The sequence below is a fragment of the Pinus tabuliformis genome, chromosome Q, assembly GCF_031772625.1.
Source record: "Pinus tabuliformis cultivar Carrire ecotype Pingquan chromosome Q, CPIR1, whole genome shotgun sequence".
In the NCBI taxonomy this organism is placed as follows: domain Eukaryota; kingdom Viridiplantae; phylum Streptophyta; class Pinopsida; order Pinales; family Pinaceae; genus Pinus; species Pinus tabuliformis.
In genome coordinates, this window is record NC_142296.1 from 1,091,632,995 (window position 1) to 1,091,705,083 (window position 72,089).

The window sequence follows — 72,089 nt, forward strand, 5'->3', positions numbered from 1 at the left end:
TTGTTGTTATTGTGTTGCATATGTTGTTAATGATGTCACCATTCGTGTCGACTGCTCTACCGGAAATCAGACAGACCTTTCACTTGAACCTTGCTATAACAACCATCACACTCGTCTCAGACTGATTCATGAGTGTTGTACGTGTTATCTTACCTTGTATGATGTGACTACCACAATCGAGTGGACTGATCCGCTGGAAGCTGTGCATGTCCTTTGTGTTATGTGTTCCTAGCCGAGTTGGGACTGAACCCTTTCAACTTGGAACTCACCTTTACCTCCTTCCCCCTTTGAAGTGTTGGAACCTATCATACACCTTCCTTGACTCACTGCATCAGTCACACCCTTGCTGCTGACAGAGTTATTCTACTTGCCTCTGTGTGACACCGCGGTCAAGGCATTACCTTATGACCCACTATTGGGAATCCTACACCAAACGGTCTGGGGTCTAATTGGGACTTCTTACCGGGGAGATACCCTTGACATGTTGGCGGGTCCAGCATTGTCAACATGACAATATTTTTATAGCTCAAGAAATGCAAGCAAAAGTGAATGAAATGATATTTGTAGAGCATATCATATTTGTAAAGACAAAGGAAACACAAACCTAGTGCTAGTTATTTGGATAGGCACAAACCCAAGCAAATCCGATATGAAATCCAAAAGTATAGATGGGAAACCAATAAGGTAGAAGGTAGAAAGTCAAAGAATATGCATAGGCATGCAAGTGAAGACATAGTGAGAGGGGGAACTTCACTCAACACCTCGGAAAAATAAATAAAGAACCATGAAAAAATATCTAGTGCTACAATCAGGGGAGGAAGACACCACCAACAAAGGGAGAGTGAGAAAAGCACAACAAAAAAAGAATTAAAGAAAGAAAATTCCCATACCTTTGATGTAGAAATTAAGAAAAATGAACAATTAGAAGCCTGGATTTCGAGCTTAAAGAAGTAATTTAGATTCCATGAATATTATGAGAATATGAAGGCCAATGTAGCCATTTTTAGGTGGAAAGATATATTTGACCTATGGTGGGAAGATTTTAGAAATGTCAAAGGAATTAAAAAATATGAATTGACTTAGAAAATATTTGAGAAATATTTCTATGAAAAGTACCTACCTTGTAACACACCCCCTTACCACCCATAACCCACATTAAGAGTAGAAGGAGGCCATTACTATGATGACCTAACCTTCAAGGTCTAGTTATGGAAATGGGGTCTAAATTTTTCAATATTTTTCAAACCTTTCAAAACCCAAATAGACAACACCATCACATTCATCTTGTCGAGACCTTTGTGACGATATAAAATTTTCCACATTCTAACTCCCAGATCAAAAGTTATGGCCATTTAAAGATTGGCCTACTAGCCTTTGCCACATTATTCTGACTTTCCATGTGGTTTATCCAAGTCATTACCATGTCACCCCCTCTCAAGGGACCATATGACATTTCTATTAGAAACTGCAACCCTGACCTATGCCACTCCTTACTCACGATACCCCCTTCCATGGCTTGCATAATATATATATATATATATATATATATATATATATATATATATATATATATATATATATATATATATATATATATATAAGGTTAAAATCCCTCATTTTCACCCATATACGTAAAATATGACACAACACATGTTATATCCAAGTGGACCCTCATTTCCACATCATCTCGGGAATAAAATCCCAGGAGGTTCATCATAAGCCTCAACTGAAATATTTCGGGGTTTGGAAAGCGAGAAAAAACCCCTCAACATTAAGAAATGAAAAAGTCCTCGTCCTAGGACATAAATCTCAAAATTTCTCCATGATGCTCCTCTTTTAAATGCTAGGGTGATGTCATCCCAAGATGGCATCATCCTGACATCACCCTTTCAATCCTCCTAGGATAGAACTTCCTGGTCCAACATCTGTATGGAAATTTACAGTTTCCTTAGGACATACTTCCCCGAACATTACCCATTGTGCTAGCTTTGAAACAACTAGGGTATCAAACCTCTAGGGTTAATCTGATGGCCATGAAGGCCAAATTGCTTCGATGGACTTGATTGTGACACAAGCCTTGACCCTTTTATCACAAGCCAAAATACTTGTGGTGCACATAAAAAACCTCTGAGGTCCATCCAACATCTCCTAGCACACGGGAAAATCAACCACCAATAGTAAATCTGGACACCCCCTGACACGTCATAGGGTGGGGGGGGGGGGGGTTTGCGTTCCTAGTTCTAGAATAAGGCTCCAATGTTTCATCCAATGACCTCCATTATCGTGGCATCACGCTAACCAATCTGTCAGAAAAGGTTTAGTGCAAACCCCTTGTCCTCCTCCTCACTAACATCATGGGGGGGGGATCTGCATTTCACTATAGTCGTCTGATCAATGGTCCATCACAGTCATTGATCTATGCCAATGCTCACAATCCTAGTCCCTGGTCCAAACTGTTGGCCATATAACTCCTTCCCCCAAAGTCTCTTGGGCTAGGACCGAACTTTCTTACTGGAATGATGTCATGACCACAATAATGCTAAAAACATACCCTCCATAATGGCCTCCTTTGGGAATGCCTTGTGTCACTCATATTTGGCCCATTTGGACCTTATAAAAGGTAAATTTTGGGTGGCACATGTTGCACCACTGTGGCACCACGTCACCCTTCAGACCATGCCATCTACCATGTTAGACATGGTTCCCATCTGAATTCGATCCTAACTTGGATGACTGGCTCAACCCCTGATCTAGAGGCTGATGCAGCAAAGCTGCAATCTGAAATCAATACACACAGACTTGTGGGTTATGGGTCCACAAAACCTATCGGAAGTGTTTATTGATGGCTTTTGCTTTAAAAACCTAGGACCATTCAACTATTAGAATACATGGATACATGGGAATGTACACTCCGAACACATAATGCTGGATGTCAAAAAGATTGAGCTTGCGTTCATAAATCTCTTGGGTCCGCTCTTTTCACCTGAACTCTATCAAATCAATCTCCACCATCCATTGCTCTCACCGATCCAACGGTTGATGTTACACCCAATCAATGAAACTAATCGCTGATCCTCTACCATCGATTAACTCGCGACAGATCCAACGGTTCACAAGGATATCAGGGGCACAACTTGTGTGGAGAGTACCCGCCCAAAATGCAGTTTTTCTCTCACCTCCTCGCTACTACATGTCCTCCATTGAATGGAATCGGAGGTCTTCCTCAAAATACCGGTTACCGCCTTTTCTCCATCCAATATACCACTTACACTATTTAAACCCGCTCTTGGATATAACCATGTGTGCTAAATTAAGCAAAGCCCTTAATGACGGATTTTCGTGCTTAATCACGAAATTAACCCTTAAAACTAATTGACCCTGATTTATTATCAATACACAGAAAACCCACAACCACTGAGATTTGCATTAAATATGAGATTACAGAAAATATCTGGTTAACTGTCTGGACGCAGACACGCCGAAAGAAACAAGAGTTTTCACCAAGATTACAATACAAATACACTCTGGATCATTTTCATTAATATAATATCAGTTACAGAGTTTCGGCGTTGGCCTGATTACAAAAATAAAAGACCTCTGTTCAAAATATAATCCACACACTATTCTTGCTCTCGCTCCACTCAATCCTCTCCCTCTCATTACATTTTCTTCCTTCCTTTTATCAATCAAAGATTACTTTAACTATGCTTAACAACTCAATCTCTATTTTTAATCAATCTAACAGTAAATCTCTAATTCCTAGCTCTACCACACACCTATGCTAACAACTTATCTTTGAACCTAAAATAAGACAATTTCTAACTATTACAATAATGAAATACAACTCATTTCTTGAGAGATCCAACCCTCTCAGTAAAACTGGCTTTTGACCAATCACGTCAGTGAAATTCAACTTGTTTAGCCACAACATGTGAATAAACTTTCACATTGCTGGCTAAGTCCGGATGCTCCTGCATCAGACTCCCGGGGAAGAAAAGAATCATCCTTCAAACTTTCAGGACTTACTCCATACTTCTGCAATTATGCTGTTGTCAACTAGCTAGCATCCTCCACTGGCTGTCCTTTCCATTTGACTAGATATTGGAAATAAGTCTGTCCTCTGGTTCTTTTGGATACTCTTTTCTCCAAAATAACTTCCACTTCTTTCTTAGCTGTCTTTGGCATTTGTTCTTCCTAGTTCACAGTTTGAACTTCATCTCTTGTAGTTTCCTCCTGTAGCTCTGTCTCTACCTCTTTGTATGGATACAAATCTGCAACATTGAATATAGGTGATATCCCAATCCCTTTTGGCAATTCAATTTCATAAGCATTACTTGAAAACTTTCTTTTAATTCTACATGGTCCTATCTTTTTCATTTTCAGTTTATTGTAAGTTTTAGCAAGAAATATTTCTCTTCTCAAATACACCATCACTAAATCTACCACTTGGAATTCTTTCTCTCTTCTTTTCACATCTACCCTCTGTTTGTATTTTCCGCTGCTTTCCTGCAATATGCCTTTGTCATCTTCTTGTAATCTCTGCATCTGCTCTGCAAACTCTTCAACTTTTTCACTTCTTGTCTCCTATTTACCCAAATTTCTAAGCTCATACACACCTCTTGGATTCATTCCAAAAACAATATGAAATGGACTCATCCCAGTACTTCGGTTTGGAGTATCATTATAAGCAAACTTAGCCTGAGCTAGTGCTAAATCCCACTGCTTAGGATTTTGATACACTAAACTTCTCAATATGTTCCCCAAGCTCCTATTTACTACCTTGGTTTGTCCATCTATTTGAGGATGGTATGCTGAACTGAAACTAAGGTTAGCTCCCAATTTCTTCCAAAGAGTTCTCCAAAAATGCCCTACAAACTTTGTATCTCTATGAGACATAATACTTATAGGCAATCCATGTAATCTTACAATTTCTGAAAAAAATAGATTAGCTATATGTGTTGCATCACTAGTCTTCTTACACGCAATGAAATGTGCCTGTAGAAATTTTGAATAATATGACACTTATTCACAGAGATTATCCCGATTATACACTATTGTGGAATACATGCATAATACATAACCTCCTATATGTTGATCATCAATTTTGCGGAATTAAAAATAATGAAACATAAATCGCATGCGCACATTAACACAGTATAATCCGGGGAAAGCATACAGCTGAAAACCCCACACTATCTGTATATTATAATGATTGAGAACATGTAACAATACATAGTACAATACTCCTCAGAAGTACTCAGTAATATCTCCACCTGTTACACACAAAACTATCTCAGATCTGAATCAATCACAGGTTCAAATCTCCTCCACTGTCTGCCTGCCTCCACTGCGCAATCCTGCATGAGAATAGATGAGTATGGCTGATCCAAACTCGTATTTCCTTGGCTGAACCACGTAATCCTCATTGGCAATACTCAATCCATTGATTGTGCAAATCTCATGCACAACTATAGTCACAACTGATAGCAATCTCAACCTCTACCACCTGTCTCCACTGAACTGTCCATGCACTGAGTTAAATGATGTATACTTTAGTTGCTTTATGAGTTAATAATTAGTGAATTAATTAAAAATTAATTCACATCACTCATCACTACTGTATTTGCAATTAAACTAAATACAACTAGTCCAACCAAGTCAAACTGAACACAACTCCATCAACTCCTCAATCAACTCCACCAAACTCAACCACTTGAGTTCTAACTGAAGTCCATCATGCAATAACTCAACTGACTCATAAGAAAAGCATATTTCCTTCTAACAGCTGCATGTGCCACATTTGTAGCTCGAAATGAAGTGCTCCAAGAGGATAAGATAATGTTTATAGTCCAAATATTATTATGAGCTAATAATATTCGACTATTCTATTTTTAGCCTGGCAGTCTAAAAATAGACTCTGCCCATTGGTCTAAAAATAGAAGTCCATCTATTTTTACCAACATGACCAATCATCCACAAATAGCATCCTGCAACTCATAGACCATGATCCATATGTCTAAAAATAGACTTTGCGCCAAAAATAGCCTGCAGGCCCACTTAGTGAAGGCGACTTCTTTTCACTAAGCTCCATCATCTTGTTGCATTCTCAACACTCCCTCTCAACAAGATATGGATTATCAGCAACCCCTATCCTGCCTCGGTGGTATTCGAACTTGCTCTTGGTGAGTGCCTTCGTCAACATATCAGCATCCTGATCCTCCGTTGGAATGTATGAAAGTAACATGACTCTCCACTGCACACAATCTCTGATATGATGGTACCCGATGTCAATGTGCTTGGATCTATCATGAAATACTGGATTAGCCGAGAGTTTAATGCAACTCTTGTTATCACAATAAATCACTGTAGGCTCCAAGTATGAACCGAACAACCCGAGCAGGATCTTCCTCATCGATATAGCCTCGCATGCAGCCAAACTTGCTGCCATATACTCGGCCTCTGCTGAATTGAGTGCCACGGATCTCTGCTTCCTGCTGAACCAAGAAAATGTTGTCGAGTCGATACTGAAAATCCCTCCAGATGTGCTCTTTCTGTCCGTTGGGCTCCCTGTCCAATCTGCATCCGTGAAGCCACATAGCTTCACCTCATCCTCCTGTCTATACCACAATCCATATCCCGATGTACCTCTGAGATAACACAATACATGCTTGCCTACCTTCTAGAAGAGCTTGGTTGGCTTAACCATAGCTTGTGAAAGCTGGTTAACAACATAGCATATATCGGGTCGTGTATTGACCAGATACATAAGCAACCCCACCAACTGTTGATAAACAGTGGCATCCACTACTTCTGCTGAAGTAGCATCCTCTTTCCTCCAACCTCCAGGAAGAGGAGTATCAACAGGCTTGCAGCCATGCATGTAGAACTTCTCCAGTAGCTCCCGAGCATACTTACCCTGAGAAACAAATAGTCCATCACTGCACTGCCAAATTTCCAATCCCAGGAAATAATGAAGGAGGCCCAAGTCCTTCATCTCAAACTCCTTAGCAAGATCATCCTTGCATGAAAGTATCAACATCTCATCACCTGTCAGAATCAAATCATCTACATAAAGTACAATGATAAGCAACTTACCCTCCACCACAATCTGGTATAGGTTAGGATCCACCTCACTCTTGGAGAATCCAAGTCTGGTGAAATACCTGTCTATCTGTGTGTACCAAGCACATGGTGCTTGTTTCAAACCATACAACGCTCTCTTGAGCCTGCACACATGTGACTCGCTGCTGAAGATCTCGAAACCTTCGGGCTGCTCTATGTACACCTCCTCCTCAATGACTCCGTTGAGGAACACAGTCTTCACATCCATCTGATGAATGTGCCACCCCATCTGTGCTGAGAGAGAAAGAATCGTCTGTATGGAAGAATACCTTGCGACAGGTGCAAAGGTCTCCTCATAATCAATCCCCTTTATCTGTGAGAAGCCTCGGGCAACAAATCTTGCCTTGTACTTCTCCACACTCCCGTTAGCTGCCTGCTTCACTTTGTAGATCCATCTCGAACCCACCACTGATTTTCCTTCCGGTCTTGGGACAATCTCCCATCCTGGCAATTTCTCCCGACCATTGACAAAGTCCTAATAGGAATGCCAACTCTTCGGAAGACCAAGGAGAGCCAAGCTCACCAAGTCCTCATCATCGACAGTCACCCCCACACTTCCTAGCTCATCCAGGCATTGGGTGAACCTCGTGAGATACTTGGGCATACTGTCTCCATTATCACACTTAATGTTTCTGAGTTTATCCTTGAGCGCTAACTTCCTCTGGTCGCTCTTGCTTTCAAATAAATCTTTCAACGCTTTCCACATCAAGTATGGAGAAGCCTTTCCATGCAGGCTGGACACACTGTGATCCTTCACGCCCTCCAACAGAATCCTTCGACACTTTGCTGTCTTCTTTTGCCAAGCCTCAACTTGAGGAGTATCAGTAGGCTTTGGGACCTCAGCCTCTATGAACTCCTTTAGCCCATTGTCATCTAACACCGCCTCCATCCTGTCTTTCCATGCAATATAATTTGAGCTGCCTTCAAGAGCATACTCCAATCGCAATCTCTTGAAAGACATTTCAACTTTGACACCAAGAAAACATTGTTGCCAATTCGAATTCCACCAACTCAAAACTCAACCGCTTCTGATCTAAATTTTGCGAGAACAAAGTATTTCTCGTACAGAGATTGACTGTATGGGCATTCACCGGATATCTCACCTTCCAAAAGAAGGATGAATCCAGAGGCTACCTGGCCTGATTACAGACTCTGCCTGAAGAAATAAAATGTAATCACTTTCTGAATAATAGATCCGATGATCAACTTCGCTCTGATACCATGTAGAAATTTTGAATAATATGACACTTATTCACAGAGATTATCCCGATTATACACTATTGCAGAATACATGCATAATACATAACCTCCTCTATGTTGATCATCAATTTTGCAGAATTAAAAACAATGAAACATCAATCGCGTGCGCACATTAACACAATATGTAATCTGGGGAAAGCATACAACTGAAAACCCCACGCTATCTATATATTATAATGATTGAGAACATGTAACAATACATAGTACAATACTCCTCACAAGTACTCAATACTATCTCCACCTATTACACACAAAACTAGCTCAGATCTGAATCAATCACAGGTTCAAATCTCCTCCACTGTCTGCCTGCCTCCACTGCGCAATCCTGCATGAGAATAGATGAGTATGGCTGATCCAAACTCGTATTTCCTTGGATGAACCATTCATTCCTCATTGGAAATACTCAATCCATTGATTGTGCAAATCTCATGCACAACTATAGTCACAACTGATAGCAATCTCAACCTCTAACACCTGTCTCCACTGAACTGTCCATGCACCGAGTTAACTGATGTATTCTTTAGTTGCTTTATGAGTTAATAATTTAGTGAATTAATTAAAAATTAATTCACATCACTCATCACTAGTGTATTTGCAGTTAAACTAAATACAACTAGTCCAACCAAGTCAAACTGAACACAACTCCATCAACTTCTCAGTCAACTCCACCAAACTCAACCACTTGAGTTCTAATTGAAGTACATCGTGCAATAGCTCAACTGACTCATAAGAAAAGCGTATTTCCTTCTGACGGCTGCATGTGCCACATCTGTAGCTCGAACTGAAGTGCTCCAAGAGGATAGGATAATGTTTATAGTCCATGTGATGCAGGAAAGTGTTCCCTCTGCGGACAGAGGCAACCCCTCTAGCCCTAGAGTGGTTCTAGTCACAAACAAAGACAAATCAACAACAATTTTCCTTAAATAGTTCAAGTTGGAGGCCTACCTCAACCAGTGGTCGATGGAGTTCCATTGCGCTACTCCAGCTTCCACTTCCTAGAGAGTAATCAACCTGAAACAATGCAAAGGAAATACAACAAAGCATGTAACCGGAACAACAATGATCTATTTAATCATAACGTCAAGAAGTCATGAGCTATCTAGTACATTACATACAAGACATTGGAAAACATCATTGATTGCATTAATTATGAAATAGAGTAAGCTTACAACCAAGGTCTTAACGTCACAAGCCTTCTCAGAGGGATCCAGCCAGCATGTTCCTCCAGCATTCACTCTTAAAGATGGATCTCCCAATACACAAGTCTCTCTCACTCACAAGTTTTACACAAGATCAAAGGCACTTCACAACCTTCCTCAAGCTATCAACAAACCACACTTGTCACACTCACACCAACTATCTAGCAAACTCAAAGTACTATCAGCAACACTCCAAAGAATAAGAATTCCAAACTATCCAAAAACTAGCAGCACATAGCAATGGTGGGAGTCTAAATAGGAGAAGGAGTCTCCATGAAATCTGGGAGGATGAGCTTATCTCCAAGGAAGGTAGCACAAATGACGGAACATCCATGCTAGAGAAAGGAGGGCGACATAAACAAGGCCAACAACCAGGTCTGGAGTCATCTGGAAGGCCGACTGTTGGAACAAATTCGCCCAATCTGGATCATCGCGGGCACATAATTGGTCTGCCATGCTGACATTGCAATTGAATAATGTAGCTAGTCATGTCATCACGAAAACTACAAACGACAGTAGTGTTGGCACATGAAATTCACCATCGCGGGAATCACGTGTACTTCCGCGATGGCAGCGCTTCTGGACAGTTTTGGAGCGCTCATCAGCGCGTATATTTTGCCAACAGACGCGAAGAGGCAGAGACCTTTGGAAAAGTGGGTCATTTGGCAACATCAGAGAGCATAAGCATGAATGATTTTGGACTCATGACACAGTAGGAAGATTGGGATGAAGGCAGTGACAAATTACTGTGTAACAGATGCCACCTAAAGTATGAAGCCTGAGAGAGAGGGAGGGGTGAAATGCTTTACGAAATTGACTGACCTAGAACACCATCCAGAAGAACCTGCACGCAAGTACAACTGATATCTCTGATAATGAAGTACATGTAGTCTAGGCATGGGCGCAGCCATCCAAACGAAATACAAAATAGGTCTGTGGTATGGACGCAACCATCCATGAAGACTCAGGTATGGTCGCAGCCATCCATGAATGAGTCATGTAATCGTAAAACCAATCCATGCAGCCTGAACATGTGTAATCTGAGTTCGGGGTCTTGAACCCATCTGATATAGTACAAATCCTAACATGTGAATAGATGTGCTGAGGTCGAGCATGATAGAAAATCGCTTGATTACCGGTCAATTATGAAAACCGTTAACAAGCACGAGAGAAACCACCGATAATGCTAATGGTTCTCAAGGTACTGTCTAGCACAATCCACAAAGCGCGAAAAAGGGGTTGAAGTCGAACACTCGTGGAATCACCTAATCGATGACCAATGATGAAAGCCGACCGTCAGGTGCGAAGAACTTGCCATTGAGGCATGCAAGCTCTAAGGTACCAAAGGGGATCTCTAGATCAATCTCCTGGATAATGAGCTGAAGTCGACAGGAGACGACCCGTCGTAGGAGGGCCATAATGTTTCCCCCATCAACAACACGAGATAAGGAACAAGAGGCAGATGGCGAAACAGAGTATCAGGGGAGAAGACGAGGGTGTAAACTGCAGAAGGATTATACTCTTGAACATGTCGGCGACACAACCCCGGAGGGAGGTGGCAACATTCAGGTTCCAAGGGATCAGAGGCTTGATGGAGACGGCATGAATCGAATGGAATGAGGCTAGAATGATAACCTAAACCCGCGGAAGGCCAAATGATGATGTATGGATGTCCCAACCCGACAAGAAGCAAAAGTGTCGATGTTCAAGAGTGACTAGCTGCCATAGACAATCAATGATAAACCTGTTGTTGAATCCAACCTAGTAATAGTTTAACGAGCCTTAGGAAGGAGAAGCTCGAGTCTGGTCATGGTGATGAGTCCAATGTCGTCAGGGTTTAATGAGTCTGAAATAGGTAAAACTCGGAGTCCTTTTTCATGTTTAGAGAGTTTGAAAAAGACACGGAAAAGAAAACTCCAGGGGGGTCCTTTTTCGTAGAGTTGTGTCTCTCGAGCCCGAAAAAGTATAAAACAATACTCGAAAGAACCGCCTGACCATTATGATCGAGGAGTACTTTTCGTAAGTAGTAACTTTGACCTGAAAAAGTAAAAAAGTGGTGAGAAGCACGTCGTTTCATAACCAATAACAAGCCTGAAACGACAAAAGCCTGGCGATATTTTTTGTGTTTAAACGGTCGGAAAAAGAGCTTAAAGGCGATCGCCTCTTATTTCTCTTAACGAGTCAAGAGGGAAAATTCGGCAATCTTTTTGTCTTTAAAGTCAGAAAAGAGCTCAAAGCAGACCTCCATTTATATTCTCTTTAACGAGTTAAAAATGGAAAAAATACTTGGCAATCTTTTCATCTTTTACGAGTCAGAAAAGAGCTTAAAGGAGACTCGTCCTAGAAGAACGAGTGGTATAAAGGGTAGCAACTGGTTCCAGCAATGGTGGAACTACTCAAAACATGTAATAGTCAAGAGGCTAGCTAATAAAACCACTCATCGCTGCAGTTCCTTAGGAAAGGATAAACAATCAAATGAAAGCATATGATCAGCCAAAGAGATGGTGGCAATGGAATGAAAAAACCAAGGCTCATCTAGAAAAATTTAGCAGATAAACGACAATCACGAGATGTAAATCGGGTATGGGCTCATTTTTACACAAGCTTGAACCATGGAGAACTCTGCTTGGATTCGTTTTCATGTTTACACAAGCTTGAAACGAAAAACTATGCCTGTTCATAAGTTCACATGCCCTAGCATAATGACGTAAATCGAGGTACATGCCCCCCAAGCTTAATTGCATTCAACGAGGTGGATGGAATGAAGGTTCACTTTCGAGAACTTGGAAAGACTCGTTTGGATTTTACGAGATCTTAATCAAAGACTCGATTTGGAAAGGGGAGTTATTTCATTTTTTAATGAGGTTGACACAGTAAAAGAACTATCCTCATAACCCTTGTTTCATTTTTTAATGAGGTTGACATAAGATCAAGAACTTTCCTCAAAACTCCTTGTTTAATTTTTTAACGAGGTTGACATAAGATCAAAACTATCCTCGGCCACCTTGTTTCATTTTTTAACGAGGTCGACACAAGATCAGAACTATCCTCGGGATCCTGGTTCATGCGCCACCCAACAACGTGGCTCCCAAGAGGTCTTCATGGGATGGAAGAAACACACTCTGGGAGGAACCCATGGCAGGATGGACCAATGACAGATTAGGTTCCAATGCCCCTAGTACATCTTGTACTAGACCAGCTGCATGATCATCAGCAGAGGTGGAGATGGAACAGGTAGCCACATAATTGACATGTGGCAAGGAAGGCACTGCTTGTGAGCAAGAACCGATAGGGGACGATGGCTGTGAAGGAGGCATCGGGGGACTGAAGAACGATGATTGATCTATAGTCACCATTCTTCCATCATGTGGAAAACAAACCATAGGGAAAAGTGAAGAGACAAGGGCCCCCATGGCATAAACATAGTCACGACCAAGGAGAAGACTAAAATCTAAAGCACCTTGGACAACCATGATGTCTATATAGACGGTTTTGCCCCCCAAAGTGACAGGAAGCTTCGGGAGGATCCCTAAAGGTTGACTGGTTCCTTCGTCAAACGCCAATAGATTCTGTGTGACTGGCACAAGCTGTGGGGAGCCCAAAGCTTGCCAAGTAGTGGAAGGCATAAGACTGACAGACGCACCCTCATCCAAGATAGTGCCAGGTACTGCCTTATCATAGGCGTGTACTGTAATCTTGAAAGGCACATAGGATGGAAGGCAGAAAGCATTCAAGTGACTCCAATCGAAGGTGACGACCAAACTACTTGGTGGGGGAATCGTATGATTGCCCCCTGCCCTACAGGAACCGAAGAAGGACTCTCTGGATTAGCTGGGATAGGAGTGTCGTTCTCGGATTCAGGAGAATCTGACGAGACGAGAAGAACATGAGCATGGCGCTCTTTCGAAACAAAGTGATCAACGGGTGGTGAACCCAAGTCGACACTCTCTCCGACCAATGGTTGGTTTGGAACAGGCTTAGCACAGCCAGGTTCAGAAAGAGGAGAACGGACAAGAGAAGAATCTAAGTCAATCTCTTTGTCAATCGGGAGAGGGTCTGAAGAGAGCCTCTGATAACCAATGGGAAGTTGGTGTGAAGAAGCTATAAGACTTTCCAAAACGGCGGAAGTTTTATCCATGAGTGGAAAAAGGTGAAGGGGATGGTTGCCTTCACATAGTCTACAGGGGAATTGAATCTTCCCTTTCTTCTTACCGTTGCCAGTTGATAGGGTGGCATCGTCATGAGCTTCAGAGGACGATGAGGGACGAGCTGGATCGTGAGACCATACTTCTAAGATCCTAGGAATGCCAGGACAATCACGAAGAATATGGTCACCCTTGCACAATTTACAAGGAAACTTAACCTTCTGCGGAGGAGCAGAAGGTGTTCTGACTTGAGATGGACTTGGAGCAGTAATTGCACATGTGGCCTTGGATTTATCGGACTTCTTCTTCTTCTTCCTCTTAGTCTCCTGGTTACTAGATGTGAAACTTTCACCAGGCGAAGGAGGAGAGGAGGAGGAAGAAACAGGGGAAGAAGGCGTAGGCTCAACCTTGGAATCAAGATGTCGTGGTTCGGACGAAGGAGATGGTGGAACAGGAGTCATGACACTCAGGACCCCCGAGGTTGAAAACAACCATACGGGCAAGCCGATGGTTAACCCAGGAAAAGACAAAGTTGCCATATACGGAGCACTGACATTTCCAAAAGAAGGAAATGGACTAGGATTCCCATTTGGGGAAAGACCTTGGCCGGTAGACTTAGGGAATGTTGCCATCAGGAACGAGAAAGAACCCTACTCAAGCTAACGCAAACAAGATCTAACAGGGTAAATGTGAATCGTGGCCGAATAAATTTTAAGACACAGGAACAAAACTTGACCTTTTCATTTTTAAAGAGTCGAGAAAAGGACAAAAGATGACTCTAGTCACCTTTGAATATTTAATGAGCCTAAAGTGACAAGTGCTCAGATGGACCTTTTCTTTTAGGGAGTCCGAAAAGGAACGAAAGTGACTACTCTGGAGAACTAGGAAAAAGGGTTTACCAGAAAAATCCATAAAACTGCATATACACCTTGGCAGTCATATGAAAACCAAGGACTTTCCGTACGACAGTTAATCTTCCCCAATGCTGTGTTCAATGCGTTACGACTTGTAAGGCGGTAGACATGACTTCCTATGGATAAAGGATGATAACCTAGTGGGGTCTCCCCATATACTCGACGGTACGTGGGAGCACAAATCCGTACTAGACCACTATTGAGTCACAAAAGGAGGAATCACCCAACCTTGAGTGGAAACAAAAGTGACTAGGTTTAATGACGCCGGAGCACGTCTCTAGCCTAGACCTCTAAATGTGTGCGTTATGTTCCAATGCGTTGTTATATTTATTCAGTTCATTTTCGAGTTGATCTTGGATTATGTTTCAGTTTTCAGGCCTTACCATATGTATATAACAAAAGCCTAGGATGCAGCTAAAATGAATGAAATATCCTTTTTCTTTGATGAACACCTACCTATGGGAGGGTAGAGAGATCATTCCCAAACCAAGAAAACCAAGGCAACAAACAATCACTCAATGCAAGCAGACATCAATTCTTAAAGTGCACGGATACTACTAATGAGAGATCTAATCATTCGCTTTTCAATATGAAACTTGAAATACAAATTCACTTTCACTTTCGCATGCCAAATGAAATGCAATCTTTTTGATTTGATGCCTCTAATCTAAAGAAACCAATAAGCAACAAACAAATGTGGAAAAACAGTTGATCCAAACAATTGTAATCTATGTCCGGGTAGTGAAGAGAAATCAAAACAATGCCAAGATTGGTCCAATAACAATCACTAAACAATCAACAAAAGTAAGCAAAAGGGGAAGGCCCAATCAAACCAACAGCAAGCAGCAAACGGATCTTTGCAAACAAGCAACCAAGAAAAACTGATCCAAAGAACTTGAAACAATAAAACTAGGTCACAAAGCAAGAAAAGGCAAGATTCACTCAACAAAGCTCACAAGATAGTGGCTCAACCTCTAAACAGTGAAAAACAAGTCATCAAACAAGTGAGAACAGCAAGGGACTAGCAAGACTGATGGATTCAAGAGGCAATATTGAAAAATTTCAATTCTACAGCAATCAGCGCGGGCAATATACTAGCAATAAAGTGCTGATAAAGAACAATATGCAGCAACAAAGCGATGTCAGCGCAGAAGTACACGCCTTTTCTGCGATGGTCAGATTTACAAAACCGTCGCGACTGTTAAGTGTAACTACGCGATGAACATGATATTACAAAAGAGGTGATGCGATGACAGCACGACTGTTAAATTAAAAACCACAATGATGTTCAAAATAGCAACAGGCGAAACAAAAACTCCCAAATAAAAAACAATCAATCTTTAAGAAAATAAGGACATTCCCCAGATCAGGCCAAGAAACTTAGAAAACAGGTAACTAATCCCCAAAATCCCAAAAGAGACCAAAACAAAAAATCAAGGCAAGAGTAAACAAGAAAAGAACAAAGGCCAGCTCCCCAGCGGAGTCGCCAATTTGTGATGCAGGAAAGTGTTCCCTCTGCGGACAGAGGCAACCCCTCTAGCCCTAGAGTGGGTCTAGTCACAAACAAAGACAAATCAACAAAAAATTTCCTTAAATAGTTCAAGTTGGAGGCCTACCTCAACCGGTGGTCGATGGAGTTGCACTGCGCTGCTCCAGCTTCCGCTTCCTAGTGAGTAATCAACTTGAAACAATGCAAAGGAAATACAACAAAGCACGTAACCGGAACAACAATGATCTATTTACTCATAAAGTCAAGAAGTCATGAGCTATCTAGTACATTACATACAAGACATAGGAAAACATCATTGATTTCATTAATTATGAAATAGAGTAAGCTTATAACCAAGGTCTTGACGTCACAAGCCTTCTCAGAGGGATCCAGCCAGCATGTTCCTCCAACATTCACTCTTAAAGATGGATCTCCCAATACACAAGTCTCTCTCACTCACAAGTTTTACACAAGATCAAAGGCACTTCAAAACCTTCCTCAAGCTATCAACAAACCACACTTGTCACACTCACACCAGCTATCTAGCAAACTCACAGTACTATCAGAAACACTCCAAAGAATAAGAATTCCAAACTATCCAAAAACTAGCAGCACATAGCAATGGTGGGAGTCTAAATAGGAGAAGGAGTCTCCATGAATGTTGGGAGGATGAGCTTATCTCCAAGGAAGGTAGCACAAATGACGGAATATCCATGCCAGAGAAAGGGGGTTGACATAAACAAGGCCAACAACCAGGTCTGGAGTCATCTGGAAGGCCGACTGTTGGAACAAATTCGCCCAATCTGGATCATCGCGGGCACATAACTGGTCTGCCACGCTGACATCGCAATTGAATAACGTAGCTGGTCATGTCATTGTGGGAAACTATAAACGATAGTAGCATTGGCACATGAAATTCACCATCGCGGGAATCACGTGTACTTCCGCGATGGCAGCGCTTCTGGACAGTTTTGGAGCACTCATCAACGCGTTTATTTTGCCAACAGACGTGATGAGGAAGAAACCTTTGGAAAAGTGGGTCATTTGGAAACATCAGAGAGCATGAGCATGAATGATTTTGGACTCATGACACAGTAGGAAGACTGGGATGAAGGCAGTGACAAATTACTGTGTAACAGTCCAAATATTATTATGTGCTAATAATATTCGACTGTTCTATTTTTAGCCTGGCAGTCTAAAAATAGACTCCGCCCATATGTATAAAAATAGAAGTCCATCTATTTTTACCAACATGACCAATCATCCACAAATAGCATCCTGCAACTCATAGACCATGATCCATATGTCTAAAAATAGACGCAGTCTAAAAATAGACTTTGCGCCAAAAATAGCCTACGGGCCCACTTAGTGAAGGCGACTTCTTTTCACTAAGCTCCATCATCTTGTTGCATTCTCAATAGTGCCATATTGGAAAATCTATCTACTACAACATAAATGGAATCATTCCCTCTCTGGGTTCTGGTAATCCCAAAACAAAATCCATGCTAATTGCATCCCACGGTCAGTTTGGTATTGGCAATGGTTGGTACAATCCTATATTCTGGCTTTTCCCTTTAGCATGTTGACATATCCTACACTTCTCAAAAAATCTCTTAATATCAGTCTGCATCTTTGGCCAATAATAAAAATCATTTACCTGTGCAAAGGTTTTGTCTTGTCCAAAGTGACCAGATAATCCTCCACTATGTTTCTCCTTTATTATGTTTTCCCTCATAAAACATTTGGGAATACACAACTTGTTGTTTTTGAAAAATAAACCTCCTTGAATAAGATAATCTAACCACTAACTTCTATTATGAACTATTGGATTGTGAACTGCTATATAGATATCTTTGAAATCTGCATCATTTTTATACATTTCAACTATTTCTTCAAATCCTGCAACACCCACTTTGAATTCTTGCACAATAAAACTTACCCTGCTCAATGCATCATTGAATTTATTTGACTTACCACTCTTTTGTTTTATCACAAAAGTAAAGCTTTGAAAAAATTCTACCCACTTGGCATGTTTCTGGTTCAACTTCAACTGGTTATTGATGAACTGTAAGGCATGATTGTCTGAATACAATATGAATTCCTTTGGCAGCAAATAATGTCTCCATTTCTTTAAGGCTTGTACAATAGCATAAAATTCTTTATCATAAGAAGAATACTTCTTCTTAGCTTCATTTAGTTTCTCACTAAAGTATGCTATTGGTCTCTGTTCCTGACTCAAAATTGCTCCAATTGCAACTCCACTAACATCTGTTTCAACTTGAAATACCTTTTCAAAATCAGGTAAAGCCAAAACTGGTTTCTCTGTGATTTTCTCCTTCAACAACTTAAAATTCCTATCTACTGCTTCTATCCACTTGAATGGTTGATTAGTCTCCTTGATTGTTTCAAGAATTGGTGCACAAATCTGACTAAAGCCTTTGATAAACTTTCTGTAAAAACTTGCAAGACCATGGAAGCTCCTTACCTCAAATATATTTCTGGGAATAGGCCAGTTCCAAATTACTTGGACTTTCTCTGGATCCATTTTCAATCCTTCTTTAGAAACTACAAATCCCAAGTAAATTAATTCTTCCTTCATGAAACTACATTTCTTCAGATTTAGCAATAGTTTCTCTTTCTACAGAGTTCTTAGAACCAACTTAAGATGCTCTAGATGTTCTTCTTTACTTTTACTAAAAACTAGAATATCATCAAGATAAACAATAACAAACTTGCCTGCATATTCCTTCAAGACTTCATTCATTAATCTCATGAATGTGCTAGGTGCATTAGTGAGTCCAAAAGGCACCACTAACCAATCATACAACCCACTATTTGTTTTAAATGCAGTCTTCCATTCATCTCCTTCTCGAATTCTTATTTGATGATATCCACTCTTCAAATCTATTTTAGTAAAATATTTGGATCCTCTCAAACAATCCATCAAATCATCCATGCGTGGTAAAGGAAATCTATACCTGATAGTGATCTTGTTTATTGCTCTGTAATCTGTACACATTCGCAATTCACCTCCTTTCTTTGGACTGAGTACTGTTGGTACAACACATGGACTAAGAATTTCTTTGATTAGCCCCTTATCCATCAATTCTTGCACTTGTCTTCCAAATTCTGCATTCTCTTGAGGAGTTAATCTGTATGCTGCTTTGTTTGGAAAACTTGCTCCTAGTATTAGATCAATATGATGAATAATACTCCTGATTGGTGGCAATGCATTTGGCAACTCATCCACAACAATATCAACAAAATCATTCAACAAAGTTTTGATTTCTTCAGGTAAATCATCTAAGTTTGTGGAAGTCAAAATTACCTTAGGTCTCCCTATGACAACAAAATGCATTTCTTCACCTTTTTCAACCTCTTGTAACAACTCCTTCCCACTCATCAACATAACACTGTTTTCAAGTGCTTGCTTGTCAGCTTCATCCTTCAGTGGCAACAATGTATGTTTAGTTCCATCCTTCTCCAGAGTATAAGTGTTTCTCCTCCCATCATGAATAGATTTTCGATCAAATTTCCATGGTCTTCCCAGTAATACATGGCATACATCCATGGGCATTACATCACATAATATCACATCTTTATACGTACCAATTTGTATCTCAACCTTGCATTGTTCTGTCACAATAATCTGATGTCCCTTCTGTAACCATGACACTCTGTAAGGAGTAGGGTGTATTGTCTTTACTAATCCTAGCTTTTCCATCATCTCTGTAGAAACAAGGTTGTCAATGCTTCCACTGTCAATTATCACTTTACAACAATTACCTTTTTATTTGCATGTAGTTCTGAACAAACTCTTCCTCTGAGCTAGTTCTTTAATCTCCTTCTCTGTCTTAAGTAAGGTCCTTCTCAATAACATGGATTCTCCTACTTCAGGGGGTTCTTCCTTTTCCATAAGTAGAGGTGGTTCTGGCTTTGCCTAAGCCACATTCACATTCCTCTGACTTGCTGGTTTATTATGAGGACAGTCCCATGACACATGTCCCCATTCTCCACATGTGTAACACCGAAAATCTCTTCCTCGACCTCTTCCTCTGGGTGCAAATCTTCCTCTATTAAAGTCTCCCCTTTGTGGTGGTTTGCTACTTGAGCTGCTTGCTTCATGATGATGCTATTGTCCCCTTGGTTTGGTAGTTCCTCTACCTCTTACTGAGCTTCTTCATCTATTCCTCTGATTCTGTTTTCTCAACATCTTCTCTTTTGCCATCAAACCTGCTTGATAGGCATCTTCAATAGTCTTCAGACTCAACAAGCTGATCTCATCTTGGATGTCATACCTTAAGCCATTAATATATCTAGCTACCTTCTCCATGTCATCTTCTTCATGTCCTTCTCTAATACTCAATCTATAAAACTCTTCTGTGTATTCCTTAACTGACATTCCTTTTTGCCTTAAATTTTGCAATTGTTTAAAAAAATTTAATTGATAATCTTTAGGCATAAATTTGGCTTTCATTTTACTCACCATTTTGTTCCATTGCTTGATCTTGGACTTTCCTTTCCTCGTTTTGGATGTTTGTAATTCATCCCACCAAATAGCTGCATGACCCTTCAATCTGGTAACTGCAAATTTCACCTTCTTTTTGTCGTCAACTTCTTCATAGTCAAAATATTTGTCCAATGAATTGATCCGATCCTTTAGCTCTTATGCATTGAGATTCCCTTCATACGTAGGAATTTCCATCTTTGGTTTTCCTCCTACTTTCGCCAACATCTTGATAACTATGGTAGTTTCATTTTCCTCCTCTTCTTCTTCTTCAGAAGATTCTTCTTTAGCACTGTTAGCTCCTTCATCAGGTATTCTTCACTGAGTAGTCTCAGTTGTTTCCATTCTCATACGCAGAATATGGATCTCTTCCAGTAGAACTACATTTGCTTCAGGTCTTCCTCGACCAATGTCACGACTCTCCTTGGCGGCATTTTTTTTGCAATCAACCTTAATCTTTGTGCTCTGAAACCACAAATGATGCAGCAACGCTGCAATCTGAAATCAATACACATGGACTTGTGGGTTATGGGCCCACAAAACCTATTGGAAGCATTTACTAATGGATTTTTCTTTAAAAACCCGGGACCATTCAACTCCTGGAATACATGGATACACAAGAATGTACACTTCAAAAACATAATGCCGGATCTCAAAAAGATTGAGCCCGCGTTCATAAATATCGCGGGTTCGCTCTTTTCACCCGAACTCTATCAAATCAATCTCCACCATCCATCTCTCTCACTGATCCAATGGTTGACATTACACCCGATCAATGAAACTAATCACTGATCCTCCACCATCAATTAACTCTCGACAGATCCAACGGTTCACAAGGATATTGGGGGCACAACTTGCGCGGAGAGTACTCACTCAAAAAATGGTTTTTCTCTCACCTCCTTGCTGCTACGTGTCCTCCACTGAATGGAATCAGAGGTATTCCACGAAATACTGGTTACAACATTTTCTTTGTCCGATATACCACTTACACTATTTAAACCCGCTCTTGGATATAACCATGTGCGCTAAATTAAGCAAAACCCTTAATGACGGATTTTCGTGCTTAATCACGAAATTAACCCTTAATACTAATTGATCCCAATTTATTATCAATACATAGAAAACCCACAACCACTGAGATTTGCGTTAAATGTGAGATTACAGAAAATACCCAGTTAACTGTCTGGACGCGAACATGTCGAAAGAAACAAGAGTTTGCACCAGGATTACAATACAAATACATGCTGGATCATTTTCATTAATATAATATATGTTACAACATCTCGGCCTTGGCTCGATTACACAAATAAAAGACCTCTATTCAAAATACAATCCACACACTATTCTTGCTCTTGCTCCACTCAATCCTCTCCCTCTCATTACATTTTCTTCCTTACTTTTATCAATCGAAGGTTACTCTAACTATGCTTAACAACAAAATCTCTATTTTTAATCAATCTAATAGTAAATATCTAATTCCTAGCTCTACCACACACCTATGCTAACAACTTATCTTTGAACCTAAAATAATACAATTTCTAACTATTACAATAATGAAATACGACTCATTTATTGAGAGATCCAACCCTCTCAGTAAAACTGGCTTTTGACGAATCAGGTCAATGAAATACAACTTGTTTAGCCACAACATGTGAACAAACTTTCACATTGCTGTCTAAGTCCAGATGCTCCTGCATTAGAGGCCCCAATCGACTATACCATTGGGATTGACTGCTCACCAAGACCCAACTAGATGGAATCCCAACTAGCGGGACTTACCTGACTAGTTTACTTGCACCCCTTTTAGTTAAGCATGAACTCTTCTTGAGGTTGGCGTTTTGACTGACTTTCCCAAACCCCAACCTGGTGAGTCCCATAGGTGAGCTTGACCTATATTGCAATCTTTTTATACTTAGAAAATTTTATATTTTCCCTTTGATTTCAAATAGGTCCGACTACAATTGACTGACTACTAGTGAGTAATAAACCTACCCTCGATGAGGTCAAGACTTAAAATCCATAGATCTCATAAAATATTACTGGCGCATATTGGCACTGCAAACCATAAATTCATTGTGCCCATGTTGTCAGCTAAGCCACACTGAAGCACATAAATAAATCAGTCCTATAGGTCCCTGGGAAAAAAATAAATCTTGGGCCATTAACACACCTAGGAAAATAAAGACATGCATCTGAATTCACTTCACCAAACCACAAGGGACTTAGTCCATTTCCCCAACCACATATATTTATATTAATTATTTTTAAATTTATAACAACTCATATACACAGAGCATATAATAAAATAAATAGAAGACCATTCCATTAGAGCAAGATCATCAATTAAATGAAAGAAACACACAGATTCATTCCCACATGACACGTACAAAAATTTATCCATTTCTCAGGAACTTATACAAGAATCAACATTCCACATTTATATAGGAAATCACATTCCTCAATATCAACATGAGCATTAAATAGTACAACAAACATGTACACATCATTCAAAGATGAGAAACATAATGTAACACTTATCTTGTATTGCAAGCTGAACTAGAAACTAAGAATGGGACTTCAACTCTCCACCCAACCTTAGACAAGCTACAACCAAGCTTAATTGCAACTGTCACCCACGAGCTATATTCTAGACATTGAGGATGAGTGTTCAATGAAGTAAAGGAAATATTTCTAGCTGAAACAAGGTTTCCAAAGGTAGCCCACCTTTACCCACCAAATAATCCAATTAGGTAGTATGAAAACACGGATATCATCATCTACAAATAGGGTGTCTCGAGGCTACTCTACCTCTAGTCACCAACTATATAATAAATGAAACATAAAGTATGGAACTCTTCCTTTTATATAGAAGGACTTATAATACATCATCCAAACACCTCCCATATTTAGACACAGAGAGAATCAATTCATATGTGGAGAGAGAGTTATAGTTAATGATAAGGAGGTTTTATCAGCTGTGTTATCTCTGAAGGAATAAGAGTGAACTCTGCAATAGCTTCTCAGTGGAACTTCCACTTGTCTTCTCATCCTAACCTCATGAAACTACCTTCATGTGTTATCAACCCACTAGCCTTGGGTACCTTCACCTCTCAGAAGTTGTCAACTAACATTGTCTCCAATGGATTTATCATCCCTGTAAGGCACAACCACTGCTCAATGGTTATCAATTAGCAAGCATTTTAAGTTTCTCAGCTGGACTATCAATTGAGCTTACTCTGTGATTATTAGCTAGCAAACCTTATGGGTTTCCTAACTGGGCTATCATTAGGGTTATGCTACGTTATCATCAACCAACAAGCCTTATGGGTTTCTGAGATGTGCTATCATCATAACTTCCTCTCTCCCTAAATTCTCCCAGTCCTCATATCCTTCTCAACCATCTCAATGAACAAGCTTGATCACTAGGAGCTTCTCGACTTCCTTCTTTTCCTATTCTCTATGATAATTGAGTCAATCCATGAATCCCTTCTTGTTGTGGGGAAAAATGCCTATGCAGGACGATCCTATCCACCTAAGGTGTGACAGTGCCTTAGCAACAAACGAATACAGCTACACTGGTTTCTTCCTTTATGAAATGTGAAAGAAGAGAGATCAATAGACTTACCGGTGTCTTCCGTTTGTCCCTCGATCCAATCTCCCTTCTCTTTGGGTGTTCACAACTACTTGTCTTCTTGCTTATCCAGCTACAACTTCCTGCAAGATCACAAGAGAACAGCTAGTTGCGACAAGAGAACAGCTACTTGAGACAAGAGAAGAACACTACACAAAGACAGATGTTCACATTCATAACTAGTTTAGGATTAGAAATAAACCAAATACACTAATACATTTATACATCAAAATACATCAGCATATAGGAGAAACCAAGATAGCTTTATTGATGAATAACAAGGTTCAGGAAGAGATACAACCCAGAGGGCTCCAATCCAGCATCTCCTTCGCAGAAAATGGAATTCCTATCTTCAGCCCCTTCAAAGCATTAAGCACCCAATGATTCCAGTCTCAAACCAACAACAATTCTTTGCAATAATAAAATTCCAGCCTCTAGATCTCATGGAGGAGAGATCCATATATAGATGTTTGGAGAGAGGATGAGTCAACTTGAGATCTGACTAGTGTCCTCTCCCTCTGTCAGTTCTTGAGTCCACTTGGAGGTTCTTGCTTCCACTTGGAGATTTGGAACCTCTTACTCATCACCAGTCGAATTCCCTGAGGCAAGTGTCATTTTGGAAGCTTCCTGGGTTCTGACACCTTGAGGAATGAGTCTGCCACTTGTCCAATCTCGCTCAGCGCAGGTAGCCAGTGTTGGAGTTGACATTCAACGCAGGTAGCCAGTGGAGCCATTGACATTCAACGCAGATGGTCAGTGGAGCAGTTGACATGATCCTGAATTGACTTGTTTTTGAGCAGTTTCAGGTGGAGAACTTTTGTGAATTGCTGTGGTTTGTTAGCCTTGTTCCTCTAGGGGTAGGAACAACATGTTTAGGGACTTTGGATCCCTTAGATTATGGACATTTCATGCTCAGTGCTGTAAGGCACAAAAATGTCTATAACACTTCTGTTGGGAGCGGGATACCCCAAGGGAAGTTTTGGGGCTAAAATCCCATGTTAAGTCAATTTTTTTAATATAATTGTAAGGACTCTGCACTTTGTGGTTGCAGAGTGCAAAGGTGTTATGTGTCAAAAAGGGTAGTCCACCCTTTGTTTTGTAAAGTAAAGTTGGCTGTAAGAGACCTACCCATGGTCCGCAGACCATGGGATTGTATAAAAAGAGCTAAGCTCTAAGTAGTTTAAAAAAAGAGAAAGAAATCAATTGAACATGGAATAGAGTCATAGATTTGAAACAAGAATTCTAAGTCTTAGGTCGTAGTGTAGATAGAGGCTCTGTAGCTGAGTGCGTAGAGGCCTAGGGTAGAAGTCCACAGCTGAGTGCACGGACCCTTGTAGTTGTGTGCACAGGGTGGACATAGTTTATAACACTTGGGAGATATTAATAAAGGGAGTTATTCTGCAATTTCTGTGTCTTTGTTATGTTGATTGGTTTGGATATTTTATGTATAAATTTTCTTTATTATGCTTATATGATGCGTGAATGAATGCAATTACATTGAATAATTGAACACAATTACAAATATCTATTTATGCGGTGATAACTTCAAGTATTTGATAAGATAAGAAAATCACTTAGGATAATTGAGGAATCTGCACGGATCATTGCCCTAGCAGTGTGAAAGTACCTGAGCCGCAGGATAGGGCTGCATGAAGGTCGATCGTATACTTTCGCGAAGGTATTAATAACTAGAATAAAGGATTTTTCTTGTAAGCCATAGAGTGAAACCACCTGCGTGAAGGCAGGGATAGAAGAAATCGAATTGCATCACAACCATCTCAGGGTGAGAAAATTGGTTCCAACATCCCCCCATACTTCTTCAGGTGAGACTTCAGTCCGCGCTTCGTGCGCTGATGCCGAAAGGGACAATAGTGTAGGGATTTGTTTGGCTAATTAATGCTGAACCTGGGTCAGGCCCCCTCAAGCAAATAAATGGTTTCATTGCCGGGACCGTAATCTGCATAAGAGATGTGTGATGTCGTATCACTTGAATCCAACTAAGAAGGAGATTGGAGACTGGTTGGATAAAAAGATCCACGAATTCACGACACAAGGGAATAGAAACCCACGATTGACAAAGGAACAATGGTTGGATAGATACCTATATATAGAGATCCACGAGATCTTTTTCTGCTCCTTCCCTATTGAGCTATACGAGTGGATCGTGAAGCTAGCAGATAGCCAAGGAAGGTGGAAACTTGACGGTCCTATTGTGTGGACCCCGGAGCTAGTGCGAAGGTTGGAAGCCTCAGAGGATAAGATTGCCTGCGCTGTTGATCATTGGCTCGATCATGTCATAGGAGGATTTGCGACTGAATTCATGGTCGACACCTTAGTCAACCACAACGAGGAGGAGTGGCACTTTTTCAAAGGACCGTGAGGTAAGTACGTAAAATCTTTGAATACCTGGATTAAAATGCTATTGTGTGAAAAATGGGTTATGCAGCTACCTTGATGTTTGGGACTACATGAAGCTGAAAAACTTACAGGAATGAAGGAAAAAAAGTTCCAGAGTATAGTCACTTGGTTTCACCTCTGCAAACTGACGAAGAAGGGATAACAAAGGTTTCTCCATGAAGTGCTATTAAGTTAATAAGACACAGATTCCCGCGAACACCACCTCCACCCACACCACCTCCAAATTCACAACCCTCACCTCCAACTTCACCCGTACCACCTGTTAGCGCTTGAAATTTCACCTCAGGCTGAGAAAGGTAAACTCCAAGGCAACATCAAACCACTTAGCCTCGTAGCTAGCCCTACGGGGCAGGAGAGGGCTCTCTCCGGTCTATCTCGGTAGGGATCTTCAACGGGTGAGATAACCAATGAGGAAACACTAATTTTAGGCTAGTAAACTGATAAAAGGTTTGATTTGGGATTTTTAGGGTTTTGGTGGAAAGTTGGGGAAAGGCAATTTTGGGTGCGGGGATTAGACACAGTTTTTGCAGGGGGTTCTTTGGGGCAAGGTAGGAGACTGTACTGATGCCTTTGAATTAAGTGAATGGATAGGAATGATCGGTGAGGAGCTAAAGAGAGCACGAAACCTTCAAGGGTTCTCTTTAGACATATGAAAACATAAATATTAAGCAAACTTAAAAGCAGAGCATGGCAATCATGAATTCTACTTTAACACTTCATTTGCTTAATTTGCAGAAGGAAAAGTAAGAAGATGAATCACATAACAAACTTACAAGTAAAAAGAGAAACACACCATCAATACATGTAACCACAGGAATCCCAAAAAGGACTGCAAAACCCTGGTCTTTCTTCCTTTGCCAAAATTGCAGAGATACAATGAGTAATACAATAGAAGCTTTCTCCCTCAAGAGTCCAACCTCTCCAACCTCTGAAAATGACTAAGAAAATACATAATATAGGCAAGCTAACACATTTCCTTGCCTCTAGGGGTCGAGCTCATCCTTCTAGGAGCTGTTTCAACCAATTCTAAACTGAGCACTAAAATCTAGGCAGTCAAAACAACTTGCCTCTATAAGCTAGGAAACCAATTCATTCATTAAATGTTTGCTATTTCATGAATGAATCTTCTAGAATAGGTAAATAAGTGTCACGTCAACATAAAAATACATTAATTACATCAAAGAGGGTGAAAAATCCCATCACAAGTCAAAACTGGTCAAGGCTGGGCGAATTCCTGAGCTGTAGATGAAAAATTGGCAAACTTTCCCAACAGGTCGCGTGCCTTTGGAGCTGCTTTTGAAGCACTTCCAGGTGTCCAAATTAAGCAAAAGTGGGCTTGTTGGAAAGGTCTGGATGCCTACTTTCCAAACCAAGTGTAATTTCTGAATTTGGTGGTCATTTGCCCCTGCAAAATTGCAATCTCCCAAGACTGCTTCCTGTGTGTCAAAAAGGTGGCAGAAAGTCATTTTTTGCATGGTTTTTGACCTTCTGGAGGCTCAAAACTTGATGAAATCTCTTGGTAATTGCTGAGCAGGTGTATCTTTGCATGAAAAATCCAAAAATGCTGAGTTTTCCCGAAATGGAGTTGCCCATCGAATAGGTCGCGCGCGGCGCGCGACCTGTTGGGGAGGAAAACCTGTGTTTGGCACAAAAAATTCACAATTGACAAAATTTTCTCCAAATTTCTTGAAATTTGGGCTGGGAGTCCCCAATAAAGTACCATGCTCAGTCAAAGAGGCTTTGGCCAAAATTTGGAGTGGATCGGGCCTTTTCCGTCGTTTTAGTGCCTTGGCCAACCTCCTTGGATCTGGTGATTGTAATTTTGACATTTCTCTAAAACCATGACACCTGTGCAAAAAGTGAAGGAGGTTTTTCTTCTTTGGCATGTTGTGGACAAAAACATCTCTCAGTTTTGAAAAATTCATCTTTGATTTCTCTGAAACATCTTTTGAGTGAAACTTATCCCGATGTGTGAAACAAGGAATTTTGTCGAAATGAAGCGAAATGAAGGGGATAAGGGGCTTCTAAATTCTTGGGGAAATTTTTGGAAGTAGGGAGGGATGTTAGGAAGCAAGGGAAAGTGGAATCGTGGAGATCGAGTGAAGGGAAGGGGTCCAAAAGGGAAAAACACAGGTCAAACCTAGAAAATTGCCAAGTTGTGGCAAGAAACTAGGGTTTGTGCAAAAATGAGGATTTTGGGGGACCTCAGTGATGGGAAGCATTTGATAAGGTAATTTAAGGATAGGGGAAGGTGTATGAACATCAGGATACAAGTTTCGCTAATGATTTGACCGTCCAAGAGAAATTGCCTTCAAAACCCTAGGAGAGGGAAATGACCTTACCTAGGCGCAACTGAAGCATGAACAAGATGTAAAATGACTCATTAGACATTGACATGATAGTGAAAACACTATGAATGATGATAGACTCAGTTGAATAGTAACATAGATTGGCGTTTGGGCAATTTTGAAAGGAGTGAAAGCAAACCCTAGACCTAAAGCCTAGTGACCAAATTTTGCTTGAAAACTCTTTGAAATGACAAAATTTGACCTTGACACTCTGAGACCACTTTGTAAGAGCATATTTGATCACTGGAGGAAGGCTGAAAATACTGACACTAACACCACCTCCACCTCTACAATGGTTTAGTATGGAAAATACAGTGAAGTTGCCTTTGTTCAAAGGCTTGGGAGATGAGGAACCAGACCAATTTTGGTTCGTTCTGAGGGCTGTATGGGAAGCGCAAGGTGTTACAGATGACCATATAAAGAAGGTGACACTGGTTAGTGATCTATAAGATCACACGCTAACCTGGTATATTAAATACTCTAATGATAACCTGAATGCTGGAGTGGTAGACATCAAGGCAGCACTAAATAGGGAATTTAGTAGGCCTAAATCTGAGCCGCAGTCCCAAATTTGAGGCGAAGTCAATTGTGGGAGTCAAATAGATCGTGATGCAACCATGTGAGATGCCTTAGGAACTAGATTAGAGGTTGAAATGTACAATCTACGAAGCCAACATGAGTTTGATAGATGGAAAACATCGCGAGTGGTTTGTGGCTTCGCTACTACCACATTTAAGGAGTGCATTGTCACAGCAGAAGATAACAACTCAGGTAGAGGCCTTGGAGATTTCCATGAGATTACATGAAACTTCGATGCAAGACCCTAATCTAGGAGCTTAGCAGATCCATGCGCAGCTGAAGAATCTATGTCTTGAGATGCAAAGTCTGAAGCAGGATAGGATGGTTTGACCAGAGGTACGTGAGGAGGTATGGTGCTTGAAATGCAAGAGTCAGGGTCATGAAAAAGACCATTGCCTGGTCTTTGCAAACTATATTGCAGGAGGAGGATCAATGCATTTAAGGCCAGAAGCTCAAGCAGGACCTAGCGCGAGGCCTGCATTATGGTGCACTATTTGTCAGGTAACCAGAAAACATGCCACGGATAACTGTCACTTGCTACAGAAGTTTGTATAGACACCACAACAGCTGTTCTGCAACTTTTGTAGGTCAGTAGGGCACGATGAGCTTAATTGCAGGAGTTATGAACTGATGATGGATAGAACTCCTGCTTATAGGGTTCAGGCTGAAATGCGGCCCCTTGACTAGAGCATAGGGATGGCACAGACAGGATTTCAAGGGTGTGGAAGAGGTCGAGGCGGAGGAGGACCTAGTAGAGGTCACAGATAGTTGATTTGCTACAATTGCAGAGGACTAGGAGACTACAATACTTGTCCGTCGTGCAAGTATTGCACACTGTTTGATCATGAAACGAGAGACTATCCTACGCTGATAGCCAGGATACGTGACAAAGGGGTGCTACCACCTCCACCGACTCATAACCTGCAGATGATGAGGTCTGAGCCACGCGAGGAAGATCCAAACGTAGTGCTCAAAAGTGGAATCGAGATAGGAGATGACGAGGGGAAACAACCAGAAGATAGTACATGGGTTCTCAAATCCCTGACAAACGAGGCTGAGTTTGACTTGGAGCATGCACGTGAAACCTTCATGGAAGCTAAGAAAAGCTTTGCTAAGGCCTCCACCTCAGGAAGCAAGGATAATACTGAATAGGAGATGGACCCCTCTATGCTCACAACTTTCCTGGAAACCTGTATGAAGTTACTGCACGACAGTAAGGCTATGAAAGGGTTACAAGAACTCATCAATAGATGTGCTGGAACTGTGCCAGGTGAGCTGCGCATAGTACAAAATATTGACAAGCATAAAACAAGGACAGGACGGGAGATGAGACTGACCTCGTAGATAGGAGAATATGAAATGGATCAGGTCATTTTAAACCTGGGGTCAAATGCGAATGTCCTACCAAAGAAGACTTGGGAATGAATGGGGAGACCTATGCTGCAATGGTCTCCGATTAAGCTAAGGATGGCAAATCAACAGAAGATCATCCCCATGTGGCGGCTGTAGGGGGTGACCGTGGATATTGAGGGAGCGAGCACGCTGGTTGATTTTGAAGTAATAGAGATAGTGGATGACAAAAATCCCTATCTTGTGCTCCTGGGAATTGACTGGGCTACTGATATGAATAGGGTAATCAATTTGAAGAAGCGAAAGATGACCTTTGAGAAGAAATCACTGCGCATAATAGTACCTCTCGATCCTGCTGAAGGATCGCGCTATACTGAACCTGTCCACGATTATGAGAGTGATGATGACCTGGACTGTATCTATAAGATAACAACGTGAGACCAAGGTTGGGTGAATCCCACCTCGGATGGATGGATTACATGGGATCGCGAGAGTTCCTACACTTCTGATTTCGATGAAGAAATAGAGTGCTGGAAGAATCAGTTACATGAAGTAACCACACTAAGTTGAAACATGATGACCCGGTCGCTGCATTGCATGTCTTCAGAGGTAACAAATCTACCTACTTATGATGGTTTGAATGAGGTAGATATCTTTTTGGATGCATTTTAAAGGGAGGTACCAGAAAAGTAGGGCTTCTAGGCATTACACTGGGCACTACACGCTACGCCTGCAAGGTGGTGGGGTATGCACAAGGGAAGCTTTGATGATTGGAGAAAATGTAGGAGGATGATGAGAACACAATTTAGGAAGCCTAAATTTTGAATAATGGACAAGTATGATGGGCAGAGTGATCCACACACGCATCTGGCCAAATGGACCCAGGCTTATGGAGAAAAGCCCCAACTTGAGTGGGTGAACCTATTTTGTCATACCTTGGATGTTGTCCCAATGAATTGGTATATAGAAACAGATCTCCACCATGGGACAAGTGAAAGGGATATCCTGCACGAAGGATTCATGATGACATTCAGTTTTGAGGACGGGTTTGACAGTATTGATGAAGCGCTACAAGAGGTGAAAGCAACAATCTTTAGGATACCACAGGATCCTTTAAACCTGATTCAACCTGAATGGGCTACTCAACTGAGTCACGTGCTAGAATGTTATAATGTAACTGTTGAAGAAGAGGAAGAGGATCCACGAAAGATTAACCTTCCAGAAACAGAAGATCAGAAAGGTTCAAGGACCGCAGATTGTGAACCCTGATAGAACCACGTCGTTGAAAATGAAACAAGTGAACATTGGTACGGAGGCAGAACCCAAATTTGCGAAGATTGGAGACTACTAGGATGACATGATGGTGGATAAGGTCACTGAATTGCTCCGTGAATACTAGGACTTATTCCCTACCAAGTTTACGGATCTGAAAGGAGTAATTGGGGACCTAGAAATGATGAATATCATGTTAAAACCCGATGCAAAGCCAGTTAAGCAGAGGCCTTACTATCTCAATCCAAAATATAAGGAGAAGGCCTGCTTAGAGCTAGACAAGATGCTTGTGACAGGCATCATTGAGCCAGTGGAAGAATCTAATTGGGTAATCCTAATGGTGGTGCAAGAGAAGAAGCAGAAGGATGAGATACGGATATGCGTGGATCTCAGAAAATTGAATGGCGCTTGTGTGCATGATCCTCTCTCAACCTCATTCGCTGATGAAGTGTTGGACAATGTAGGCAGCTAGGAAGCATATTCCTTCACTGATGAGTTCTCTGGGTACCACCAAATCAAAATCTCGCTAGAGGATAGGAGAAAGACAACCTTGCGATTGAGTGGGGTTGTTTTCAGTACACTGTAATCCCGTTTGGATTGAATAATGCGCCTGCAATCTTCTCACTCGTGGTTGTTGTGGCATTCAAGGAATTTATTCATAAGTTCTTGGAGGTATATTTTGATGACTAAACTATATTTTGGCTGGTTAAGCGCCATGTAGCAAGCTTGCCCCTGATGCTGGATACTTGTTGAAGATACCAGATCGCACTCAATCTCAAGAAGTGACTATTTTGTGTTCCATTTGGGAACCTATTGGGGCATGTGGTTTTCAGACAAGGCCTAGTGGTAGACCCCATGAAGATCACTGCCATATTGAACTTTGAAGCACTGAGGAGTGTGAAACAACTGTGTGCTACTCTGGGACATACAGGATATTAACAAAAGTTTATCAAAAACTATGCCTAGATCATTGTGCCTATGGAGAAATTGTTGAAGAAGGATGTCACGTTCTGTTGGAATGATGGCTGTAAGAAGAGCTTGGATATACTGAAAGAAAAGATGGTTACCGCGCTGATTCTAGTCCTCCTGGACTGGAAGAAAGAGTTTCATGTACATGTTGATGCATCATGTATAGCACTGGGAGAAGTACTAACATAGGCTGGCGGAGAAGGCTTGGACCATCCTATCGTGTTCGCAAGCCACAAATTATCCAAAGCAGAGAAGAAAAATTCCACCACTAAGCATGAGGGGCTAGATATGGTGTATGCGCTCTAGAAGTATAGGCATTACTTGCTAGGAGGCCATTTTTACCTTGTCAATACGTCTGTGTTGGAGGGGAGAATCTGTAGATGTCTCTTATTGCTCTAGGAGTACGATTTTGAAGTTGTTGTGAAGCCTGGATGATTGAACGTAGGACCAGACCGTCATGCATCGAAATAGGGGAGGAACTTACTAACTTGGAAGAAGGATTTCTTGACGTGCAACTATTTGCAGTGCGTGTCACAGATGGTCATTTTGAGGATATTAGACACTTCCTAACAACAGGAACTGCACCAGAAGGAAACACTATCCATCAAAAGAAATTAGTGGTGCGCGTCGCTGATTTCTTTGTCATTGCTGGGAAGCTGTACAAAATGGGGACTGATGAGATGTTGTGACAGTATGTACCTGAGTTTGAAAGAAGCAACATCCTCACAAATGCCCATGGGGGTGTCACAGGAGGACATTATGCAGTGAGAGAAACCATGCAGAAGATTCTATGCATAGGGTTGTGGTGGCCAACCCTTCATCATGATTCAAAAACATATTGCAAGACGTGTGATGTATGTCAAAGAAAAGACAGGCCATTGCGGAGGGATGAAATTCCTTTGAATCCAAAAATGACGGTGCAACCCTTCGAGAAGTGAGCGATAGATTTTGTAGGACCCATTTAGCCACAAGGGAAGACATGAGCAAGGTACATTATCATTGCGACGAAGTATTTGACTCGTTGGGTAGAAGCATAGCTGGTGAAGGATTGCATGGGCATGACTGCTGCGAAGTTCCTATTTGAGCATGTATTGACGCGATTTGGATGTCTGAGGATATTGATGAGTGATCGTGGTATGCACTTCCTGAATGAGATGATCAACGCACTCGTAAAGGAATTTAAGGTATACCACCAGAAGAGCACACCTTATCACCCATAGGATAATAGGACAATGGAGGCATTCAACAAAGTACTTGAAAACGTGCTGACCAAGGTTTTCAATGCTCAACGAAGTGATTAGGACCTACGCATACCTGCAGTACTATGGGATTATCGAACAACATGCAAGAGGTTGACTGGACAAACCCCTTTTAGGCTTGTCTATGGTGTGGAAGCAGTAATGCCTATGGAATACATCGTGCCTAGTCTGTGCATAGCAGCGCTCACAGGTATGACGGATTACAGAGCCCTGGAGGAGAGGCTTGCACAGTTGCATGAGCTCGAAGAAGAAAGATTTTTGGCTGGATTTCACCTGTAGGTATACAAACAGCACGAAAAGGCATGGCATGTGTTAAGTTCTTATACCAATAGGAGTCATAATTTTTGAATGGCTGAGATTAAACCTTTAATATGTACATAGCTTTTCTTTCTGAAAATGTTTTCCATATTCAAAAAATTAAAAAATGTAAAGAGGGTATGTCCTAAAAGAATAATTAAAGGAAAAAAAGGATAAAAAGGTCAAAAAGATGAAAAATATGAACCCCAAGAAAAGAAAAAGGACCATGAAAGTGTGCGAGTCAAAATGCCACTACTATTTGCTTTTTGTGCATAATAAATGATTGTTTGCAGTTTTTAACCTTTTCCACAATCCATGATAGTCAAAATGTTTAAACTTGGCTATTTCATTTTTCAATTTCATGTCGATAGATAGAGAATAAATATCTGACCAAACTGTTTAATCTTGGTAGATAATTAGATAGGTAGAGTAAATAAAAGGAGCTCAACTATTTAATCTGAGCCCTTGGATGTAATAAGGTTAGATTTAGTTAGTTTACTATTGTAAAGAAAAAGAAAAATGTTTGATAAGGGTTTTCTAGCTCAAATGCACCCTAATAAAGAGAAGTAAAAATGGTAGGATGAGTAGATGGGTAAGTAGTAGAAAGGTTGCAGAATTTTGATGATTGATTAGACAAAAGCATGTGCATCATCTTTTTCATCATAAAAGTTCCAAATGTGAATGGGCACTCAAGCATGCAGATGGATATCAAAGTCAATTAATAAATTTCCTTCGTTCATTTCACCTTTTACTTAACTAATTTCCCACAATAAAGTTCAGAGTACTTAAAAACCTTAAGTCAAAAAGGCTCAGAGCATTTCTTTGACTTTTGGAGGGACCGAACCCTCGGCTTGATGACTTATAGGCAATAAGTACTAAAACCCCCTCATAAACATTCATTCCCCCCTTCAGTTCATTAATTTTTCCTAATAATACTCTTTTCCTAAGGTTAAATCACTTTTACCTAGGAAAAGTATTTGTTCCCCCACAACTCATTTTCATATCAAAAACCCATAAAAACACTATATCCTAAGTCTTTGTGTGATTATCGGAAAGCATTAAAACACGAGGTATCATATATTTGGGATATTGTGCCCCTTTTCCGCTTATTTGCCAAAAATAATAATTTATTTATTAAATCCCTAATAAAAACCCGTTTCCCGTAATATATTAACTCCCGCAATATTAATTAATCCCACCGTAGTTTAATTATATAAACTAGGTTTTCTACCTCGTACCCACTAACTAATCGATCCTCGATTAAGTTAGCTAAAAAACCAAATTAAAACCCGACTGATACCTTAACCCCTCTTTAAACCTTCATTTAAGAAAAAACCACCGCGCTTAAACCGCTGCCGGGCCCACCACTACCCTCCGTGCAAATCCATTGCCCGATTGCCGCATGATCTCTCCCATCCACATCTAACGGTCCTCATCCATTTTGGAAGGGCCCGACGTCCGAAGGTTACCTGTTCGAAAAGGGTTGTTTTCCGCTGGGCCCCTGAGGCTACGTGTCGCTCGATGAGTGGAATCAGGCGGCCTCCCTCCAATACCGCCAAGCGCCAAAAAGCTGTGCGAAGGAAACAACTTACCGCCTGCCTGCTATGCACCAAAAAGCCACTATTCACCCTGCTATGCAACAAACGAGCACTTTTCACCCGTACCCGCCAATTGTGACTTTCTCGCATAAAGCCAAAAAGCCCTAAATTATTGTTTTTATCGTTTTTCAACTGTAAACTTCCATGCACGCACCTGTGAACGTCGAAGCTATCAACCCATGTACAATTACACCTTGAAGATACCACAAATCTCCCATATCACCTTCCAGCCTGCACGAAGCCCTTTCAATTGTTCACAGTTGCTAGTCACTTGGTTCAGACCCAATTTTCTTCAAATTCCAAGTATTTAAACCATAATTCACTAAAAACCCTATCAATTTCAGAGCCAATTGTTGAGTGTTCTTAATTGAAATTAAAGAGAAACTCTGATAACTTAAACCCACTCAGAATTGAACCACCATTGCCCTAAAATACTAAAAATTTACCTCCTCCATTCTCAAATCCATAAGAATTGAGAATCGCTGCCCCAATTTCCATGGATGTCAGACCAATTTCCACTCCTCACCTAGACCCGAACCACCTCCCCCTTGCTGATAAAGATTTCCAAATCAAGGACACCTCTGTCCATGAATACCCTCTCAAATTATACTGCTGATATAGAGACCAATACCTAAACCATGCTGATAAAATAGGTCTTTGGGAGTCTAATTTTCCCAAATATCAATTCCCTGAGGTGCACATCTTTCCAGAAATTGTCCATTATTGCCATGAAAACTACATCCCCAGTCAAAGAGCAGTGATTTCCCCTGAACAAACCATACTTTTCACCATCACTACTGAGTCAATCAATGAAATGCTACAACTACAACCAGGGAAAAACCTAACCCCAATTTCTATTGGAGACCTATTGGACCGATTCCCCAAGCTAACCACTACAAAGCTTGCTAAAATGTTCCAAAATTTTATTGTAGAAGTGAAACGTATTCCAAAAGTTCCTTCCCCATATGTGTATACCATATTTTCCAAATTTGGCTAGGACATTGTAGCAATGATATCCAGTATCCTAGGTTATACCACCAGTGAGTATATAGATGAAATCATCCTGGCTCTCATGTCCATCTTCACTCTAGGACAACCTGCTGCTGTCATTTATGATTATCCCAAGTTTATAGCTGATAGGATACATGACCAGTTTCTTAGGATGAGTAATGAAAAAGTATTTAAGTATTCCTCAGTTTTGTACCACCTTTTTCTATATTACCAAGCTCACAAGTTCTCCTTTACTCTCCAAAATCTTGATACAAAGGGTCACAATAGGTCAGTGATTTTATGGACTCCATTGATCCATAAATATGACTCTCCCCATTCATATACAGACTTCATAGACCTATTTTTCCATCCCATTGTGACAATCATACTAGGAATCCCTCCTCCAAGAATCAGTTCAGATATAAGGAGAATCCTGCAACTCACAAAATAACACAAAGTGGGGGATTGGTACTTGTACCAAAACCACAATGAGATTAGAATTTATGGATGTGAGCTGGCCCCATATAAACTACCTAGATACCTCCCAATGAGGTTATTTTCTCTGGAGTACTACAGGCAGATAATCAACTCAGATGAGGTGCATTTTGTCAGAGCCAAAAAGAAGGCCCAGCTCAGGATCAGAGACCAGTTAGGCCCCTTTATTTGCAATAGTAGAGAAGCTAGAAGGGAGGCAAACCAAATTATTTAAAGAATAAATCTAAAATAGAGCTTCATGTGGAGATATGATCCCTTGGACTTCATCTGCAACAGAAGACAGAAAAACAAGATGGCTCCCTACATTCATCACTGAATCCCTGAAATAGAAAAATATGGAAATCTATTGGAATGGGTGGAGAATACTTTAGTGGATAGGGATAGCACTAAATTTGCTATTGAAAACACTCTAAAATATCTAGAGAAACAACTTGATGAGGGTTATTTCCTGTAGGTGCCAGGAGGATCTTAGGTCCAAGAAGAATCTCAGGTCCAAGAAGGATCACAAGTCTAAGAGGAATCACAGGTACAACAAGAATCAAAATCACCAGAAGAGTTAGAAGAACCAAAACTATCAGGGAAATTAGGTAGATCAGAGCCCACTATGAGTAACCCCTAGTCCTACAGACTCCTTTAAATGAGGAGAAAAGCCTCAAAAGAAATAGGGAAAGGGCCACTACTTCAGGAAGAGCTACATCATAAGCCTATGCAGAGACTAGCCAGGCTAAAATACAAAGGGTAAATCTTGTCTCTGAACAGGAATATACAGAGGAGATAATTGATGCCACAAGCACTGAAAGAGAAGGGAGCAGACATGCCACTCCCTCTGGAGGCATCCTAGAACCATCCACATCACATACCCATATACTGGAAAGATAACAGAGTGTGGAGGTATCCTCTTTCAAGATGCCAATAGACAAGGAATCTGACATCAAAGAAAGGTACAAAGAGATAAAGGCTAGGAATGAGAGGCTGAAAGCCTAGACCTATGCACTGTACTTGAAGATGACCCCAACCAATTAGACGAGGCTTATGTCAGCCTATGATGTAAAAGAGGGGAAGATGAAAATGACATTCATGAAGCCCACTACTCAGCAACCAAGAACAACAATAGACTTCAAAAAGATAGACTTCGAAGTACTAGAAAAGGACATACATCCTATTGACCAGATTGAGCTGCACAAGTAGACGAGGGAGATGATTTACTCCACCTTGACAGGGAAAGCCATCGCTGCCCACCAATTGCAAAACTCCCTGAATAATATATCAGCACAGTTCCAATTGGAGAAGGCCTCTTCACAGGCCAAAGATACCAGAATCAAGTCCTTAGAGGACTTAGTCATTGAGTTGGGACATGATCCCAAAGATGTAAAGGCCATTGAAAAATTAATAAAGAAAAAGAATGATGATATAGTTGCTCTAAAGAAACAACTCAAGATTCCCTAGTTGCATCACCCACAAACAACAGAAGTCCTGGAGGCACAAAAGGGACATGAAGAGCTCATGGACTTGGTCCTAAAGCTAAATGACCAACTAAGAGAGACAAAGAAGGAGTTGGACATTTTGATTTAGTCCAAACAAAGTGACATGGCAACAACTTCCACAACTGCCATTCCCACAGTGACAACAACAGTTCCTTCTACATTGGCAGCATCATTGGAACCTACAGCTCCACCTGCCACAACACTGCCAATCACAACTGAATCTATAGCAGTAGGCACATCAATAGAGAAAACAACAAAGCTAGTGAAAGCCATGGAGGAGATGTCAATCCAGGCAACAGAGCTCAAAAGGCTAAAGGAGAAAGTGGCAAGCTTAGAAACTGACTGTAAGCTTGCCCAAATTCAGTAGAGAGAAGAAACACAGAAAGCCCTAAGGATGGGTGAGAAGATCAAAGTCCTAGAAAAAGATTTAACACTGAAGAAGCCACTAGGACAAACCAAAGAGATGCTCTGGGCCAATATTATTGACTCTGTCAATGATATTTGGCCATCAGTTCAAGTTATATTTGAGCAAACTAAATTAGTGAAAGTAGCCATTGAGACTATCCAGAAAGTAAGGGAAGATTTAGGAGACCAACCTGAGGATGCAAATCGACTCATCCACTTCCTGAATAGTAAGAACAGACATGAGCTTAATGCGCTTGGTGTATAGCATAGGATCGAAGCCATCCTAGAGGTTAAAAATGTTCTTTCCAAAAGAAACCTTATGCTCAATTTAGAAGAAAAGTGCCACAACATGCAGGTGGCCATTGATAGATTCATGGAAAAATTTCAAATTTTGAGGGACAAAGGCCTTCCCAGTCCATGGTCATCCATTATAAACTTATGACCCAATTGGACTCAATTGACAGACTTAGGAAATTGGCTAAGGGGCAAGCCAACACTTCAGGTATAAAAGCCTTGCCAATTGGAAAAGTATTGTATGATACTTTGGAGAAACTGTTTTTTCTAGAGCATGAGTGTCTCTGGGAAAATTAGTGTCTTGTTGAATGACTAGCCCACTAGGTTTGGTAGCTAACCTAGAAACAACAGTCAAAGCAATTCAATATCTTTCCTACGAGTGACAGATAAGAAAGAGATTACGAAGGACCAACCTATAACTTTCACTTGAATCCCCACTTGATCTCTCTCTCCTTTGGCCCATCCCATAACTCCTCCCTGTACTTAACACGCTTGGAGAGTACCTGCACAGCTACAGAGACAAAGACTTATCAAAGCATAATGATCCATCACAACATAAACATCATAGAATCAGAAATATGATAAACAAATGAATTCATTTACATTTAACACAATCAATTGGGAAAAATCTTGAAGAACTTTATTGATATCAAGGAGAATTACAATCCATAAGAAGTCTGATCTAGCACCATCCTCCTAGCTTCAAGCCTTCTTCACCTCATGAACCAGCAAGAAAACACCAACAATGACACAATGCTCTCACCTCAATACTGAAACTAGCAGCACTTCCTTACAACTCAGAATAATTCAGCCTCCTGATTTCTTGAATGGGAGATCATTTTTTAGATGATTGCAAGAGGGTGAGTCATCAATGGGGATGATGAATGTCATTCCATTTGTTGAAATTAGTTCCACAAGAGAGGAGAATTGGAGATGGTTTCCTAGTTCCCTTGGTCATCCTTGGGCGAATTCAGAGAGGCAAGTGGCACAGGAGAAGTTTCTAGAAGATTCCATGAGCAACCAACCAACAAACTGTCCCAGAATTATGTCCAACCTTGCCCATTGCACTTACTAAAGGGTATAACTGCGATGTATCTCACTTAGACAGTGTAGCAAGTGAGATGCATCTCACCCTAACACATGGTTTTCAAATATGGTTCAGTTTAGGCATTTTCTGGACAATTTCTGAGATGGAACTTTTGGGCAATGAGGTATTCAGATGACTAAGTTTCTTTAGGGTATAAAACAACTCTTTTAGGGGTTGATGAGCCCTAATATCATTGAAATATGAGTTTGGGGTTGATGTGCCCAAATATGTCTATAACAAGGAGGTGAAACATTTATTTGTCACCAAGCCCAATTTTGCAAAATATACAGAGGTAGATGAAATATACAGAAGAATGTTAAAAGCAAAGTTACCTGAGGATGAATGGTGGGAAAAAATTAATGATTTGCTATAAGTTACCATAGTAAATCTGAAGGTAGCCATATGAAATAGGTAAAAGACAGATCAATAAGGTCAAAGAGTAATAGAGTCAAAGAGTATCAGTGAACGATCAAAGTGAAGATGATTCCACTGTACAAATATCAGACAACTTAAAGGGCTCAAACTCAACTGCAACAGCCAACACTACCACAATAAAAGGGACAACATGATGCAATTTTCCATCTATCCCTATGTTATGGGGTAAAATGCACGGGATGAAAACTACCCTTGAAAGTCTTCCCGAGACTTTCGATAGACCGTAAGGTTATCTGCAAAAGGTGCCTGTTACACACATGTTCATCTATCTGACATATATTGACAAGATATAGAGAAAGGATCACCTTTGGTTCTTTCTAGATTCTATTGGGGATGTTCGTGCGGTAAGAAGAACTCCTCCTGACCGGCTCCAAGATGATTCCTGCACAAAAGAATGAAGCAAACCAATCACAGCATATACTTCTGACAATTAATGAAAGAATCCATAACAAACATGTACAAATGTGTAACTTATCTACTCAACACAACAAGCATAAGAATGGGAAAATAAATGCATAATATCACTGACACTTCGAGTAGTAGAGCACAACCGCAGTTCTATATTCAGAACAGAATAGTGATTACAACAACCCTATTGCATTAACCTTCCTTATCCCTTCTTCCTCTCTCTCTCCTTCTTTCAGCTAGCTCCTTCAAGAATATGAAAATATCACAACAACACCATGTACTATCCTTCTAAATGCTTTGACCCCCGTGCAATGGCCCTCTCGTTGCTTAAATAGCAATCAAATTAGGGCTTCCAAACTCCACCTGTAGTTCATTTGGGTAAAATCCATGAACCTGCCTCTTTTACCAGCTTTTTCCCATTAGCCTCTATTTCCGGAATAGAATTTCTCTAAATATCTTGATTTTTGGAGTTTACCTGCTTTTCTTGCACAAATTTAGGGAAATGATATCTAGATATTTTATGGCAGATTCGTTGGCATAACCACTTGAGCATCACTAAAGTTTTCTAACGCTCCCTCTAGTCTAACAACATGAGTTAGCAGCGTGACTAACACTCCTTTATGCTTGTAAACAAGCTTTATAAAGCAGGTTATCAATGTATAGAGAGCGTTAGTGTGGATTCTCAGCTTGCAACTATGGTCAATCTTTCAGTCATCTTGTCCTTCTCCTTTGAGTTGATTAGGAGGTAAATTTGTCCTATGACAGATGCCCCCTAAAGAATGAGATCAGAGGCAGAGACGATGGCCGAAATACTTTATGAAAATACTGTAGTTTCCTGTCAAAATATTTGTAGAGAAAGAGAAGTTTCAGGCGATAAGGAAAACCTGATACAACAAAAGTACATATATATGAAGTGCTAAAATCATGTCTTGAGTCGAGCATTCCCATGCTCAGTAGCTATGTCGGAGTAACATTCTCCTTAGAGATATAACAATGCTGGCCGCCAATATGGCACAGGGCGGATCCAGTGTCATAATATATTATCCTGAAATGGCTGTCTTCAAAGAACAATATCGCAACTTGGGAGAGGAAACAAGGCTGACTGATGTAAGCCTCTACCCAAGGTCTTGATTCTTGCTTCATCGAACAACATAGATCGGTACATGTGATAAAATGAGTTGATGTCGAACATGCACTAAATCATCTAATTACCAGCCAATAATGGAGGCTGTTAATAGATGCGAGGAAGGCCACCGATAATGGTGATGTTCTCCAAGATGCACAGTGTAAACTAGCGAGTGTGAAATTTTTTTTGTTGTCGAACACTCGTAGAATCACTTAACCAGGAGTCAATGATGGAAACCTGTGATCAAGAACAAGGTAACCTACCACTAATGTTTGCAAGCACTAAGGCACTGAATGTGTTTTTGGGTTATCTTCCTAGATAGAGTGTTGAAGTTGATAGGAAGGAACCTGTCGACAGGTAGGCAATGATGTGTCCTACATCAGTCGACACGAAGCAGGACAAGGATGATTTTGTTTTCTGAAGAAACTTTTGAGATTTTAGGTCTAAACGACGAAGGGCATGATGAAAGGATACGTAGGGTCAGTGGATTGAGGAAACATGTAGGGACCCTTGAACAATAGAAGGCATGACAACGGTTTTAACCAGACAACACTAGACTCATGATCACTACAGAGTGTTTAAGATACGGAGATGCAATGGCATCAAGGTATATAGGCTAAAAAATCATAGGTTGGTAGGGTTCATATTGAGAGGCTATCAAAATGACGGTTTATCTAAGGGAGTGCCATGTTCAAGGGAACTTTTGCTGCCAAACCACGCTTCAAAATACGATTGTATTTCCACTTTTCCCCATCTGATTTTTAATGAGTCCAGACGGGTAAACTCATCGATCTTTTCATGTTTAGAGAGTCTGAAAAGGATCGCAAAAAGAACGACTCTTTTCCCTATCTGTTTATTTTAATGATTCCAGACAGGTAAACTCATCGATTTTTTCATCTTTTAAGAGTTTGAAAAGTATCGTAAAAAGAATGACTCTATATCTTGTTTGTGTATTTAAAGAGTCCAGACTAGACAACTCAATGATCTTTTCATTTTTAGAGAGTCTGAAAAGATCGTAAAGAGAGACTCCATGGTGGTCCCTTTGTCATAGTTGTTAAACGGGTGCGACAAAAGGTTAATAGTATACCCATATCGGTTACTTTTCCGTATTTAATCTACTAGACCCAAATAAAGAGAAACCTTTTTCCAATAGATGTCGACCTCATTTTGTTACGAGTACGAGGTGGTGGACTAAACTCGTGTTTTGTCGTGACACTTTAACGAGCTCAGTAACAAAAACTCGGGATTTTTCATTTTTTAACGAGCTTGAAAAAAATACTTGAAAGAATGCTCGGGTCATCTTTAGCATGTTTAACGAGCAACAAGACACAACTCGGGATTATTCAGTTTAAAGAGCGAGAAAAAAAGTTCCTAAAAAGGATGCTCCGTTTGGTCTTTTTCAGTTTATGAGCTGGAACTAGATCAAAAAAGAGGTGCTCAGAGCATTGTTTGCATATGTTTAACGAGTGCAAAGGATGAAAAAATCGAGGATGTTTGTATTGTTTAAAGAGCAATAAAATATCCCAAAAAAGTGCTTTACAGGTTGTGGTATATATGTTTAACGAGTTCTACCACAAAAACTCGAAGGTGTTTATATTTTTTAAAGAGCGATAAAATGTCTCCAAAAGTGCTCTATTCATCGTTGCATAGATTTAACGAGTGCAAGGACAAAAGCTCGGGGATGTTTATATTTTTTAAAGAGCAATAAAATATCCCTAACAATGCTCTACCATAGTTAGAAAGTGTTTAACGAGCTTAACGATGAAAAATCGGGGATGTTTGTATTTTTTAAAGAGCAATAAAATATCCCTAACAGTGCTCTACTATCTTCGTTTGTAGTTTAATGAGCCCAAAGAAGAAGACTCGAGGTTTTTCAGATTAACGAGCAAGAAAAATACCATAAAAAGAACACTCGATCTTTCTCGATCTCATGCTTGACATTAGAAGGGTCTATGCCATGCATTTCCTCATAAGACCAAGAAAAAACATCACGAAAGTCCCTAAACGGGTAGATGAAGCTCACAATTTCCTCAGGATTGTGATTGGCTCTACTCTGTATGTTTTCCATGATGTCTGTCATGACAAAAATATCGGGGAGCAATGTTTGTGAAATATTTCCCCTATTTCCTTTCGAGTCCAAAAGTTGGATAGTCAAATACGGCGAGGAAATTATTTCATGTGCGTCAGGTGATAGGATTTGAAGAAGCATCATGTCTGAATCAGATATAGAAACATGATGGTATGAATCCTCCCAAGGTCGCTCTTCTAACCTCGTGATCTCTCTAATAGCTTCGTCCACTGATAGGACTTGATTGAGTGGATCGAAAGAAGGAGCGGTTATGGGAGGGGCAGTGGTACTGTTGGCCGAAACCAAAGTGACCAGAGATTTGGGTGCAATTTGAATGGTTTCGCAGGCCAATTCAGCTGGTGACAGTGGCATTTGTTCTCCGTAAGTGTCAATGTCTGAAGGAGTCGGTAGGATCCATGGATTAGTCTGTTCATGAGGAAAATATGAAATCATGTTGACCGATTGTGAAACCTTCGGTGGCTGAAGAGGGAAACAACCCATGAGGGAAGAAGCCTTCAATAGACCAGTACCAATACTGACGTAAGAGTCAGTTCCACTTCCTACTAGGGGTACGAAGCCACTTGGTAATGGTGAATAATCAAGGGTGTAGAAAGACAACTGATCCACGGTAATGATCTTTCCATCCAATGGAAATTGGATGATACAAAAGACAATGGATACAACGGTCATCATGGCATATGTCCAACTGTGACCCAGCAACAGATTATAGTCGAGTTTCTCGTCTACGACTTCTACGTCCACCGTTATGGTTTTCCCAGCCAAAGTGATGGGAAAACTAGCTAAGTATCCTTTTGGGACAAAGGTGTGGCTGTCGAAAGCTTTAAGGGAGTTTGATGGTGGGGATAGGGTTGGGGAACCCAAGGTGAGACAACATGAAGCCAACCTGATGCAGGTTGAAGCACCTTTGTCGATGATAGTTCGTTGTATACCTTTACCTTTTGAAGTGATATGCACCTGAAATGCAAGATGGTGGGAAAGGGGAGGTTTACACTTGTCCATGTTGAAAATGGCAAGCATGGAATCTGCAGGGTCAATACCTCCAATAGCCGAAAGCAAAGCTTTCCTTTGGCTGGTGTTGTAGGGAAAAGTATCCGACTCGGATGACCCTATCCCACTCTAAGGGTGACAGTTCCTTAGCAACAACTGTAAAACAAACTACTTAAGGTTTACTTCTTTATGAAAGCAAAAGAGAATGGAGAAATGCACTAACCGTTGCCTTGCGCTTAATGTCGAATCCAAACTCTTCTCTTTAGCCGCTTGCTCCTAGCTCTTTGTTCTTCTGCTCGCCCAGCTACAATGAGATCCTGCAAAATAACAAAGAAGGACACTACAAGAGGCATGCAATCATAACTGGTTCATGGATTAGTGTAAACCAAACATGCAATCATCACAATATATTATTGAAACAAGAGCACATAGAAGAACCTCAATAGATTTTATTAATGAATAAGTAAAGGTTCTGAGAGTATTACAACCATTGAAGGCTCCAACCCAGCAACACCTCCCAGCAGAAAGAATTGCTCTTCTTCACCTCTCTCAAACAATCACCCAATAGCTCAATAGTGAAACCAACAGCATATCATTACTTTGCACAAAATTCCAGCCTCCTGAGCTCATAGGAGAGAGCTCAATATATAGATGAATTGAGAAAGGATGAGTCAGCTTGCAACTGATGTGTAGCTGCCTTGTGTCCTCTCTCTCTTCAGTTAATCTTTAGTTGATCTTCAGTTCTTGAGTCCACTTGGAGAACTTTGCTTCCACTTGGAGAAACAGAGCCTCTGACTCATCACAAGGCGAAATCCCTGATCCAAGTGTCATTTTTGGAAGATTCCAAAGCAATGACTCACTGTGCCACTTGTCCCTTCTCGCTCAGCGCAGGTGGCCTTTGTCCCACTTGCTTTGCAACACAGGTACACCATGGAGCAACTGAGTTTCAGCGCAGAAACCTAGTGGAGCACCTACTTTGATTTCAGGATTGCTTGTTTTTGAGTGTTTTCAGGTGGAGAACTGATCTGAGAGCTGTTGGTTTGCTGACCTTGTTCCTCTAGGGGTAGGAACATCATGTTTAGGGAACTTTGGATCCCTTGGATTATTGACAATTCATGCTTGTTGCTGTAAGGCACAAAATTGTCTATAACAGATGCCCCCTAAAGTATGAGGTCGTTTATCGGGTGAAATGCTTTATTGAGAGGATCCGAAGTTCATTCAATCTGCTGAGAAGTGTCCTGTAATAAGATACAATACAATACATTATTTTTCATACATTTTTCATGATCTAGCTGAGGCGGGCATTCCCATGCTCAGCTTTATAAATACATTTTGGTACATAGAACAGACGATCGTCTGATTGTAGACTGATAATTCTCTGCTGAAATTATCATCCTTTGAGAAGGATGATCATCTGCTGTAATGGTGTACATATCAAATGTCTTTATGTCCTGAATATATATCGCAGCTCGGATGGATGAAACTAGATCCGGGGTCTTCAATCTCTTCCGATCTTTACTCGATGTACAAGTCGATCCATGTGAGAATTTCTTGAAGTCGAACATGAAAAGACATCGCTTGATTACCGGTCAATGATGTAAACCGTTAACAAGTGCGAGAGGAGTCACCGATAAGGATGATGACCCTCAAGGTATGGCAGTACAATCCACATGGTGGGAATAAAGGACTTGGCGTCGACCACCATGCAAAATCTTCTGGTCGAAGGTCATTGATGTATACCTGTCGCCGGAAGTGAGAAACTTGCCATTGAGGCATGCAAGCTTCAAAGTACTGAGGGGGGTGTTCCTAGATCAACTCCTTGGATAATGAGCTGATGTCGACAAGGAGCGATCCGTCAAAGGAGGGCCTTAATGAATCCCACATCAGTGACACGGAACGGAGCTAGTGATTGTGATGAGGTGAAAACAAACTGTGATGTATGATTCAGGGTGGCGGTCATGAAGTGGATGAAGGATAATGTATGGCAGTGGGTGGAACACGGTTGACTCTTTACAGAACCACATCTCTTGAACATATACCGACACTGATGTGATGGATTGGTAGCATTACCCCAATTGTGGATGGTGTGGCGAAGACCATGGTTATGAGACCGGTGAATGAAACAACCCAACCCGATGTGATACGGAGGACAAAGTGTCATGTTCAAGAGTGACTTGCTACCATTAATGCTGTGAGGTTCTCCCAATTTTTCCCCAGTCATTGCTGACCAGTACCTCTTTATTTTTTATCAAGCTTGAGGAGGATAACATATGCTTGTTCTATAACCTGCCCTTCGGGCAAGCCCATCGCTATGTTTTAACGAGCCTAGCGATAGGGAAACTCGTTCTCGTCTAAAGACAAGTTTGTCGCTATTTAATGAATTTAACGAGTCTAACGACAAGGATAACTCGGTCCTTTTCATTTTTTGAGAGTCTGAAAAGGTACATAAAGTCAACTCCAAAATTCCTTTTTCGTCATCTAATCCCTTAAGTCCGAAAAAGTATAAAACAATACAGAAGGGATGAATTTTCGATTGCTTTAACGAGCCGAACAAAACAAGCGCTCGATCTTTTTGTGCAATAATCCCTCAGGTCCAAAAAGATTAAAATCTAGAGGAGGGATAGCTCTTCCGGTCGCTTTAACGAGCTGGAAGGCCAAAACTCGGCAAACTTTTCATATTTTACGAGTCAGTGAAAAGAGCTCAAAGAAGACTCGTCTTTTGAGGAACGAGTGATAAACAGGGATAGCAGCAGATTCCAGGTACAGGTTGGAATTTTCCAATCACGGCAGTGTCGCAAGGATGGCTAAGTGAAATCACTCTTCGCAGCTGTTCCTCAAAATGGGTAAACAAACATATGGAGATGAACGATTGGCCAAATGAACGGATGGAGGTGATGGCATATAAACACGACCAAGGGCTTTTAATATGGCTGTCAAAGGTTACATTTCTCAAGGTTATTTACCGGTTCATTTTTTCTGGGTGAGCTTGAACTGTAGGGGAAGATTGCTCACAACTTATGTTTATTTTTTAACGAGCATGAACTCTGTACAAAACTGCTCGATTCTTGCGTTTATTTTTTAACGAGCATGAACATTGCTAAAACTGCTCGATTCTTGATGCCCCCAGCATAAAAAATGCGGGCGAGGCATATGTCCTCTAATTCTAAAAGGGACATTTCATTTTTTAATGAGGTTGACATCGTGAAGAACTATCCTCTTTACTCTTTATTTCATTTTTTAAACGAGGTTGACTTGAGATAGGAACTATCCTCGAAACTTTTAGATCCATTAAAAATAGAAGGCTTCATATCCCGTTGCATCCATCTCCGCAAGATTACTCGGCGGTGGTGGGGCAAAAGTGCCCATTAAAGAAGGGCCTTTTGGGAAAATTACTCCGATATATTGGAGAGGATGATTGCCTCCATGGATCGATGGAATGCTTCTTGTGTTGGATGGCGGCTCAACTTCTGTCGAAGTTGTTGTCGAACTGCCTGGTCGACCTTTTCTTTCGCCATTCAACGGCTGTGGATTCCCACGGCTTTTGTTTAATGTTGAAATTAAAGCATCATCTTGGCGCTTAAAACTTGACAACATCATAACTTGTGATGGGGAAGCATTTCCACTGTCAACCAGATTCTGACTTGGGTCGGGAAATGGATCAGTCAATACGGCTGGAGTGTGCGGATTCTTTACGAATCTCTTAAACTCAGCTTTGTACGGGCAATCTGCCGTCCGATGATCGTCGTCACATATGTGACACGGAAACCGTTTCCTATTCCCAGGAGGGTTCGAAGAATTTTTCTTAGGGGATGACCCACCTTGTTTATTCTTCCTCCCTTTGTTTTGATTCTTCTTGCTTCCTGGTTGATTGGTTTCTTTGCCCTTATCTGTCGATACGGCATTTACTTCCGAAGCAAGAACTTCTTCATGCCCATTTTGATTCGAATCCTTACGGGCCTTCTTTTGATTGGTCCTTTTCGGATTCGTGTTTGCCGTGCCAATCACGCCATCACCGGCATGAGAGTCACTATTTGATTTAGGAGGAGGAGGGATTGAAAATTCTGGTCTAGGGGCGTCTGGTATTTTGTCATAGAGCGTGCCAGACTGAGTATATACTAAATCCAAGTATTGTGCACGAGCGATAACTTGCTCTTCTGTTACGACTCCTCCCTTTGCTACATCTTCCGTTATGGCCGGAAGTAACGACTTTATAAACCACTCAGCTAGAAGCTGATCAGGAACGTATGTTTTAACCATTCTTCGTCGACGTCGCCACTCATGTATATGATCTGATATATGAGTTGTGGTTGTCTGTTTGAAGTTAGTCAATATCTCTGTTCCTGTTTCATACCTTATTGGTAATTGAAAGTGGGTTAAGAATGTCGTGGCAAGGGAGCTAAAATTGTCGAACGAAGCTCTAGGCAATTCTATATACCATTTTGCCGCTGGACCTGTCAATGTCCTCTGAAAGAGGCGAAGCCTTATCGAATCGTCATTCAAAGTGTTCGACGAACACCATAGATGAAATGTCATCACATGATTCGACGGGTCTTCACCTGGATTTCCATTGAATTTAGGAATGTCGGATGGAAGTTTGTGTGGAATCACTGGCCACCATGGGGCGTAAGCAATTGGATCATTGGTTAACCGATGTAAATCAGGCAACTCTAAAGTTGCCACGAATGGTAACTGTTGATTCAAGTTAGGTGAAGCGTAACCAGGATACGATGGAATCGCCTGAACAGTTGGTCTTTGCATACCAGCATAATGGAGTTGATGTTGGTATGATTGATACGGTTGATGGACTTGACCACTATAAAGTGGTTGATTTTGACCATTTTGATTATATGGTTGTCCCGTATTCGCAAAGATTTGCTGTTCAGAACCCTGGTACACTTGTTGGAATTGCGGCTGTTGGTATTGCACTATCCACGGTTGTGACACCATGGGTTGTTGCGCTATACTAACCATTGGACCAAGATGTGGGGTAGTTGTACCCGACTGTACTTGTGTTGCCCCACCAGTAGGCGATTGTGGTTGGGTTGCAGGGTCAAGGGGCTGTTGCATGAGAACCTGAGAAATCTGAGGTTGACACACAACAGGCATTGTTTGAACTTGCGACATGGTCACAATAGCCGGTGTAGTTGGGATGTTTGTCACAGGTACACACTGTTGCATAGAATATACAACTCTTGGTGGCTGGGATAGCATAGGTACCCAACTACTCGTTGCAATTCCACCATAACTTGAATAAGGTTGAGAACTCCCGTATGGGTACCCTCCCGGAGGGGGTAATGAAAAGGCATACTGCCCCCCATACGGTAGCAATCCAGAACTCAAGGCAATTGATTGTCCTGGAGGACTGGATGGCCTAATTAGATTCCCAAAAGGGTCAATTTGATGAGTCTCACCATGAGAGTTACCAGACATTACTCCGGAATAAACAGGAACAGACCATACTGTCGAGATAGTCTCTTGGTGGACTCCTTCTAGCGATTGAGAGCTAGTTGGGACAGATGGTATGCCGGTGAACATTGTTGGATTTGCGGCAGGTAATTCTGCCGTTGCCGTGTCATTTGACACAGTCCTAGATGTCGACGGTTGTTCAGACATTTTTAGTCTATTCAATTGATCGTCTAGTGATTCTACAGGAACTTCCACTGGTGATGGACAAACTTCTGTTGTAGCAGGAAATAGAGTGACCCCTACTCCAAATTGAATTGGAGTGGATACTTGCGGTTCCTCTATAATTTCCTCTATCGCAATCAGACCAGGTGGAAGAGGAAGACCATCAGGTCCGTAAAAGATTTCCGGTGCCGAAGAAGGGGTTGTATCGACCGCGACAAATGTTTGAGGAACAAAACTTTCTGGACCGGTTACAGATGGAACTGGTTCAGTCATACAAGTATTTGCCCCCAGACTAGGATCAGTATTACTGTCCCTCTGTGGCGATCGAACTTCTTCTGTAGAGGCAGGGTTTCCGGAAATGTTTGGAATGACCAGAATCTCAGATGTTGTTGGAACACTTGTTCTAACTTTTAAAGGAGATTTTGAACTGGTTTGACGAGCTCGCTTTGTCCGGATTGTTTTCGATTCCGGAGACAAAGACGGTTGACTCGCAAGCCTCCGAGAACGACGGATATTCAATTGACTTTCTTCCACGATTGCGGATTACTCGATCAACTAAAATATAAAGGGGAAAATTTGTGATTCCGATTTGAATGAATTTTATTAGACGCTTTTAAACATAACTTTGCTTTTTCATGTTTTAAGAGTCGAGAAAAAGCTAAAGATGACTCTAGTCTCCTTCGATGTATTAACGAGCCCGAAGTGACAAATGCTCGGTTGGACCTTTTCAGTTATAGAGTTTGAAAAGGGCCAAAAGAAACTGCTCTGGAGATCTAGGCAGAGGGTGTGCCAAACCTTTCGCGAAACCACAGAATACGTTTTACGGTACGGGTGGTCGATCTTCGTGAATGCTGTGTTCACTGCATCACGATCAGTAGGGCGGCCGACATGGCTTCCTATGGATAAAGGATAATTGCCTATAGGGGTCTCCCAATATATACGCGACGGTACGTGGGAGCACAAGTCCGTATTAGTGCCACCGACTCTCAGGAGGAATCACCCACCTTCGTAGAGATCGACAGTCACTATGTTTAACGACGCCGGAACACGTCTCTACCTAGACCTCTAGATGTTTGCGTTATGTTTCAAATGCGTTGTTAGGTTCATTCAGTATATTTTAAGTTGATCTTTTTAAAGTTTGCCTTTCAAGGTTCACCACGAGATGTATATGACAAATTCCTAAATGCAGCCTAAGATGAGAAGCAAGCTTTTTCAAATCTTTTTGACTGATGAAAATCTTAACTACTGAGGGAGAAGAAAGGCAAATTCTTTTCACACAGTTCATACAGCACAAACTAATGCACTTTCTCCTAAATCATCATGCAAACTTTTTCAAATGCAAAATGCACAATGCATGTATTTTCTTTTCCCTTTCTTAATGTGGATGGATTACAAAAAGAAAGTGGTTATATAACTTTGATTTTGATTTAAAGCGAAAGTAAACAAGTTTGTCCAAAATCAAAAGACACCTTAAGATTCACTTGCTTAATCACTGGAAATACATGAAATCAAACCATACTAACGAAAGTAAAATGACTAATCAGCTATGGACAACAAACAAGCTAACTCTTTAGACCAGCAAAATGCCTAACACAGGTTCAGATCTAAGAGGCCAAAAGCATGACTAATTTACTTTTCGTTATGGGAAATTGTAAATGAGTAAGAAATACAAAGAACAAGCACAATTTCGTTATATAACAGAGGCAGAATGATGGCGAGTAATATTGGTTCCAAAACAGGCACAAGACTGACACCTAGCAGCAAAACTAAGTGAAAACAAGCAAGAGAAAGGAGGAAACCCCAAATGCACTAAGCAAATTTGGGCCAACGCGGGCTCTGCACAGCCAAACTGGCTCTCAGCGCAGGTAGCCCCTTCGGGACCTGCGTTGCAAAGCAGGTAGCCTGTGTACTACCTGCTTTGGAAAACGAGAATTGCGTTTTCACAGTTTCCGGGTCATAATTTTCTCAAAAATGCACGGTTTTTGCTCAAATCAGAAGCAATCAGTCAAGCACACTCAAAGGGATGATTAGTAAGGTGCAAATCTATCACTAAGAGCTTACAAGGATCCTTTTAGATCAGCTCTTCAAATCATGAATTTGCTCAGAAAATGAGCAAGAGTAGCTGCCCTCTACTTCGCTTTTGATATAGTCAAAAGCTTTTCGATTTGGTACTCTTTTGTTCAGGAAATGAATAGCAAAATACTACAAACACAATCAAACGGATACGATCCCCAGTGGAGTCGCCAGTTTGTTGTAGGGAAAAGTATCCGACTCGGATGACCCTATCCCACTCTAAGGGTGACAGTTCCTTAGCAACAACTGTAAAACAAACTACTTAAGGTTTACTTCTTTATGAAAGCAAAAGAGAATGGAGAAATGCACTAACCGTTGCCTTGCGCTTAATGTAGAATCCAAACTCTTCTCTTTAGCCGCTTGCTCCTAGCTCTTTGTTCTTCTGCTCGCCCAGCTACAATGAGATCCTGCAAAATAACAAAGAAGGACACTACAAGAGGCATGCAATCATAACTGGTTCATGGATTAGTGTAAACCAAACATGCAATCATCACAATATATTATTGAAACAAGAGCACATAGAAGAACCTCAATAGCTTTTATTAATGAATAAGTAAAGGTTCTGAGAGTATTACAACCATTGAAGGCTCCAACCCAGCAACACCTCCCAGCAGAAAGAATTGCTCTTCTTCACCTCTCTCAAACAATCACCCAATAGCTCAATAGTGAAACCAATAGCATATCATTACTTTGCACAAAATTCCAGCCTCCTGAGCTCATAGGAGAGAGCTCAATATATAGATGAATTGAGAAAGGATGAGTCAGCTTGCAACTGATGTGTAGCTGCCTTGTGTCCTCTCTCTCTTCAGTTAATCTTTAGTTGATCTTCAGTTCTTGAGTCCACTTGGAGAACTTTGCTTCCACTTGGAGAAACAGAGCCTCTGACTCATCACAAGGCGAAATACCTGATCCAAGTGTCATTTTTGGAAGATTCCAAAGCAATGACTCACTGTGCCACTTGTCCCTTCTCGCTCAGCGCAGGTGGCCTTTGTCCCACTTGCTTTGCAACGCAGGTACACCATGGAGCAACTGAGTTTCAGCGCAGAAACCTAGTGGAGCACCTGCTTTGATTTCAGGATTGCTTGTTTTTGAGTGTTTTCAGGTGGAGAACTGATCTGAGAGCTGTTGGTTTGCTGACCTTGTTCCTCTAGGGGTAGGAACATCATGTTTAGGGAACTTTGGATCCCTTGGATTATTGACAATTCATGCTTGTTGCTGTAAGGCACAAAATTGTCTATAACAGCTGGGGCATGTTTGTAATACTTCGAGCACTGACATGGCCGATGGCGTTTACATCAAATCCTCTATGATATTGTAGTGGTGGGCGACACGTGTAGATGTATTGTTCATTATGCGTCGAAGTGCCCCCTTAGGGGGTCGAATTACAAAGTCCTCAACTGGCCTTTCGATTCGTAAATCGTTGGGCGACGATGGGTTTTGACCTGTGGATGATTTTTCTGCCGGAGCAACAGGAGCTTCATATGATTTGGCTCTGGTTGTTAGTTCTACCATTTAAAATGTGTAAATGGTAGAACGTCCTTCACCAACTGAAGGTTGTTGTGAACCATCGTTGCCCCCTGACGTGGGTGGTGATTGGTTGGCAACGAGATGTTGCTGCTATTGATTAGGAAAAGGATTTCTAAGGACAACAGTGCCTTACCAGAATATTTCTTGGTAAGGTAATCTGTGCATTCTTGAAGACACGAACAATGTTAGATTACGTGATCTTCAAGACAGAGTTTGCATGAATAGTTGGTACCTTTATCCTTTTCCATATCAGTAGGCGCAGCGGCCTTTTGTTTGAGGTTGGGCTGCTTAGATGAATGCTCCTCAGAAGGAGTGGTATTGTTCTGTTTCTTCTTGTTCTTGCTACTGGATTTCTGTGTAGACTACATAGAGTTAATCACAGTGGTAGGAAGAGTAGTTGTTTTGGTAGAGGGGTCCACTTCCAACTTGGCAACGGATCCACTGAGTTGTTTTATAGCACCCGTGGAGGTTGTGCCGACGATCTCGTCGGCATGCACTCCAGGGCGTTGAGTGGTGGGGGGATTGGGGTTACCAGGAGCATAGGGGATAATGTTGTAGAGAGTGCCAGATTGTGAATAAATTATATCCAAGTGTTGGGCACGACGTATGGATTGGTCCTCTGTGACCGCACCTCCTAGAGCGACATCTCTAGCGATTTGCGGGAGTAGCGACTTACATAACCAGTCTGTTAAGAGAAAGTCAGTGATGGGGGCTTTGACTAACCTCCGCCTACCTCTCCATTCATGGATATGATTGGAGATGTGGGTGGCAGTATCCTGACAAAACGAAGTAAGGAGCTCCGTCCCTGTCTCATAATGGATAGGTAACTGAAAGTGTTTTAGGAACTCCATCGATAAAGCATCAAAGGTATTCACTGACGCACATGGTAACTCAATATACCACTTTGCAGCATTGCTAGTGAGGGTGCGGGGAAATAGACGCAACCGGACACTGTCATCCACCATGCATTTAGAAACACACCATAGATGGTAGGTGGTGACGTGAGTGCCCAAATCCTCCCCTTGTTTTCTGTTGAACTTAGGAATATCCGCTGGTATTTTATGTGGGATCGGCGGTCACTATAGGTTATGGTAGATGGGGTCAATAGTCAACATGTATAAGTTGGGGATATCTAATGTTGCCAATAAAGTCAAATTGTTGGGTGCCCCCGACTCGGACCATTGCGATGACGGATGACCTGAGGAGCTCTGCACTCTGCCCATTCCCGATGTTGTACATGGGTTGCGAGGTGTAGCAGTTGATTTACGGTACGGTGTTGTAAAGTGGATTACCATGAGGATTTTGATACTGGGGTATGAAGTTGCCCCCAGTATAAGCGGTGCCCCCTTGACTCATCTGAGCTTGTGAGTAGGGTGCCCCCATGGATTGGGTGGTGTTATAGACATTTTTGTGCCTCGCAGCATGGAGCATGAAATGTCGATAATTACAGGGATCCAAAGTCCCTAAACATGTTGTTCTTACCCCTAGAGGAACAAGGTCAGCAAACCACAGCACTTCCTATCAGTTCTCCACCTGAAAACACTCAAAAACAGGCTATTTTTGGATCATGTCAGCTGCTCCACTGAGCATCTGCGCTGAAAGTCAAAACTAATGAAGGCTACCTGCGCTGGGCGAGATTGGCCAAGTGGCACAGTCATTCTGCAAGGTGTCAACTGCCCAGGAAGCTTCCAAACTGACACTTGGTTCAAGGGATTCGCCCTATGATGAGTAAGAAGGTCTTGATCTCCAAGTGGAAGCAAGATTCTCCAAGTGGACTCAAGAACTGAAGATTAACTAAAGTGGGAGAGGACACTAGTCAGCTTTATGCCAGCCTCAAGCTGACTCATCCTTTCTCCAAATCTCCTATATATAGAGCTCTTCTATGAGGTCTAAGGAGGCTGGAATTTTGTGCAAAGTAAGGAAGTGCTGTTGGTTTACAGTTAGAGTTATTGGGTGATTGCTTTTATAGAGGAGAAGAGGAGATTTCTTGCTGCTGGGGAGGTGCTGCTGGATTGGAGCCATTTATGGTTGTAACCTTCTCAGAACCTTTATCTTCTATCAATAAAGCTTTTGATGTTCTCCTATATACTTGTATTGCAATAATGTATTGTTTTTATCTGTATATTTGATCCATTCTAATCCATGCATCAGTTATGAGTACATGTTTCTTGTAGTTTCCCTCTCTTGTTTTTGCAGGATCTTTGTGTAGCTGGGCCGGCAAAAGGAGCAAGGAGCTGGGAACAAGAGGCAAAGAGAGAAGACAGGATCGACAAAAGCGAAAGACATCGGTTGGTCAATCTTTTCTTCCTTCTCTGTACTTTCATAAAGGAAAAATATCAAAGCTTTACTTTCAGTTGTTGCTAAGGAACTATCACCCTTAGAGTAGGGATAGGGTCATTCCGAGTCAGATACTTTTCCCCACAACAGGTGGGGATCCCTTGTGGATTCCCAACCGACACTAAACTAACCATATGGCTTTGATTGATAGAGGGAAAACTCATGTCAATCAATGACTGTCCATGCATGCTTGAGAACGGCGGGGGAACTATGACATTCCCTGCGCCATGTGCATATTGGGGGCCACCCCATATATCTGAATCTGGGGGTTATAACCATACATTGGCGGCTGACCTTGGTTTTTCTAAACTGGAACTGCACCCATAATGCCACATTGAGTGTTATATGGAGCACTATATGTGGCACTAGTCGAAGGTATGCTTTGGTGCACCATAGGAGTGGATCTTGGCATTTGCTGGGTTTCGCTAATAGAGGGTGTGATGTGAGTTGGAGTACCTGGGACAAACAGGATTGTGGGGTTCCACATTGCCGGTGATGTGATGACCGTTGACTGGGGAAGTGGTAGAGGACTCACAGTGTCTCTATAATTCCACAACCCTTGAGGTGTCGACTAAATAGATGGGAGAGTTCCTCCCAGTGAAGACTGAAGTACTGGTACGACGGGATCAATAACAGGATTCGACAGATTTGTAAGTGGAGTGTTAAAATGAGGAAGAAATCCTTTAGTGAAGAAATCCTCCAGCAAATCAGAATCGTCGGTCGTCCAAAACGATCCCGTGTGTGATTTAGGAGACTGATTCCTCGAAGATGAGGAATCCAAGTCAGTGGATCTCGGTAGATCCTCCACAGTGAGTGGAGGAAGTCCTAACAACTGTTTGGATTGACGGTGAGGGCCAGATGTAGCCACAATGACTGGTAAATTTTATCAGATAAATTTTTAAGGTGATATTCTTTAAGTCTCAAAAACGATAGTACTCAGGTACCTAAAAAGAAAAAATACACTAAAAATGACAATCAGCAAATAAAGTGAAATTACCTTGTCTAATAAACACCGATTACTGGAGATGAAACCCAGTCTCAATGAGTAACAGAGGAGTATGGCCAAATGTATGGTTATAGTTACTTTTGAGCTTTGCTCGAACCTCAGATTAAGGGGCCAAGTACTCTCGTGAAGACGAGCACCCTCCCAAAAAATGAAGACAAAGTAGGTCCGTCCGTTTGAGGTACCAGGACAACCTGTCCCAATCACCTTAGGTAAGTACCTAGAAGTATTGGCCACTAGAGATACCTCAAATCATAGACATTACCAGGGGGGACATAGTCGCAGACAGCACGCTGTGTGGGCAGGATACTTGAGTCCTCGACTTAGTTCCGAAATCCCCGAAGGGATCCCTGTTACACAGAATGCCCAAAGAAGTTGTAAAAGAATGCGGGCTACCTTCAATTACAATCTGATGTTGTCTCGTATTTAGCTCCGTTGTGAGTGGAGTGGTCCTGGTAATATGAGTGCAAAAGGATTTTTCACTCTTTAACGACACTAGTTTGATTTTCAACCTTGGGTAGTTGACTCACTCTCTTATCCCAAGGTTCTAATCTATCTAATGTTGGTGTAGTGTCCTATCTAGGGTGCTATACTAGGCTATATTTATTATCGACCAGGATGCGTAGACTTAGAGGCATGCGTCTACAGTATATAGACATAAAGGATTATTAGCTAAGTGGTTATGATGGTAGGTCACAGGTCTTCTTTACGGAAGATTGGGGTGTGTGTTACCTATCACCCAAACACTTAGGTCACTCAGTTAATCTACCTAATTAAAACACTGTCATTCAATTCATTTACCAAATTAAAACACTGTGTATCACTTTAAACCAAGATTTGAATCTCCTTACGGAGACACTATGCATAAAACCCCTGTTCAGCAAATACTCAGCATTCACTAATATTCATGAAAGATAAAGGCATACTGAAAGCATAAGCATACTTTAAAATGATAACAGAGTTCGTGACATTGCTTTAAAAAGACAACAAAGTATCGAATCCCTTACAGGATACGATTCACGATATCAGTGATGAACTGTTCAAGCACTATCATAAACATCACCCATACGCATTCTATTGAAATCAAAAACCAGTTCTAATTGCTGTGCATATCATTTAATACCCTAAGTTGCGAATAAAAAGAAATGACAGTATACCAGTTTAACGTAGGGCCCGTCCGCGTTTCAGAGGTATACTGGACTGTGATCAACCGATAATAGAATCAACGCAACAAGGAAAATTGTGACTACAACCGTGTTCTTGGTATTAAGTTCAAAACTCTTTTTTCAAAACGATACAATGATAACCAACACTAACTACACAGAACTGTGTTTACATATGTTTTTACAACCCTTACATTTTGAAAACGAATGTACATTCATGATGCGGCTGTTGCCGCTTTTATCATGTCATGACTTTTAAAACGTTTCTATTCTGAACTGATTTCAAAAAGGAACAAAACTAAATCAGTTTAGAATGCTATGCTGTTGCTGCCTTTGTCGCCAACATGCTATACTTTGACCATCGTTGACCGCGCATGTAGGAGGGTCGGTTCTGCTGTAGGATAGGTATTCGTCCATGCTTGGACATTCTACTTTTCATCCCTACCCTTCGCTCTAGCCTAGCTGTCATGCCACATGTCAAACAATAAACCAATTACAGGATGTTGTAACTTCCTGTAGTCATTTTACCAAAAATTCCTAATTCTTTAACATAAAACTCCTAAATCAATTTTAATGCATTTTAATAACTATAGTACTATTAACTAATCAATTTCAAGGGATCTAAGAGATGTATGATGGAAAGAGGTAGGCAAATGATATGTTTTAGGAGGAAAAAGGAGGTCATGGGATGGTACCAACATCTCTCCCCGACTTAATGAATTAGCATGTCCTCATGCTAACCCCGAAGTGCTTCCCTTGAACTCTGTCCCTGCCTGTACCTCTGCTGCCTTTAGCAATGTATCCACATTCTTTTTCACCTGGGCATCTTTCTGACCATGGAGCTCCTGCTTTAATCTTTTGTATTTTTCTTTGAGGGTCTTCTTCTGGTTGTACCACTTAGTGGCCCATTTACAAATATCCCTTTGCACAGCCTCAAGTTCATTGATTCGCTCCCTCAACTTTTCATTCTTCTGTTGAGTCTCTTTACTCTGCGCTCGGAGCATTTCATTTTCTTTGTTGATAACTTTTTCTAGCATATTAGCCTCCATGAGTTCTTCCTTTAATTTCTCAATTTGTTTCTCCAGTTTCTTCTGTTTCTTAATGGGAGGTGGTGAACCTTTTTCTTGCCTGTTATTGCTTTCAACCTCTATATCAGCTCCTGGTCCTGGTTGTGAGTGGGCACTACTCTCAATATCCATCGGTATAGGTGCATTGGATTCAAGCTGGTCTTCTTGTAACTGGGATTTTGATGCTCTCCTTGTTCTTCTTGAATAGGTGGTGAAAATTTTATCTTGCTCTGCCTTCTGAGCATCCTCTTTTCTCATTTTCCTAGTCCTTATGCAGCTCACAGGTGGAGGTACCTTGCTTGCTTTGGATAGTGGGATCTCTTCATCGATATCCTTCATGAATCCTGAGTTCTCCTGCAGTTCTTCTTTGTCTTCTTCATCTTTAATTTGGTTAGCAGCTAAGAACTCCTTCCACGTTTTCCCTCTTCTCTGCAATTCATGCTCAATAAGAATTTTAATTAACCCAAAGTGATATAAGCTCTTGTCTTCATTTCCCTTATGCTTTTGGATGGTCTTCGACATCTTGGTTAGGCTTTGCAATAGGAAATATGGTAGACTGATAACACACTACCTTTTCAAGTGTAGCAGCAATTTAATATGGTATAGATAAACAATATTGTAACGGCCTTCACAAGTTACGAATTTTTGGAGGATATAAACCATCTCTTCCCAGGGATGCATCAACCAACTCCTTGGGATGCCTTTCTTCCAATTAACTGATGAGACTCTGGATCTAGACATAAATTGAGTCCATGACTTCTCTTTAAATTGCTTTGTCTTAAAGTACTTCTCCCCTTCTGGGCTGATCCCTATTGACTGGGCTATGGTGTCTTCCGAAACCCTAAATGAGAAATTACCTATCAGGGCTTTCTCTCCATTGAATGTGAAAGCGAATTGTTTGGTAACCTCTTCATTACTTCCATGAAATTTCTCTAAAAAGGGCAGCCACTATATCTCTTTAAGAATTGAAATGCAATCTTCGTGATACTGAGAACTGTCGAACATGCTCGGCTCGACCCTATTGGTCATTTTGGTAGAGGGTCGTGCTCTAACTCTTCTCTGTTTATGTTTTGCAATTCCAACAAAGAAGTTTCAATTTGTTACCTGGTGGTGTCGCTCCCTTAATATCCAGTATGATGCTCGGTTGACTGTCTTGTGATTATGGTGGAAGTCGAACCCGAATGGCTATATTTCCCTCTTGTGGCGCTCACTGCTTTCAATCCTTACTGTGGAAGTCACGGGAGTTAAATGCCAGCGTGAAATAACTGAGAATGATGGTGAAATAACCAACTACACTTACTTCATAGCGTATTCATCTTTTGGAACAGAGGAATGGCTGTATCGCTTGTATAGATGCCATCATAGGAGCGCTGGAAGCGTATATGCAATACTGGGGTATGATTTCAGGGAGTCCTCTGAATCATTTGGCTACGTCGGGTGGTGGAATCATAATTCGGCCGTGTGGGATACAATGAATAAGCCCGCTTAACATTTGTTTCTTTCTTTTCTTTTTTAAAAAACAATTCACCACGTGTCCTGCTTCTATTGGTACTCGGCCAAATGGAAGATGTTGGTATGGCTGTAAGATACGATTGACATAACAAGGTTGATATGAAAAGGGGTAACGAATTTAGAGGTATGAAATAGGTTGGAGTATGAAAGATGATAAGAATTAACAGTGAGATAAGGGATGATGGAAAATGTAGTGTCCTTGAAATTGATCATAACAGTCACAGTCATTAAATTCAACATTAAAAATTAATCTAAGAAATTAAATGTTAAGAATAAGGAACACATTACACTTTTGTTGGTTGTTGTTGCATTGGCATGCTGAGTAGGACTAGTCTCTTTTGACTATTCTTTGCTGTTCATAACAGGTCCCCTGAGATAGATTCGAATGCAACAGGTCCCTCTGAGATCTTGAAGATGTTCATGCAACTCCTTTGAAATCCGGAGAAAGAATTATATGTATACAGGTTCCTTGATCTTGGGTATTTAATGGAGTCTTGGTGCCCAGCAACCTGTGGATCCTTGTAGAAACTTGATGAAGCTTTGTTGAAGTAGTCCTGAAGTAACAGTCTCTTAACAGGTCCCTTTTATGTGTCTGAAACAGGTCCCATTACTGCTGGTGTTGGTAACATGGTCTTCTGGACAGAACAGGTCCCCCTGCATAATGTTTATAACCAGGTCCCTCTAAGATAAAACAATGACAAAACAACTTCTTTATTGAAATCTAGAATGCTGAAACAAACTGCTTTGGAAATTTACAGTGAGGAGATGAGATAAGAAATCTTTAAGAATTTACAATGGAGAGATAAAAGAACAAAATGCTGATGCTTCTCTCCCCCACTAAAGTTTTGACTTGTCCTCAAGTCATTATTCAGTTGATAAATGAAACAGTGAACAAAAGAAAAGGAATTCTTACCCGCCAACGAATTGGTTTTCAAGTAAGAATTCGGGGTTAGAGTGTGCCAGAGTCTGGTTTTCACATCTAACCCAGTGTTATTATATTTTTTTATTTTTTATTTTATATTTTTTAGATTTTGTTTTGTGTTTTTTTTTTTTTAAATTTCTTTTTGAATTTCTAAATTGAAAGGAAATGAACTAAGGTAGGGATACTGCAGCTAAAGGTTGCAGTATCTCAACCTCTCTTTGTTGAGATATTGTCTGGAGAAAATCTTGCTTGCTGATGGGCTTAGTGTATAGTTTCAGGCGATGACCATTGACAATAAAGGAATGACCTTCTCCATCAATAGTTTTGAGCTTGACTGAACCATTGTCGTAAGCCTGAATAATTTGGTATGGGCCCATACAATGGGTGGTAAACTTGGCTTTATGATCTCTAAATTTAGAGTCAAAAAGTAAAGCCCAATCACCTTCCTTGAACTGCTTCTTCTTGATATGTGCATCATGCCACTGCTTCCTTTGTTTTTGCATGAGGATTGTGGTTTCCTTTGCTTGCTGCCTCATTTCATCCAGCTGGTTCAACTGCTGAATTCTTTCTTGTTGTGCTTGGTCCAAGTCAATTTGCAAATCTACAGCCAGTTTAAAAGTATGTATTTGAAACTCAATAGGAAGCATTACCTATTTGCCATACACCAATTGATATGGTGTAAATCCTGTAGTATCCTTCCATGTAATTTTGTAAGCCCAGAGTGCATCTTTGAGCTTCTCTTCCCAATTCTTCCTGTTCATTGCCACAGTTTTAGTAATGATCCCTTCCAAAGTTTTGTTTGTGGATTCCACCTGCCCATTGGCCTGTGGATGGTAAGGGGTACTTCTTCTATGCTTGATTTGGTATTTGTCTGTGATGTCCTTCACTAGCTTTGAGGTGAAATGAGTACCTTGATCAGTCACTATCTCCCTTGGTACTCCATACCTTACAAAAATCTCTTCAAAAAGGAAATTTACCACTGTGTGTTCGGTGGCTCTAACCAGTGCTTTTGCTTCAGCCCACTTTGTGACGTAATCAGTACATACTAAGATGTATTTCTTACCATTGGAGGTTGGGTTAATGGGTCCTATGAAGTCTAGAGCCCATTTTTCAAATGGATCTAGGTGAACTTGGGGCTGAAGGGGAATCTCGTCTGTAGCTGTTGGCCTGCCCATTCTTTGGCAGCTGTCACAACTCTTCACATACTTCTTGGCATCCTTGAAAATGGATGGCCAGTAGTATCCAAGAGTAAGAACTTTGAATGCTGTCCACTTAGCTGCAAAATGCCCACCACACGGTTCATCATGGCAAGATTTTAAAATATCAATTATCTTATCATTTCTTACACATCTTCTAATAATCATATCATAACCAATGTAAAATAAATCGCCATTAAGCCATGAATATATAGCACTTTGTTTGACTAGTCTCTTCTTTTCCTTTGCAGTAAAGTGTGGAGGTGTCCTTCCTGTAGACAAATAATTGGCCAAATCAGCATACCAAGGATTTACTATGGAAATTGCGAATAAATTTTCATCTGGAAAAGAATCTTCAACCGGAACAACCTCACCTGGATTTTGCAGTCTAGAAAGAAAATCTGCCACCTGATTCTCTTTACCTGGTCTATCTAACACTGTGATGTTAAATTCCTGTAACAATAATAACCATCTGGTAACTCTGCCACTAGTTATTGGTTTATTCATTAAATGTCTAATGGCAGAATGATCAGTATGCACAAAGACTTCATAACCAGTTATATAATGTCGGAATTTATTCACAGCATATATGATGGCAAGTGTTTCCTTTTCTGTGACTGTGTAGTTTGACTCTACAGGTGTTAGATTTTTGCTAATGAAATAAATGGCATAATTACAAGATTCCTCTTTTTGGCCTAATGAGGCACCCACTGCAGTGTCAGATGCATCTGTAAAGATATAAAATGGTAGGCTCCAGTTAGGCCCTCTTAAAATTGGTGCGGTTGATAACTTCTTTTTGAGTACTTCGAATGCTTGTTGGCAGTTCTCATTCCAGTTGAAAAGTACATCTTTTGTTAGAAGTTTAAACAAAGGTAAAGCTATTTTACTAAAATGTTCAATAAACCTTCTGTAATAGCTTGCATACCCAAGGAAACTTCTTACCTCTCTTTGATTCTTTGGAATTGGAAAATCAACAATGATCTAGATCTTTGCTGGGTCAACTTTGATGCCTTGAAAAGAAATGTAGTGGCCTAATACTATCCCTTCATTTAACATCATAAAGCACTTTTCATTGCTGAGGGATAGATTAGCTTCAATACATCTTTTCAAAACTCTTTCAAGGTTCTCTAATGCATGTTCAAATGAATTGCCGTACACTGAAAAATCATCCATGTAAACTTCAACACAATCATGAACTAAATTAGCGAAAATAGCTAATACAGCTCTCTGAAATGTAGCTGGAGCATTGCAAAGTCCAAATGGCAAAACATTATAAGCATAAGTGCCCCAAGGACAGGTGAATGTGGTTTTGTCCTGGTCTTCTGAGGCTATCCTGATCTGGTTGTAGCCACTGAAACCATCAAGAAAAGAAAATGATGATTTCCCAACTAGGGTGTCTAACACTTGGTCAATAAATGGTAGTGGGAAATAATCTTTGAGCGTTGCTTTGTTCAGTTGTCTGTAATCAACACAAATGTGCCACTTACCATTTTTCTTGGGCACTATAACCAATGGGGATACCCACTGACTGTCAGAAATAGGATATATAAAATTAACTCTCAACAGTTTTTGCAATTCTTCTCTGACAATATCCTGGAGCATGGGGTTCATTCTTCTCTGTGGTTGCCTCACTAGTTTGATAGTACTATCTGTATAAATATGGTGAGTGCATGTGTCAGGGAGAATCCCATGCATATCGGTGTAGTCCCAAGCAAATGCTTTCTGGTATTTTCTCAATAGTCGAATCAATTTCTCTTGCTGAGATGAGTCTAGGTGATTGCCTATGTTCATAGTTTTCCCTGGACTAATCTCTATGATCTGACTCTGTGTGTTGGTGATGGATTGAACTGGAAAAATATCGTGAAATGTGGTTTGCAAAGATTGAATGGTGCATGTTTCCTGAAAAGTTTGGGCTAAAAGTACATCTGCAGCATGATATTGGTCATTTCTCAAATTTTCGGAAATATCAGGTTGAGAAAGGAATAATTCTACCAAATCATTATTGTTTTGTTCTTGGAAATCATAGATTTGGTCAATGCTAAAAACATATTGTACTTCTTCTTTATCATTGAATTTATCATCAAGCCACAAATTGTGTGTTACTGCTGGTGCTTGTGCTGATGGATAAAGAGTGAGTTGTTTTCTTTCGGTCCCTCTTGAAATGATCATGTTGCCCGATCGACATCCTATGAATGCATCAGCAGTCGCTAACCATGGTCTACCAAGGATGATAGGGTGCCCTCCTAAATTGGATTTGGGTTGAAGAACTAAGAAATCCACTGGATACTCCCAAGAGTCCAGTGAGACAATTATGTCCTCCAAAATCCCTTCAGGAATCACTTTAGACCTATCAACTAGTTCTAGAACAATCGTTGTATGTTGCAAATTTATGAGCTGGAGTGTTCTCATGGTTTCAAGAGTCATGACATTTATTGCGGCCCCAAGATCTATCAAAGTGTTTGGAATTTGTATGTTGTTAATGATGGTGGTCACTTTGGGAATGCCAGGATCAACATACTTTTCCATGTAGATGGTATTGGTCATAAGGCCAGCTAAATGTCCTATAACATGAATGGTTTGAGGATCAATCCTTTTTCTAGCAGGCTTCTTGAGGCACATGTCTTTGATGGCTTTAGTATATATGGGAATGTCTTTTATAGCTTGCAGCAGTGGAATTTTTATGTAGACATTCTTGAGTTCATCTAAGACATCAAACTGTGGTATAGATAGTGGAGGTTTTATTTGGACCAATCGGTCTGGAAAAGGTGGATGCAATGGTTGCATCTGCTTATATTTGGTATCATCGTTTGGTTTTCTTTGATTTGTCATTTCATTTTCATTTTCTGTGTTTTCTTCTTGCTTATCTGTTATTGGAGAATCTTTGTGGAGTACCCTACCAGACCTCAAGTTGATATTTTGCAAGGGTAGTGTGGGATATGAAGTTCCCTCTTCTACATTGTAGGCTGACCTCTCTACTCTGTTATTTGGATTTGGGACAGTTTGAGCAGGAATTTGAGTAGGTCTGGGAGGTTGTGAGTTAGCTGGAAATTGCAGTTGTGGTGGATTTATTGGTGGAGGAGCAGGCAGTGCTTGTTGAGTAGATTGAGGCTGATAAACAACTTGCTGAGGATACTGCTGATATGGTTGAGAATGTGATGAATACGGCTGATGGTATTGTTGATATGGTTGTGAATATGGTTAGTATGATTGAGGATATGTATGATAGGATTGAGAGTACTGTTGAGATGGTCTCCATTGTTGCTGTGGGTGGTTTTGGTGCTGCCATGGCATGGGTACATTCCATGAATTCTGTGCATACATTTGATCATTCATAGGAAATTGCAAATTTTGATTTGGAAACATACCTTGAGGTGCTGGCCTTGGTTGCCATGGTCTCTTTGTGCCCATGTAATACACATTTTCCATCTCTGCATTAGCTGCCATATTACAGTTCTGCAAAACCTTAACTTTAGGACAATTAAACATATCATGATGTTCAGTACAGAAAGCACAAACTTGGATGTTTTCTAGTGGGCAGTCTTTTAATGCATGTTTCTTCCGGCATTTTGGGCAGAAGATAGCCATTATCTGATCTTCATCTTCTTATTTCTTCTTAGCTTTTAGAGTGTCAATTTGGTTCCCTAGGGTGCTTAACAAATCTGTTTTAAACTCTTCTAACAGATTCCCTATTTCAGCCCTTGTGACACTTGCTGAGGCAGATTTTGTGACTTTGGATGACAGGGTTCTTTTTCCCATTTTAGCTTTGCTCCTTGAATACTTTTCGCATAACTCAGCGATTTCTTCAAAGGGTAAGGCAGAAATGTCACCTTTGCCCATCAAGTTAAGATCGTCCATGTATTCCTCTCGAATGCCTTTCAAGAATATTGTGCGGATCAGATCAAGAGGCATAGTTCGGTGTTTGGATTTTTGTAAGTTATAGACAAACCGTTCTAAGTATTCCTCTAAGGTTTCATCCTCTTGCTGGCTCATTCTAAAGATATCATCTTTGGAATCTTTGGATCTACAGTAAGGTTGATATTTCCTTAGAAATATTCTTCTCATGCCATCCCAATCAACTATAGCATGCTCACCAAGCCTCATGAACCATCTTAAGGTTGATGCCTTTAATGTCGCTGGGAAGAGTCTAAGCCTATGGGCATCATCTGTATAGCCATATGTTCGACATACAATGTCAAACTCGAACAAGAATGAGTCTGGATCTTCCAAAGCCATACCATAGAAGTTTGGTAGCACGGATGGAGGTATGTTTTTCATTTTGATCTCATCATCTTCTTGTGGTTCATGTATAGGAAACTTAAAAGTTGACTCTTCTTCGTCTCCCTATCCTTGATTTGGTACTGATCCATCTCCTTCCTCAGCCATTCTAATGGGTTTCTCTGTGTCAGTTTCACTTGTTTTAAAGAGGAGATTAAAGAAAGATTGTTCGGTCACTGTGCTACCTTCTCCTTGTGTGGAGGGTCTAGGAAAGTGCTTCTTCTGCGATTTATGTGCTAATAAAGTTTGCCTTTCGATGAGAGTAAGCCTTTGTCCTGACTTTTTTTTAGCCTCTAATGCTTGTATGGTGACTTCCTCAGCTGGTGTTGTATTCCCTAAAGAGTCTGCTCCTGATGATGATGGGTTAGTTTTTGAATGGTGGGGGGTTTTTATGAATCTACCTTGACTGTCTCTAAATCTAGGCATAAATGAACATGATTTCTAAATCTATGTTTTTGCTCGTTTTTGTTTATAATTTTTTTTTCTTTTTTTAAAAAATCCTTTAAGTACGCCTCCCCGGCAACGGCGCCAAAATGTAGTGTCCTATCTAGGGTGCTAGACTAGGCTATATTTATTATCGACCAGGATGCGTAGACTTAGAGGCATGAGTCTACAGTATATAGACATAAAGGATTATTAGCTAAGTGGTTATGATGGTAGGTCACAGGACTTCTTTACGGAAGATTGAGGTGTGCGTTACCTATCACCCAAACATTTAGGTCACTCAGTTAATCTACCTAATTAAAACACTGTCATTCAATTCATTTACCAAATTAAAACACTGTGTATCACTTTAAACCAAGATTTCAATCTCCTTACGGAGACACTATGCATAAAACCCCTGTTCAGCAAATACTCAGCATTCACTAATATTCATGAAAGATAAAGGCATACTGAAAGCATAAACATACTTTAAAATGATAATAGAGTTCATGACATTGCTTTAAAAAGACAACAAAGGATCGAACCCCTTACAGGATACGATTCACGATCTCAGTGATGAACTGTTCAAGCACTATCATAAACATCACCCATACGCATTCTATTGAAATCAAAAACCAATTCTAATTGCTGTGCATATCATTTAATACCCTAAGTTGCGAATAAAAAGAAATGACAGTATACCAGTTTAACGCAGGGCCCGTCCGCGTTTCAGAGGTATACTGGACTGTGATCAACCGATTATAGAATCAACGCAACAAGGAAAATCGTGACTGCAACCGTGTTCTTGGTATTAAGTTCAAAACTCTGTTTTCAAAACGATACAATGATAACCAACACTAACTACACAGAACTGTGTTTACATATGTTTTTACAACCCTTACATTTCGAAAACGAATGTACATTCATGATGCGGCTGTTGCCGCTTTTATCATGTCATGAATTTTAAAACGTTTCTATTCTGAACTGATTTCAAAAAGGAACAAAACTAAATCAGTTTAGAATGCTATGTTGTTGCTGCCTTTGTCGCCAACATGCTATACTTTGACCATCGTTGACCGCGCATGTAGGAGGGTTGGTTCTGCTGTAGGATAGGTATTCGTCCATGCTTGGACATTCTACTTTTCATCCCTCCCTTCACTCTAGCCTAGCTGTCATGCCAAATGTCAAACAAGAAACCAATTACAGGATGTTGTAACTTCCTGTAGTCATTTTACCAAAAATTCCTAATTCTTTAACATAAAACTCCTAAATCAATTTTAATGCATTTTAATAACTATAGTACTATTAACTAATCAATTTCAAGGGATCTAAGAGATGTATGATGGAAAGAGGTAGGCAAATGATATGTTTTAGGAGGAAAAAGGAGGTCATGGGATGGTACCAACAGTTGGTTTGCTCTAAAAAAGAGTATCTAATTGATTTTAGTGTAAATTTTAGTGTACTTTTTTATTTGTCTTCGGAGGGGGTGTTGACATATGAATATTATGAGACTCTCGACTTGATAAACCGTGCAGAACAATGCTTTGAAATTTCTTTTTTCAATTTCTTATGCAAGCAAATTTTATTTTACACATGTATTATTTCACATATTCATGTATTTGTCAGTGCATCTAAAAATAATTCAACGCTTTTCATAACCGAAAGTTCCTTTTCTCAATATTCCCTATTGAACCAAAACAAAACAGCCTACAAATAATTTGACAGAAGGAGATGTACAGTCTATTAGCGATTCTTTTAATAAAAATTTCTTTTATGAGAGAAAAACTAAAGAATTTTCTTAAAAAATAAATTTTAAGACACCAAATTTATTAGCATGATACTGTTGCAAATCTTGATTCAACCCTTGGGACAAGTTTCCCCCCCTTTTGTTCCACAAAATATCTTGAAAAACATGGAAATGGGTCACTAACGCTCTATCTATGTGTAAAAAGAGCTTTAGTTTAGCCACTAATGCTCCTTGTGCATAGTCAAAGAGCTTTATAAAGCTCTGTGTAGACCAGCAACCTATGTTAGTGAGGGAAAGAGCTCAAAAAGTGGGCTTTTGGGATCAGTTTCTGAAGAGAAAGCAACTTTGTAGGATGCAACAAACTAGATGGTGGATCAGAGAAGGATATGAAGAAGCGGGAAGCTCATAGAAGAGAGAAGAGATTTGAGAGGAGTTCGGATAACCGGGAACTAAAGTATAGTCCCTAGCGGAGTCGCCAATTCTACTATGGGGTAAAATGCACGGGATGAAAACTACCCTCGAAAGTCTTCCCGGGACATCCGAGAGACCGTAAGGTTATTTGCAAAATGTACCTGTTACACACATGTTCATCTATCTGACATATATTGACAGGATATAGAGAAAGGATCACCTTTGTTTCTTTTTAGATTCGCTTGGGGATCTCCGTGCGGTAAGAAGAACTCCTTCTAACTGGATCCAAGATGATTCCTGCACAAAAGAACAAAGAAAACCAATCATAGCATATACTTCTGAAAATTAATGAAAGAATCTGTAACAAACATGTATAAATGTGTAACTTATCTACTCAACACAACAAGCATCAGAATGGACAAATAAATGCACAATATCACCGACACTTCGAGTAGTGGAACACAACTGCAGTCCTATATTTAGAACATAAGAGTGATTACAACAACCTTGTTGCATCAACCTTCCTTATCCCTTCTTCCTCTCTCTCTCTCCTTTCAGCTAGCTCCTTCAAGAATATGACAATATCACAACAACACCATGTACTATCCTTCTAAATGCTCTAACCCCTGTGCAATGGCCCTCTCGTTG